The sequence below is a fragment of the Impatiens glandulifera genome, chromosome 1 (assembly GCF_907164915.1).
Source record: "Impatiens glandulifera chromosome 1, dImpGla2.1, whole genome shotgun sequence".
In the NCBI taxonomy this organism is placed as follows: domain Eukaryota; kingdom Viridiplantae; phylum Streptophyta; class Magnoliopsida; order Ericales; family Balsaminaceae; genus Impatiens; species Impatiens glandulifera.
Window position 1 is genome coordinate 38,629,371 of NC_061862.1, and position 72,089 is coordinate 38,701,459.

General features: G+C 30.0%; 5 protein-coding genes across 7 annotated transcripts; 1 reads left to right on the forward strand and 4 right to left on the reverse strand.

Moving 5' to 3' along the window:
• Positions 1-7,489: 7,489 nt before the first annotated feature.
• Positions 7,490-16,414, reverse strand: LOC124922254 (trans-Golgi network-localized SYP41-interacting protein 1). Of its 2 annotated transcripts, XM_047462989.1 has the most exons (9): positions 16,248-16,414; positions 15,784-16,061; positions 15,337-15,657; positions 12,453-15,248; positions 9,678-11,331; positions 8,534-9,141; positions 8,189-8,342; positions 7,998-8,079; positions 7,490-7,914 (listed from the first exon to the last, which is right to left on the reverse strand). In XM_047462989.1, the coding sequence occupies exons 2-9, from the start codon at positions 15,892-15,894 to the stop codon at positions 7,809-7,811; spliced, it is 5,832 nt and encodes a 1,943-aa protein (XP_047318945.1). In that variant the 5' UTR covers positions 15,895-16,061; positions 16,248-16,414; the 3' UTR covers positions 7,490-7,808. The 2 variants fall into 2 exon arrangements, with proteins under 2 accessions (XP_047318945.1, XP_047318944.1); XM_047462988.1 differs by having other exon boundaries at positions 15,784-16,414.
• A 1,019-nt stretch (positions 16,415-17,433) lies between these two features.
• LOC124919990 (E3 ubiquitin-protein ligase AIRP2) lies at positions 17,434-19,339 on the reverse strand. The gene is made up of 5 exons (XM_047460370.1): positions 18,840-19,339; positions 18,468-18,630; positions 18,311-18,377; positions 17,998-18,223; positions 17,434-17,926 (listed from the first exon to the last, which is right to left on the reverse strand). The coding sequence occupies exons 1-5, from the start codon at positions 18,926-18,928 to the stop codon at positions 17,716-17,718; spliced, it is 756 nt and encodes a 251-aa protein (XP_047316326.1). The 5' UTR covers positions 18,929-19,339; the 3' UTR covers positions 17,434-17,715.
• A 21,130-nt stretch (positions 19,340-40,469) lies between these two features.
• On the forward strand, positions 40,470-43,020 carry LOC124922255 (two-component response regulator ORR26). Of its 2 annotated transcripts, none has more exons than XM_047462991.1 (4): positions 40,470-40,796; positions 41,328-41,480; positions 41,570-41,944; positions 42,016-43,020. In XM_047462991.1, the coding sequence occupies exons 1-4, from the start codon at positions 40,670-40,672 to the stop codon at positions 42,552-42,554; spliced, it is 1,194 nt and encodes a 397-aa protein (XP_047318947.1). In that variant the 5' UTR covers positions 40,470-40,669; the 3' UTR covers positions 42,555-43,020. The 2 variants fall into 2 exon arrangements, with proteins under 2 accessions (XP_047318947.1, XP_047318946.1); XM_047462990.1 differs by having other exon boundaries at positions 40,472-40,796; positions 42,013-43,020.
• Positions 42,583-43,553, reverse strand: LOC124922257 (small heat shock protein, chloroplastic-like). Its single transcript, XM_047462993.1, has 2 exons — positions 43,248-43,553; positions 42,583-43,133 (listed from the first exon to the last, which is right to left on the reverse strand). The coding sequence occupies exons 1-2, from the start codon at positions 43,480-43,482 to the stop codon at positions 42,688-42,690; spliced, it is 681 nt and encodes a 226-aa protein (XP_047318949.1). The 5' UTR covers positions 43,483-43,553; the 3' UTR covers positions 42,583-42,687.
• A 992-nt stretch (positions 43,554-44,545) lies between these two features.
• On the reverse strand, positions 44,546-46,235 carry LOC124922256 (protein HHL1, chloroplastic). Its single transcript, XM_047462992.1, has 6 exons — positions 45,842-46,235; positions 45,634-45,771; positions 45,458-45,544; positions 45,316-45,363; positions 44,936-45,060; positions 44,546-44,870 (listed from the first exon to the last, which is right to left on the reverse strand). Exons 1-6 carry the CDS (start codon positions 46,112-46,114, stop codon positions 44,858-44,860), a joined length of 684 nt encoding a protein of 227 aa, XP_047318948.1. The 5' UTR covers positions 46,115-46,235; the 3' UTR covers positions 44,546-44,857.
• Positions 46,236-72,089: the final 25,854 nt, after the last annotated feature.

Genomic DNA, 72,089 nt, shown 5'->3' on the forward strand with positions numbered 1-72,089 from the left:
GCGTGAAGTTTAATTAGTGAAAGTTAGACGTGTAGTCTAACTCCTTCAGACAAGTCTGAAGTAGAACGGGAATTAGACTTGCAGTCTAACTTAGTGGACTTAGACGTGTAGTCTAATGGTTTGTGAATGATTAGACGTGAAGTCTAATTAGTGAAAGTTAGACGTGTAGTCTAACTCCTTCATATTAGTCTGAAGTGATTGTAATTAGACGTAAGTCTAATCCCATTAGACCGGGCGGTCTAATGGATTCTGTTCTTAGACGGGGATGTTTGATTTCATTAGACGAGATTGTCTAACTGAAATACGTCTAATGCTATGTTTAAGCTGTATGCTTGAAGCTAGCACCCGCCTACCCACGTGTTGTAGTTGTACTCTACTCCTGCTCCACTTTATAGTAAAGATTGGTACGATAGCTATATGTAATCAACCAACGAATGCCACGTAAGAGAATTTTCCTCATATTACTTGTTTTGCAGGTACATCCCTCATGGAATATTCGGCGCACTACCAGTTATTGTACGGCAACGATCCTTGTGCTCAGAACCTGTTGTGTACAATGGAGGCTTTCCAATGGAAGAGTGTCACGTATCATTCTAAAGATTCGACCGTTAGTCTCTGCCTAGTATTTATCAAATCTCAAGGACAACAAACAAACAACGGATTTGCCAATCTACAATGTCTGAGATAATTTTGCTTGCCGGAACTACAAAGAGAAATCAAGTCTTTGAATATTCATACTATGAAGTTGCTTTCCTGATTGTACTGTGTGTGAATCAAGAGAGAGCTAGAATCAAAAACACCTTTAGCTGAGTGATATTCTTCATCTTGTAAATTGAACAGAGTGTGTTTTGTTCAATAGTGAGCTAAGTGTGTGCAAACTGTATTTGATTCTAATCATATTATAGTGAATCCTTCCGGTGGTTGGAAAAAGGGGTGACGTAGGAGAGTTTCTCCGAACATCCATAAACCAACTGTTGTGTTCTTTCATTTTTGTCATCTTTTCATTCTTCATCTTGAGCTTCAAACCCAAGTAAACATTTCCGCATTGATTCTGTTTGAAGTGTTTACAAGAGTTTGCGTAGAATAGAAAGCGAATTAAATCCCTAACAGGATTTCTTTCAAACCGTTTTTCATAAGCCTTCAATAATAGCCAGACCCCCGTCTCTATCGATAATGCCGATACTATCACCTTATTTCCGGTCATTTCATTATCTGAACTGACTTCCATTTATTCTGAATCGATCCTTCTCCATTCTTATTTCTATCCGACTTGTGTGTGTCATTCAGGCTGAAACAAATATTTTCGCCCTTGAACCCGGTTCAAGAGTTTGTGATAGTATGTGTAGTGTTGAGACCGGTGTTAATCTTTAACTTGATTAGTACCAACCGTATCAAGTTAAAGAAAAATAATTTATTTACAACATAATATTATGTTAATACGAATCTATTATGCTCCTCAAGTAATGCCTTGAACCATCTCCAACCCAACACCAAACCCATACTCAAAGTCAACCCATACTCATACCCAAAATGGGTATTTCTTCTTAAATATTTTAATTTGATTATTTAACTTTTTTATATCATTTATTTCAAACATTTAATTTAATCTTTTAACTTTTAATATATGTAAATCTTTTATTTAATTTTTTATATAATTTATTTATATATATAATTTTTCTTTTGTATCATATATATTTTTATTAATATAAAATTCATAAATAAGTTATTAATTTTTTAAAAAATAATAATTTAAGAATTATGAGAAATAAAAACTGATAAAAAAAAGAAGATGAAATAAAAAAAAACTAATATACAAATAATAAAAATTTAAAAATGAAATAAATTTAACTAGTTTAATTAATAAATAAAAAAGAGAGAAAATATATTAATATTTAATTAAAAAATATATAAATTAAAAAATAAAAATTAACTATGATTTACTAAAATAGGTTAAATGGTCCAATTTTTCATACTACTTGTATGTTTAAATGAACTTTTTTATTATTATGTATGTCTAAGTGAGCTTTTTTTCTTTATATAATCTTTAAAATATATTTAGTATGAAATAATTATCTAACAAAAAAAATCACAAATTTTATGATCTATTTGAAATATTTCTCAATTTCCTCAAACTTCGGGAGCGCATGAGTTGTGTTTTACAATTTCAAAAAGTATAAGAAAATTTTATATATGGCCCTCTTAAGTGCTTTAAATTCCAAGTCCCGTCTCTACAAACATCTTAGTCCACTTCTAGGAACGAAATAAGTGTATCCTCTTTGGACATAGGCTATATCCTTTGAGAAACAATTCAGGTTTGAGATTAAAACAAAAATGTAATAATTTTCTTGTTTTGAAAGATTAATTGTTTCGTAATAGAGACCGTCCATTTAAACAAGTATATGAGTTATAGCGTCGATGTCATTTCTTACACGTCACTAAGCTCTCTGAACCTAAAAAAATTTATCTCGAAGCAATGTGACAGCAATGTGACGACTATTTAATTAGCCAGAAAATTGACATTTATTTTAAAACGAAACTCAAGTCTAGCTTACCATTTCGGTTTCCTAACCCATTCGAAATTCGAAAGAAATATAAAACATGGAACTAATAGACTTATTCGAGTTGAAAGAGACAAAAATTCAAATCATTTTACTCTACTTATAGGGAAAAGAGGCCGAAAAAAAAAATGAAAGTTAAAAAAACTTATATATAAACTGTTTCTTATTTAATTTACAATTTTCTTTTTTTATAACAAATAGTCTTTTATATAAAAATATTTAATATTAAATATTTTAATATTAAAAAGTTCTTGTAAAAAAAATTGTTTTAATTTTTGTAAAGGTTAAGTAATTTAAAATATTTTTTATAAATTGTTTTGATTTAAAATTTCTATTTCCTAATTAATTCTTTTATAATTGTTTTTTATTTAATATCATTTATTCTAATTTAAATAAAAAATGAAAACTTTTAATTTACTTTTTAACAAGGTTAAATAGTTTAAAATAACTCTTTTTTTATAAATTGTTTCTTTTTTGATTTACAAGTAATTTTTCATGAATTGGATTTTATAAATTTTTATTTAATTTAAAAAGATAATGACAAGCTTATAATTTTTTTATAAATATTTTTTCTCATTTTATTTATCAATAATATATTATTTGTAAAAAAATATATTTTCATAAATACATTGCGTCTGATTAGATTTTTCTTTTTGAAAAATAATTATTTTAACCTTATCTTATGTTTAATTATTTGTTTAAAAGAATTAACTATTTTATTATTTACGTGATCTCAAATACCAAATCTCTTTGAAAGAAAGTTGGAGGGAAAACTTGTAATAAAAAAGAAAAGACTTCCCCAAGTTATTCACTGAAATTCATTTCGTTCTTATTTTTCTTGAATTAAATGATTATATATGAATACAATAATTTTGTTATAATATATGATAATTATTGTTTTAGCTTAGATCCAAGCCTTCAAATTATTTTGTAAATGCGAATTTAATCTTTTTTTTTTGTTATAGTTGTTATAGTTGTAAAGAAATTAATATGAAAAACAAACCAATTATTTTATTGAAAAATCCAGGATTAAAGAAACTAAAGATGAGATACATTCAATAAACTATATATGATCTCTTGAATGGGATGGATTTGAAACTTATTAAGATGTAAAACAACATCCCTCACATACAGGTGGGTCAACAGATATGTTGCAAGAGCAACACGGGTACGGGGAGCATAATGTAGAATCTTTGCATCCTACAAAATTTAATCATGATTAATTAGACAATTTTCTTAATTAACAAATGCATGATCGATCAATCATAACGACTTACTCATTGCGACGACATTTCGATCGGGATTTATAACATCGTTCGGATTGATCATCAAAGGTAGGTGATCAGAAGTTACATGAGATAAACTTGACAAGAGAGTTGAGAATATCATCATATAGATTACAAATATTGATGTTTTTATGGCTGCCATAAGAGAAGAAATCAAAGAACTGTCAATGAGTGATGGAAGATATACATTTTTTAACACTCATCTAAGTGTTATATATATAGTTTGAGTTATTAATAAAATTGATTTTGTTATATAATTGGTAATGGTAATTTTAAAATGTCTATAATTCAATTAACATTAATATATGGTTTGAATATAGAGTAATTGAGCGATCTTCATTTGGAAGAAGATTGATTTTTAAAATTTTAGAATTATTTTTTAAAATCATTTATTTTCGTCCCTTTTTTCCTATAAATGTGCATTTAAATAAGAATAAATTTAAATAAGAAGCTTAATTTAACTTCCTTAATACATATACATGATATTTATGCTTCAAATTTCAGATATTACAATTAATTTTAAAACAATTGTTTCCAATTTAGTTCTATAATAAAATTTAACCTTTTACTCAGCCTTTATACATAAATATATTATTTTCTTATATTCTCTAAAGCAGTCCATTTATAGTAGAATATATTGGGTTAAATACATAATATATATATATATATATATATATATATATATATATTATATATATATATATATATTATATATATATATATATATATAAAACAGAAGGAAAAATTACATATTAATTGAGCAATTTTCTATTAGAAAATTGAAAATGAATTCTTCAAAAATTTTAGATAATTTCAAGAAATAATTATTTTTATCTTAATTGGGTTTTTTAAACCTGGAAAAACATCTTGCATAGGTTTTTTTGAAAAGTGCAAGGTTTGAGAAGGATTTTTTTTTTAAATAAAACAATTATTTTTAAAAGATGTTATTAATTTTTAACAGCGTTTTAAAATTAATTAAATTAATTTTAGAGTTATATTTTAAATAGTTCGGAGTTTTACGATAATCAAATCACAATTTGATTTTTAGAAATCTTTTAGTTTAAATTAATTAAACATAATTAATTTAAAAGATTATTTATTTTGAAACAGAGTCTCAAATTGATTTTTGAAAATCAATAAAAGTTGACATACTTATACAAATGTATTGACCAGAGTTTTCTTTTACTTCGTAGTTTAGTGATACACAAGAAAAGGCTTTCGCACTTCATCCTCTATACCCGTTTTAAAAACAGTCTCTACTTATAAAGTTGACTTTTGAAAATCGGTTGTATAACGTTTGAGTTTTAACCTATTATTTTTCCGGTCCTAATCATGCTTATAGGTTTTAGCGTTATTTAAAATATTGAAACAATAATATTTAAAACGATGGTACTTATTGCTAACGATAACTAAGGAGAATTATACCTGAAAAATATTAGTCATTTTTAAAGGCATTAGGGTTTAGAAATAAACACCAAACGAGCCTTTATCAAAATATTTTTGTGAAAATATTTCAAAATTATTTTAAATGTATTTTCTAATTTTTCGAGATTTTTAAAAAAAATGATTTGGAGTCCCAAAATTACAAAAATAATTTTGAAAAGTGGAACCAAACAGGCCTTAGGACCGGAGTCTTAAGCCTAGAGTTCGTTTTTATCGGTCGAGGTCAATAGACCCTCGGTACGGGTCGAGGCTCAAAATCTTTGGTTTAAGTGTCGAAGTCCCTCGGTACGGGTCGATGAACCCACAAAAGAGATCACTGAAATCAAAGACTCATACTTAGCCAACAATCTCTGGAAGATTAGTCAAGTGAAAAAGTGTTAAGAAAGTTAAATGGATTGGCTAAAACAGCAAAAAGAGAAACAAATCAAGATCTTCTCTAACTCTCTCACAAATGTGAAACAACAATTACATCCCAATTTATACAAAAACAGCAAAAAGATAAACAAATCAGTTTATAGAACCATATACCTGCAATTGGAAGCAATGGCAGCAAGGCCATCAGTTGTGAAACTCTCACAGTTAACTAAAAACAAGGTCTTCAAATTTAAAATTCAAAACTCTTATCCGTCCATTTTACAAATAATGGGATAAGTTTAGTTAGTCTAGTTCAAAGCTTTAAATATATATATATACATATATATATATATATATATAAAATAAAAAAAAGAATTATATATATATATATAATTCTTTTTTTTATTTTATAATTAGTTTAGATATGATGTTTAAAATTAATTTCTTAAAAATAATTAGATTAATTATGATTACATAAAAGAAAAATGAAGTTTGTTATACTTGTAACGATAAAAGATTGAAAAAATCAATACGACTTATATATAGTAGGATTTTATTAAATTTTGAAAAATAAGTGATTTTTTTTTTACTTTTTTTATTTTGAAAAAGCTTGATTAGCTTTTTTTTTTAATTTTTAAAATAAGTTATATATTTTTATTTATTATTTTTAACATATTTTACTTAAATAAATAAAATTAAGTGATTATAAATATATGTTTAATATAAGTTCTTAATATATTAAATTAAGTAATATTTTAAATTATTAAACATTGTCGAAATGTTAAATGGTGTATCCACATTTAGAATGTATTAAATGAAAGTTGAAATAAGGCGGTTAAAATCTCAAATTAACTCTTAAAATTTTAAGATTTTACGATTTCAGATAAATAGATAAACACTTACGATTTTAAATATAAGATAATAAGATTTTACGAATTTTTAAATAATTTCTATTTTATACTATTTTACATTAAAATATTAAATTTATATTTATATTTATATTTATAAATTAAAAAAAAATAATATAATTAATTTTATAAATATAATTTTTTTATATAGTATTATTACTTATTATTTAATTAATTTTATATTTAAATATATAAAATTTTAAAATTGATTAGATATAAAATATTTAATTATATATAAATTATAATAATAATAATAATAATATATAACTAATATTTTTTAAATTAAAATTTTATATATATCTAAACTTTAAATTTTATGATTTTAGAACTAGCCAACTAACTATTCTATATACTATATAAACTCTCAATTTTTTTCAATTTTGACATTAAGCAAAGTCTTCATGCTAAATCAATTTATATAAAAAAATTATTATTATTATCCTTGTATTATATAGTAATTAATTTATTTTTTTTACAAAATCAATTTATATGAAATTTTTTATTATTATTATCCTTGTATTATATAGTAATTAATTTATTTTTTTTACATTCAGTTAGATTTTAGCACATTTGAATTTACCATCCTACTCAACCACTTATCACTAATATATTAATTTCTAAAGTTTTCCAAATCAGTAAACTATGGTGAATAATAAAAATACAACCATTAATGAATACTCTCATTAATATACTGGGTTAAATACATATTAATTGAGCAATTTTATATTTGAAGATTTTAGAAATTTGTTAATGGAAATTCTTCAGAATTTTGATAATTTTTAGAATAATTATTTTCACCTTATTTGGGTTCATCATTTCAAAAAAATATTTCACCATATGTGAAGAAAATATTTCCAAATGGGGACTGCATAATATTCCACATTATTACATATCTCCAGCTTCAGAATAATCAAAATTCTTAAATGGATCAAAACAAGGATTGAAAAGAAAAGGTTCTATACAACATCATATATCCTTTATAGTAGCAGCCTTTGTTCTGTATAAACTAAATCAAAAAGAAAATGTGTACAGATATCAAAATCTATTCATTATCATCCTCTCTGCAGCTATAAAAATCTGACTCGAGAGAATTCTCAAGGTCGCAAACAACAAGAAAATTGCTAAATCAATCCATTATATCTTCACTTTAAATCCTAGGAGGAAGGGGAAAGACAGAACAATGGGGATGATATTTCATGTATCTATGATACATACAATTTGGTTTTCATTTTTGGAAATCCTAATAAGCTTCGCCTTCACTACAAGATGATTGTGCCAAGCATCCATAGATGCAAGAACAGCCAATATGCAACAACTCCTAGCCTTGCTTTTGGATGATTCATCAGAGCTCGACTTCCAGACACCCTTAAATTAACATAGAAACAGAACCCCGTCACAAAATTAAACAATAGTACACATATTAATCGATATACAAGTAAGAAATATACCATATTCCATCCACCCGATCTGCAATTAGCTTTCCTTGTTTGGGAACTAACCCCGATGTGTTAAGAGACTTGAATATGTGACCTGCACAGGGAAGTACATTCAAGTACAATTCTCATCATTTTAGGAACAAACTATTATTCTCCACACTTTTTACATTAATTGGAAAGAAGGTAATGAATGATATAAAAACCTTTGTCTTCCGTTGTTTCTTCATTGTTGATTAACTGTTCTGATTCTGTATCCATGTTGATTACAAGGTGATCATTGGACCCCTTGCGTAGAGTTCGCGAGTGGGCAGCTGAAGGAACTGAAGAAGAGACTACTTTCTTTGCAACAAGACCAACCTGAATGAGAATTATTACAACATAAAGGAACTCATGAATAAGGGTGGAAATTTAGGAATTTAGAAATGACAGTTATAAAGCCATAACATAATCATAGAAAATTTCAACACTTTGGCACATATAGTGAGATTAAGCAGAGTATTTTATGGACAAAACAGGAGATTAAAAAATAGTAAAAGAGAACAAATTACCCCATCTTCAATTTCGGTTATCTCTGAACGAGTGGGCAAAGGAGGAGCTTCCAATATTTTTCTCTCTTGTACAACCTCCGGTGAAGAAGACCGATACCTGTTAGAATCTTCTAGAGATTTAAGCTTAGAGGATAATTCATCCACGAGTCCTTGATTTGCAAGAAATCTGACACCTAATTCCTGGGATTTGAACTTCAAACTCTCAGACTCCTCAATGACTGTGATGACTAGATTTTCCAATGTTGATACTAGTCCCCTCAAATCAGTTATTTTCTGGTCTCTAGGTTGCATGTCACCTCCTAATTTCTGGATGATGTTATCCAGCCCTTGTGCCAGACCAAGAAACTCAGCCTTCATCTTATCCAACTCTCTATTTTCTTTAATATATTCTTCTTCTTCATCAACCTTTGATGCAAGGGCTAACTGCAGCTCTTCCTTGTCATGCGATAATAAGTTTATCTGGTGTTGCATTTCATCAACAGAATCAAGTATGTTGAAGAGCTTCTTCACAAGACCAGTATTATCTTGTGTTTGGGTATTATATCCTTCTTTTATGTCTGTAACAGGGATTTCAATAGCATTTACCTTCTCAAGAATGTCTCTGGCAACTGCATACAAGTTTGAGAAACATGTTTACAAAAGGTGCTCCAAAGGCAATTTACTTGACACTTGAAGTATTTATATTAAATATAATAATTCACTAACAAAAGGCATCTTCATTCATTATGTGTTCATCAATATGAATTTGAAAAGAGTTTTTAATGTAATTAAACCAAAACAAGGATCAAGGAATTCTTTCTCCACACCTTCACCTCAATTAAGAGGAGGAATCTGCACCGGGTGGGATATATATATAGCATTTATTCGGATTGTAGTCTTTTGTGTATATGTTTTTCTTCTTATCCATTTCACTATTTTTGTTCGAAAGTGAACACACTTTGTGTTCCCGACTTTTATAAATGCTATAAAAGGTGACCTTTCGAACAAAAAAAATTAAAACCAAAAGAAGTGGCCTTCTGTAAGCCAATACATGGCAGGTAATAAAAAAGCTATCTAGTTATAGAACCATGGATGTGCGAACTACATACCCATAAAACTATGTATAGAAATAAATGCAAGATCAGAAAAGCAAGCAAATAATTACCTTCATCACTTATGACAGTATCATGTAGTAATGAAACAGACACCTCTCTCTCTTTCAATGTACGCTCCTCTTCATATTCCACAAGTTTGAGCTTCATCTCCTTGCAAGACATCTCCAAATCTTCTATATCATTCTCCAACTTGGAAGTTCTGCTTTGATGCAAATCTCTATCTTGTATAGTATTTTCCAGTGATCTGTCCATTTTGGTCAATTTACTTTGTAATGCATTAATGTTGGCATCCGATAGTTCCCTTTCATCTTTCAACACTTCTAGTTCACTCTCCAAGTTGGAAACTCTGGTTTGGCACAGATCTCTTTCTTTTAAAGCAATTTCCAAAGCTAACTTAGCTTGGGTAACTTCATTTTGTAATTCATTAACCATGGCAGTTGATAGTTCTCTTTCGTCTGCAAAGTGATTGCAAGCCTTTTCAAGCTCTCCTAATTTGGCCTCCAACTGGGAAGTTCTATGCAAGTTTAAGTCTCTTTCTTCTGAAGCAGCTTCCAAGGCTCTCCTGGTCTCCATCAACTCATCATGCAATTCACTAATTCTGGAAACTGATAGATCATTTTCTTCGCTAAACTGCTTGCATGACTTGTGCAATGCTTCTAAATCACTCTCCAACTGGGAAGTTCTACGCAAGTTTAAGTCTCTTTCTTCTGAAGCAGCTTCCAAGGCTTTCCTGGTCTCCATCAATTCATCATGCAATTCACTAATTCTGGAAACTGATAGATCCTTTTCATCACTAAACTGCTTGCATGACTTGTGCAATGCTTCTAAATCACTCTCCAACTTGGAGGCTCTATTTTGGTTCAGATCTCTTTCTTCTACAGCATTTTCTAGTGCTCTCTTGGTTTCAGCCAATTCATTTTGTAATTCTTTAGTTGTATTAGTAGATAGTTCCCTTTCATCCCCAAATCCCTTGTACGACCTTTTCAAGTCTTCTAACTCACTCTCGTACCTTGAAGCCCAAGTTTGGTTCAAATCTCTTTCTTCCGCAGCATTTTGCATGGCTCCTGTGATCTCTACCAATTTGTTTTGTAACCCAGTGATAATGGAATTTGATCGTTCTCTTTCATTATCAAAGTTTTCACATAGAGCTCGAACTTTCTCAAACATCCTTTCAGCTGTTTTGATATTTATGCTGTCACTATGCATGTGATCTTCCGAAGCATGTTCATCGACATCGTTCTCTTTAGAGGAGAAGTTATCTGCATTTGCTGGCAAAGTATTACGATTCTGTTCCTGCACGGAATTCTCAATTTCCATCTCCAGTTTCTGGGTGACGTTAGTGCATGCTGATAATAAAACAGCAGTTTCATTCTCCAGTGCGCTTATTATTTTCTCATGTTCATCTCTTTCCTTTTCTAGATGAAACATTTTATCCTTCAATGAAACATTGTTATCGAGTACAAGGAGTACTTCATCCCTTGTGACCTGTAGTTTAGTCAAAAGAGCTGCAAGAAACTCATCCACAAAAGAAGATAGAGTTTCAAATGTATTCTCTAGAGTATTTTGTCTCAGATGAAATTTTTCGACAATTGTGTTATGATATGACTCTTTGTTGTCACCATCTGCTGTCTCTCCCTCATTGTCAACTTCAACATTTGCAATATTATCTAGAACTTCATTGAACTTTGAGATGTCCAAGTCTACCTGTATGTGAGTCATTGAGAGAAAATTAAATGTAAGTCAACTAGAGCTTGTGTTATTTTTTATTTTATTTTTTAAAAACTCCCATCTTTTCAACCATCAAATCACTTCATCAACTAAAATACAAATTTCTCTTGTTTTATTTTTTACAAAATTTAAATTTTAAATACAAAAGGATATGTAGTAATTTAATCTAAATAATCCCAAAAAACACATTTTTTATGAATAAAAGATTTAATTCATAACTTTCAAATAACCCCACATCAAACGAGCTCCTAATGAAGGAACTACTCAATGGTATAGAGACTACAAATCCCTTAAGATAATCTTGTAAGAGTAAATATATCCTTGACATATATGTTTCAAATTAGAAAAAAAAAATATATACTCAGTTGCAAGTTACTACCAAAACTCCCATAATAATTCCAGAACTAGTTTTGAACTTAAACCAAAAAAGTGAAGGCAGTAAAAGCAGAGTGGACATGTGTTATGTACTTGGGATATGATATTAGATAGTGATAAGGGTAATGTTGTAGTTAGAATAGGAAGTAGATATTAATATTGGAGTAGTGTATTGTGGTAGTTATGAATGATATTAATCCGCTTTCTCATTTCTGAAGTCTCGGTCTCTTCTCTTCTCATTTCAAGTTGTTTACTATATCTTCAATAATATAGATTTGCGACAATGGTATCAGATCTATCTTTCCTTGTACCTGTGAATCACTTCAAATGCAACGCTCTTCTTCACAGAATACAGTTCCAAGATGAACTGTTCCGATTCTGTGGAGAGGAATATTGCAATCCAGAAGTGAAGTGATTTGCGGGTACAAGGAAAAGATAACCTAGATTAGAGAAGATACAGTGAAGAAATTCATATCATCGTGCATAACTACCACAATACATTAGTCCATGATTTATATATACTTCCTCTACTAATTAAAATATTACCCTATCACTATCTAATATTATAACCCTAGTACATAACATGTGTGATAAATGAAGAAGGGAGGGTCAGAACAGACATCCGGCACAGCATGTGCAGCAAAAAGGAGAATGAGAACAAATGTGGCACTAAAGTATAAGAGAAAATGGAAAGAAAAATGAAAGGAATGTATTGGTAATACCTCTTTGACACTGAGTGCTGTTTTAGATTCTATTCTGATCAACTGATCTTTTATGCCTTCAATAAGGAGATTGATTTGTTTGAGATTCTCATATTTGTTTGTGAAGCTTTTTCTGAACATGATTGTTAATCTATCATTTTCTAGGAGGGCTTGAAGGTTTTCAAAGTCATCAGAGAGCGCCAATGACCTGCTTTCAACTCTGTTATGGACTCCGTCCAACTCTTCCATGCAAGTCTTCAGTTTGGCCTTTAAAGCCAATATCTCCTCCTCGGCAATTTCCTTTGCACTTGAGAGTTCATTTATACTACTATCTGCTTTCAACAAGGAATCTTCTAGTGATTTCATTCTTAGGCAGGCATCTGCAAACTTGTTTACCTGCGAATCAGCCTCTTCGGTAAGTTTCCTCATTTCATTTTCCACACTAGACCTACCCTCTTGAGCTTTATTATTTTCCTCAGCAAGCAAAGAAAGGTTAGTCTCTGCTTGAAAGAGAGCATCTTCAAGTGATTTTATTGTTCGGTATGCTTCTGAAAGTTTTGAAGTCTGAATCGAGAGTTCTTCCCTTACTTCCTCTACCTCTGCTTCGGCATTAATTCTACAATTTAGAGCATCCCGAAGTGATATAGAAATCTCTTCTGACTTGCTAGCTTCAGTAGAAGCTTCCTCCAACACTTTCTGTAATTCTTGCTCCATTTTTAGTTTAGAAATCTCCAGTTCCTTCTTTTCTCCTACTAGCTGAGAATAGTTATTGTCTGCAAGAGCTACTGCCTCTTCCAGGGCTTTCATAGACCTTTCAGATTCTGTCAATTTGATGGTGAGAGAATTGGCCTCAACATTTAGTTTTGCCAATTCTTCTTCAGCAAGAGCCTTTTCTGCCTGGCAATCCTTCAAGTAGTCTGCAAAGCACTTCAATTTTTCAGCAGGTTCTTTAAAAGCTGAATCAACCGGAAGAACAATATCATCAATTGCCACAATCATTCTCTGTATCATTGTATTGCTCTCCACCAAGAATTTCTCGATTTCGTCTTTTTGATGTTTAGCGTCCATAAGATCAGTTTCCAATTTGGGTATCTGCGCTGTTACAGTTGACAATTTGTCAATCTCTTCCTTGTAGCTGTCGAGTTCAGATTCTTGCTGCTGTGAATTAAGTTTTAGCTTCTCTATTTCTGCATTCTTTTCTTCAATGAGTTGCTTTAAATTTTCCCTTTCTTGAACTAATCCCTTCCCTTTCTTTACCGCCATTGATAACTTTTCCCTCAATAAAGTTGATTTATCCTCCGCCTTTACAAGATCTTTCTTCAGAGAACTTCTCTCAACATCCAGTGCTTGAAATTCTCCAGTTATTGCTTCCAGCTTATCTGATAACCTAATTACTTGAGATTTATCCACAACATCTTCTTCTAACAGTAATTTCAATAAGGCCAGTTCAACATCCTCTGTATACAAAAGAGTCTGCATCCTTTCAATAAAATCTGCATCATGATCCAATGATCTGACTGAGACACCAATTTCTTTAACCTTGCCAAAACACAGGTCAATCAGCCTTGTAATGTCAAAGGGAGACATTGAAACATCTTTTAAGTCATCGGTTGTAATTCCGGCTCCCTCAATTAACATGTTTACCATTTGGTTCTTGTCCTGTGAAGCTTGATGCTCCTTCTCGACAGCCACTTGGTACCTGAAAGTTAGCTCTTGTAACTCATCATAGAGAAGATTCTTCTCCTGACTTTCTGCTAAGAATGAAACTGAAAGCCGCTCTATCTCAGTCTGTGCGGTTTCCCTTGTCTGTGCAATCCCATCTATTGATTCCATCAGCCAATTGACTCGGGATTCCAGATCAGAAGTTAAAACAGTCTCCGGCATATTAATCCGAGACAGAATATCATTCAGTTTGTTGAATTCGATCTTCAGACCTTTCATTGAATTTCTTTCGTTCACTAGCAATCGAACTCTTTCTGTGATATTAATCGACTGATCCAACTCAGATGATGCGCCCTCAGATAACATTCCTTCACAATCAGCAAGAATATTGTCTTTAAGTTCAAGAGCATCCTGAAGTTTGGCAGCCAAATTTTCACACTTGACCAACTCCTCCTTGGTTCTTTCAGAAGCCTCGAGTTCAATCGTCTTCTGCTGCAATTCTGACGTGCACTTCTCAAGTTCATTCGATTTCTCAGCTAGAGACTGCTTCAGTGAGTCTCGTTGCTGAACTAATGCCTTTCCTCTTGTTACAGCCATACTGAGCTTTTCTTTCGTATTAGCAAACTTTGTCTTCTCTTGTTCAAATTCCGCTTTTAAGTTTTGGGATCCTTCATTTATCTGGTCCAGCTTGGCAAGCAGTAGTTTATTTTCTTCATCTAAATTGCTAATTTTTTGACACAAATCTACCTCATTTCTTTTTAGTTCAACCAAGAGTTCACGCGTAGAAGCAAAAGTCTTACCAAAGTCGTCTTGCATTACAAGATCTGGTCTGACTTCATTCAAACACTGGTTAAGCAGATTTGCTTCAGACATGAAATGATTATAATACTCGACTAGCAAGGAAGCACTTCTTTCAACATGAGACAGTTTTGTTATAACAGGGTCATTCGAAAATCTTCCATCGTAAGCTTCCGCAACAAGAGAAGCCAACAAAGAGTTAGAAACAGCCTCAATCTGCTTTTGTTCAGATGTTACATTATTAACCATAGAATGAAGATCTTCTATTTCTTGATCTTTCTTCGACAACTGTTCCTGTAATTCTCTAACTGTCCCCTCAAAGTGTGCACGTTCATTTGCAAGGTTATCCCTCTCTTCCTGCATGATAAGAGAATCACCATTTAACCAAGCTTTATATAAAGGGAGAACAAAAAAAGGAACTAACTAAGTCATATTCATACAACACCTTGTATTCTCGTTCAGAGATTTCTTTCTCTTTAATGGCCTTCTCTAGCTTAATTCGCAAAGTTACCAGATCATCTGTAACCGGTCCCCCACTATTTGATTCCTCAGGATGTACCTCTTTATCGTAATCATTTTCCTCTGACTCGTCTTGGTTTTCAAATGCAGAAAAAGGTTCCTTATGATCGGGAATAACCAACTCATCTGGGCAATCGACAAACATATCTTCCTTTCCCCCTTCATCCAATTTTGCATCATTCGGAACATCTTTGTCAGAATCTTCAACAGAACTCACAACTCCATTATTATCGTCACTGATTTCCACCTATAACAAATTGGATTAATAAATGATTTCAAATCAAATAAAAAAATGATTAAGATTCTAATAACATAGAAAAGATTTACTAACAGAGATTTATAGAACATTCAACCAAGAAGAATATCAATATACCTGCCCATTCTCAGTTGTTTTTGCATCATCCTGTGGAGAGGCCAAGTGCAAATCATTGGAAACACCATTTTCAACAACTTCCACGAGCTCGGAATCATGTATTTCAGACATCTTCTATCATAAGAAATGTAAACCACACAGCAATAGTCCTCGAATAAAATCCGATCCTCAGATCTAAAATTTGACAAATACCCACTAAATTCAATAGTAAAGGGTATAGAGTTGTCTCACTAAACGATCAACTTAGCTCCACCAACAGCACGCGGTCCACAACTAGTCTACGAATTCAATTGCATACATATACCCATCAAGTACATTGATTAAAAGATAGCATCTTTAATGCAATCAAAGTAAACGGAGACAAAAGAACAATAAATCAAACCCTAGAGATACACGAGAAGGTTCTCTATATGTAAAACTTGGCGGCGAAGAATAAAATTAAGGGATAGAAACGAAGAACATACAAATTCAATTGAAATAGATTGAGATGGAGAGTTCTTCAGCTCATTCTTGATGGATGCATCGACGATTAAGAGAAAGAACAGGACGTGACGATTGTCCAAAGCGAAGATCTGCAAATTGCATAGTGTTAAAACGTGTAATCACTTCTTACACTACGCGATTCTGTAGTCCATGCTATACGCGAAACGACGTCGTACCTTCGACAACGATGAACATGTATAATGTCGTTACGTCTTTAACCGGCCGTTAAAAAGACAAAACTTTTAGAAGCTCACGTGTTTTAAGACTTTATACAAGGACAAAAAATATATTACACAAAAAAATAACCTATTTAACATATATTATTTAATTTTAAACTTCACTTTAAGTGAAAATTTAATTTTAAATACTTTAAGAAATTGCCTACATCCTATCTTGATTAAGAATTTGCATCATTTGATATGATTACAATAAGAAAAAATAATCTTGAATTTATAATAATAATTTAAATTGAGATTATTTAAATTTTAGTATTTTGACTGGATTATAATAATCACAACTAATTTTGAAAATTGTCAAAAGTAGAAAATGAAAATAGTTTTATTTTCATTTAATAAAGATATAATTAAAATAGATTAAACTTTTTTAGGTTAAAAGTGAAATGAAAAAAGAAATTCATACATTTGTAGATGAAACTATTCAAAAAAAAATGATGAATTATTTTAAATAAAAATTGGTTTTAATTTTTGACAAAATATTTTTATTTATTTATTATTTAATATGTTTAATTTTCTATGTCTAAACAATAACTTCAAAACTTTGCTCAATTCAAAATAATGGGTATTTCCAAACCTAGGTGATTGAAATGATTTTATTATTTTTATGAATAATTATGTTCAACAAGATAGATATCTTCATCTCCTTGAAGTCGAACTTGGGTGGCAAGTTTCGTTCGCTCCCCGGGTTAATTAGTTTAACCTGCGAATACCTTAAAGGAACTCAGCGTTCTAAAAAAATCGAAGATACCCATCTAATTAAGCTACTCGTAGAGATTATATGTTAGAACACAAACTATGTCTTATCTGAATTCAAATTAAGATGCATAAACAAATACTATTGATAATACCAAACAACTAACTCAACTAAACACTAGTGAATCTTATGATCTTCTCTGCAATGCAATTATAAAAGTGATACTATGACCATATATGACATTGAAAAGCTGCACATATTTATTCAACTTCTCAACCATTCTAAAATGTACATGAAAGCTTCCCCATGTCAGTCTAGGTGCATGTCTAGTACATTATTATAATTATTGAGAAGATCAAGAGCATACATAAATCTGCAATTCATGATAAGGTTTGTTTCAGTATAATAGATCTGAAACCACCTTATAATAATATACACATTTTAAAAGTTGCAATTTTTCTTTATTTTCTCTCTAAACCTGTACACAACTACCTTCATCCCCTCCTCTTTCAATTCAACTCATAGCATGTATTCGTAATACATTAAGAACCGCGAATCAGAGGAATCCTTAGGCAAGCTGTTGATATACAGGTAAAAACGAAGCAAGTCTTCTTTAGTAACTGTTTCTGTGTCAACCACATCTTCACCACATGTAAGCACCCACAAATCCCTTGACCGAACTCTCTTTATATTGCCACGACAGAAGGGGCACGACTCGGACCTTGAATTCCTATTTATATATTTTAAAAAAGTGTTAGCAATTGATTACCATCAGGGAAGTAAAGTAAATAGTTTTATTACCAATCGCGATAGCAATTGATGCACATTGCATGACAGCAATTGGGTAAGACCATTTTCGTGCAAGGCTCCAAGCATATCCCACATTCATCTTCTCTTTCCATGTCAACATCTGAAAATCCAGATCCACCTTTCATAATCTCCATCTTCTTCGGATTGAATTCTTTAGAGACACCACCCAATTCCACCAAATCACCGTGTAATCGTTGCAGAGATGGCAGTATAATAGCTGCAATTTGTTTTTCTTTTATTTTTCAATGTTTCTGACATCTTGTAAAAGACAAACAACAAACAAGAAAAGGAAATGATTGCTGACCATAGAAATCCCTGACTGTCGCTTTTCTTCCATGGTTTGATATCTTCGTCCTTCCATCAGTGTATACCTGTAACAAGTATGTCGAGTTTAAGGTAACAGAATCAAGTGTTAAAGTGAAAAGACAAGAACAATCAGATATCTGGGATGAGTTCAAAACCTTGTATACAAGTACATGGAACAAATTCAAATATCTGGGAAGAAAGCATGTGCAGGAGCAATCAACCCATTGAAGCAAAAAGAGAAAGAGAGGTGCCAATTGATTGTAAACCAGCTTCATTTGAAGACGGGTACCCCCTTTTATACTAGGAATAGCAGAAGCCCTGTAAATATATCAGTTCAATTCCAATTCCATCAAATTACAGTAAGAATAGGTTTAGGGTTGGTCAATAAACAAGTTCACAGCTACAGATGACTGATTCCAAGCAAGCAAGCGAGCAAGATAGATAGACATAAGATCAGTTATGCAAGATTCTTATTATTGTTCTTCTTTATTTGATCAAACAAATGAAACCCAGAAAGAAAAACTTACAAAGCGTTTGCGTGTTGAATATCAGCTTCAAGGACTTTGAGAGACTCCTCATAAGGGAACCTCTGGAGTTGATAATACATCATCTCCATCTTCAGTGAATCAAAGGAAACACAGGAAGAAGATGATGATGAACAGATGAATAAAGGAGAAGAGAAAGCCCCACCTAATTCCCCAGAAACCCTAAATAAAATCTCAACCCACAAATAAAGACAAGACGGAAGAATAAAAAGGGAAAGGCTTTCAGGGTTTCTTCCACAACTTTGCTTGCTCTATCTATCTATCTGTTGTACAAATTGGGGGGCGGCTTTGATAACGACGACCTCGACCTACCCTGTTGGTTATTTGTTGTTTGGTGAGAGAGAAAGTAATTAAAGGTGAGAGCTTTCTTCTGTTCTTTCTTCTTCTTCTTCCCCGTCTCCCTATCGCTTCCCATCTATTTAAGTTAAGATTACGATAGAAAATTCTTGGGCAAAACCCCGATGAATGCCCAACTCTTGAAGTTGTTGATAAGATTCCACCTTTTTTTTTATTATTATATTTTGTCTTTCCTTTTTTAAACTTTGGATTAGTGGTCAAGAAAACAGAACATTTATATTTGTGTCCTAAACTTATGATTCCATATTCAAACTGATTTCCAAATTACTTTGTTTAAATTTTAACATTTGTATTTGTACCTTGAATTACAATATAAATAAAGTGTATGTATGTTCTTAAGAATAATTATTTAGTTATAAATTGTTGACTACTAAATTGGGTCACTTCCTTATCCATTCTTTAATGTAAATGAAAGATAAGTTTATTATTATCTTGAGTACAAGATTATTCGGTTAATTGTGTTGATTCATTGCTTCAAGCTGAAAACTTTGCAGGTATGGGTCATCTATTGATGCATGTTTGTTCATTTGGCTGAAAAGTTTGTTGGTATGGATCATGTATTGATACAATTTGGCCAAAAAGTTTGTGGGTATGAATCATCTATTAATATTGTTTGTTCATTTGCTAGAGAATCGAAACACCTGGCGTGAAATATTTTTATCATCGCTTTCAATATATATTTTAAAATATTTCGACTATAAATATTCAAATTCATAATTTTGTAAACATTAATTTTTTTCACTATAAATGGGTTAATTGAGTTTTATGTGTTAAAATCTTTAATCTAAATCTTTTATAATCTTAATATTCTCGGTCGATAAATTGAGATAATTTATGGTTGCGGAAATATATCTGAATCTTTAATGAATAACGGTACATTAAGTCGTTATTCGTTGTTTTTTGGATCTTCTATCGATTTTGGATCTCTCATTTCTAGATCTGGACATGAATCAATAATATCAGTAATGAATGATGTGGATGGGGTTTATGTCTTTCAACCCTTTTATCGATAACTCTTTAAATGTTCTTGAGAGAGAACATTAAGTCGTTCTTCGTAGTTCTTTGAATCTTATCTCGATCTTGAATCTCCTAGTTCTAGATCTGAACCTGGATCGAAATATAAGATATGGGTGGGGTTTAGGTTTTACAACGCTCCATCGATAACACTTAAGTATTCTTGAGAGAGAACTTCTTCCTTTCAGTCGGATTAGTTTAACATAAAAGGTAGACTATCTATATGGGTTGAGGACCTAACCCAAATATACTCGTTTAATAGTAAATAATATTCCTGCTTCTACAGTTGTGTTTAAGGAGGGAGTCATGATTATGGGGTGTGATGCTAGTTCTTTTTTAATTAAAAAGAAGATATTTTTATTTTTACACAAATATGTTTCTATATTTATTATAAATGTCTAAATAAGTTCATAATCTTTATAATTTAATAAATTACTTTATTTGAGTTTTAATCTTTGTTATTATGATAAAAACTAATATACAAATATAAAATAATATATGTAATCAAATGTTGTAAATAATTTCAACATTATATATATATATATATATATATATATATATATATATATATATATATATATATATATATATATTATACTTAAACATGTAATTGTAATTTGGTTTATTTGTAAAAATGCTGAAATTTGATATTGTTATTGTTTATTTGATCCTATTATTTAAACTAGCATTTAGCCCGTGCATTTGCACGAGTAATAATATAAAAAACCGTGAAAAAAATTACGAATAACATTTTTAATTTTATTTTTAACCGTTTTAAATTTATGGGTGGGTCAACACATAATCCGACCCAAGTATCCATTTACTCAACATCATTATATATTAGTTAGTTAAAAAGTTGAACTTATATTAATATTAAAACGTCCCGCATTTATCAAATTTGGTGTTTGAATTAAATATATAAAGTCTTTGTACCCAAGTTGGTTAAAGAGTTGTACTTGTTTTGTTAGGTTGCAAGTTCGAAACATACCTCTAGCATTTTTAATTTTATTTTTAACCGTTTTAAATTTAAAAACGGGTAAACCCACAATCCGACCCAAGTATCCAAATTAACCACAACTCTCGACCCGGCAATCCGGACACTTTAAAATTAAGCATCATTATATATATATAGATTAGTTAGTTAAAAAGTTGAACTTATATTAATGTTAAAACGTCCCGCGTTTATCAAATTTGGTGTTGAATTTAAAATATAAAGTCTTTTAGCCTAGTTGGTTAAAGATTTGTACTTGTTTTGTTAGGTTGCAAGTTCGAAACATACCTCTAGCATTTTTAATTTTATTTTTAACCGTTTTAAATTTGAAAACGGGTAAACCCACAATTCGACCCAAGTATCCAAATTAACCACAGCTCTCGACCCGGCAATCCGGACACTTTAAAAATTAAGCATCATTATATATATATAGATTAGTTAGTTAAAAAGTTAAACTTATATTAATGTTAAAACGTCCCGCGTTTATCAAATTTGGTGTTGAATTTAAAATATAAAGTCTTTATAGCCTAGTTGGTTAAAGAGTTGTACTTGTTTTGTTAGGTTGCAAGTTCGAAACATACCTTTAGCATTTTTAATTTTATTTTTAACCGTTTTAAATTTAAAAACGGGTAAACCCACAATCCGACCCAAGTATCCAAATTAACCACAGCTCTCGACCCGGCAATCCGGACACCTTAAAAATTAAGCATCATTATATATATATAGATTAGTTAGTTAAAAAGTTGAACTTATATTAATGTTAAAACGTCCCGCGTTTATCAAATTTGGTTTTGAATTTAAAATATAAAGTCTTTGTAGCCTAGTTGGTTAAAGAGTTGTACTTGTTTTGTTAGGTTGCAAGTTCGAAACATACCTCTAGCATTTTTAATTTTATTTTTAACCGTTTTAAATTTAAAAACGGGTAAACCCACAATCCGACCCAAGTATCCAAATTAACCACAGCTCTCGACCCGGCAATCCGGACACTTTAAAAATTAAGCATCATTATATATATATAGATTAGTTAGTTAAAAAGTTGAACTTATATTAATGTTAAAACGTCCCGCGTTTATCAAATTTGGTGTTGAATTTAAAATATAAAGTCTTTGTAGCCTAGTTGGTTAAAGAGTTGTACTTGTTTTGTTAGGTTGCAAGTTCAAAACATACCTCTAGCATTTTTAATTTTATTTTTAACCGTTTTAAATTTAAAAACGGGTAAACCCACAATCCGACCCAAGTATCCAAATTAACCACAACTCTCGACCCGGCAATCCGGAAACTTTAAAAATTAAGCATTATTATATATATATAGATTAGTTAGTTAAAAAGTTGAACTTATATTAATGTTAAAACGTCCCGCGTTTATCAAATTTGGTGTTGAATTTAAAATATAAAGTCTTTAGAGCCTAGTTGGTTAAAGAGTTCTATTTGTTTTGTTAGGTTGCAAGTTCGAAACATACCTCTAGCATTTTTAATTTTACTTTTAACCGTTTTAAATTTAAAAACGGGTAAACCCACAATCCGACCCAAGTATCCAAATTAACCACAGCTCTCGACCCGGCAATCCGGACACTTTAAAAATTAAGCATCATTATATATATATAGATTAGTTATTGTTCCTATTAAACTTATATCAGATGATAGATTTTTTGGTAAATATTGTTGTTGATAAAATTTATTTGATTCAATCATTTTTATCATATTGATTAGAACTTGCCAAGCAAAAATCCATAAACAGAGAATGTTTGTAGTTTAAAAAATTGACGACAATTATCCGAATGTGCATTTCGGTGATTAATTTCATTGATACAAACATCATACACTCATGTTGTTATATATATAATATTCAATGTAGCTCACATAAATAAATAAGATATTTTACTAAAGAATTTATCAGTTTTCTTTATTCTTTTTTAATATAGAAACGAATTTCACCTTCATTTAAAACTTAATATTGGATTTATTTAGGTTGAAATGTTTTAAATTGAAGAAAATATCCTTTAAATCGTTCTATTAGTCATATGAGTATAGGGGTGAACAAACAGGTAAAATCGATCTATTTTGTCCAATCCAAACTAAATTAATCCAAACTATTTACTAGTTAATACAGATTGAATAAGTATTGAATTAAATATGGTTCAGACAATCCAAACTAATATATATATATATATATATATATATATATATATATATATATATATATATATATATATATATTATTTAATTTTATTTTTAGATATGAACTTGAAATTATTTAATAATATTTTTTTTATAATTAATTCATTTATTTTATTTATATTTAATTAAGAAATGAAGGATGAATTAAGTATATTATATATTTTAATTCAAATTATTTTGGATTAATTGGATTATTCAAATTAAATCGTAATTAAACTAAATCTAAATTTAATTCAATCCGAAATTAATCCAAACCGAAATAGTTAATCAAATTTTGTAATTTGGATTCGGTTCGGATTAATCCGTCAAATCCTCACATTTGATAATCTCATTTAATATTTTCTTATTTAAGTACTTAATTTTAATTTATTTTATAATTTTTATTAAAATTTTAATGTTATAATTAAAAATTTTGAATCTGAAAAAAAAAAACAAATGTTGACTAAGTGATGCGAAAATAAATCAAAAATATATTATATTAAATTAAAATTTAAAAAAAAATTAAAATATATATTTTTATTTAGATAGTTTGGAGAATCCTAATCCAATTCGAAATTAATCAAATTTAAACTCAATCCAATCCGAAATATTCATTCCGAATTAGTATTTCGGATTCAGAACAAATTAAATTTCGGATTAATCACTCAATAATCAACCCTACCTATAACTCAATTTACTTCCCATTAAATATTTTACTTTTACATTTTGTAGATTGGATACTATCTACAGACTATAGTAAGTATGCCTAATTAATCAATGCATAATAATAATAATAATAATATGTGTCTTGAGAATGAATTATTAATTTGGTTACGTTAGCTATAATATCTCACTATATATATAATTTGGTATCAGCTGGCTGGCTGGCCTTATTATTATGCGTGTCTAATCAGGCCAATAAATAATTATTATATGTTTTAGATTTTTAAACGGAAGTGTCCAAACCAACTTTATTATACTAACCCCCATTTAATTCATAGGAAATATTACTTCAATAAATCACCGTGACCAATTAGTAATTAATTTAGTATTAGAGAACCTCAATTAATTAAATCCTTTAATTTCAATATTAGACAATAAATAATGATATGTTCCTATATTGAAACTTGTCAACTTATATATAGTCAGATTTGGTGTATGATTAAATTAATTAAGCTAATTATTTATTGATTAATATATTACAATAATACAAGAGTGTTGCCTATGAAACAGTCCATTCATGATTGAAATTATTAATTATTTATTTCAATATGTATATTTATAAATATATATATATGATTGAGATTAGGTATGCGGTTAGTTCATTAATCAATTAAATACGTATAAACCCATCATTACTAAATATATATTTCTTAAAATCCCAGCATCTTTTCTTTTACTCATCATTTAATTAGGGCTTGTTTGGGATGCTGCAGCTAATTATATGTATAATTAATATCAATTTGGGTGTTCACATTCATTATTTCATATCCCTAAACCAAACAAGTCCTCAAGAGATGAGAAGACCAGTGAAATAATTGTTTCACATTTTTGTTTTATTAATTTGTAATAATAACAATAATAATAATAATAATATATAATAATAATAATAATAATAATAATAATAATAATAATAATAATATATGAGAGATGAGAAGACCAGTGAAATAATTGTTTCACATTTTTGTTTTATTAATTTGTAATAATATATATATATATATATATATATAATTTTTGTTTTATTAATTTGTAGTAATATATATATATATATAGTCAAGTGAGACAAACATATAATTAGAGATGACCCTTATTAAAAGGTTTAGAACTTGATATAGAAACAAAATAAATATATAATTATTCTTATTTCAAATAATATAATTGAACAAACTAGAGAAATTGATTGGTTCTAATCAAATTTAACATATTTTGATTAGATTTTGACGACAATTATAATATATTTTTAAATAAAAGGAATTTTTATAAAGATGGGAAATTTAGATTTAGAGAGTTTTAATGGTGTAGACCGGATAATAAAGTCAATGGTCCCCCAAATTAGGGACGATTTTTTATTTATTTATATTTAACAAATATATAATTCTCTTATAGTCTAGCAGTAAATGGAGGTGATACTTCAGATTCCAGTTTTTTAGGTATTGGGTTCGAGTCCGTCAGACGATAAATTTTGTTTGTCTGATTAAATTGGTTAAATAGATTTGCGAGCTATTTGTTTGACCTGCAGGGATTAATCACACTTCGAAGAAGCGGAAGTCAACGTTCTCAAAATAAATATATATATATATATATAAATAAATACTTGTTGAGCGTCGGGACTCGGGATCAATAGCAACAACCAATTGTGTCGTTATTTTCTCCATATATCCATATGCTATTTATTTTTGACCTAATAAAAGTGGATAATTTCATTGTTATTGGTCGTGGTGAATTTTCAGCTTAAGATGAATTTGAATTTTTATGACATCCTTTAAAGTGTGAGACTAAATACTTTATAGTTTGTTTTAATCCATGCCAAATATCATAATGATTTAAAATTTGATCATAATTGTAGCTCAAATAGTAATGGTAATAAATATTTTTAATTTTTTAAAAAATTATTAGTTTAATTTTTATTTAAAACACCTTAAATTAAAATAACATAACCTCTATAAATAAATAAAATAATAAAAGACTTAATCAATGAACATAAACTACCAATTTCTAAGCTTATTATATAAAAAGTTCAAAATCTCACCAATAAAATATACATTGTCACATTTGTCAATAATCAAGCACCACAAAACTCTTTAAATATTAGTCTATTTTTATTCTACAAAAGCACATTTTATTTCATTATCCAAACTTTCCAATTAAAATACTTTTAACTATTATCTCCTATATATGACCCTAACAAAATTAAGTATCCCAAAAGCAAGATCTATAATTGATCTAGGCATTAATGGACTAAGAGGTAAGCACAATCTCTTAGACACAAGACACAAACACTATAGAGGAATTTATTATTTCAAACTTCCACCCATTTCAAAATGTCACTTTGAAGACACTCATAACACAAACTAACATGGAATATATAGTCAAAAATATTAATTTCCACCTCAACCCATATTTATGGAATTAGTCCAAATCTTTCTCCCTCAACCCATGAATGTCAAAGTCAAACTATAGGTGTGAAATACTAATGACACCTTGTAAAAACAAAACTTGTGCATTTTTGTTAAATTATTACTATGATATCAACATACAATAAATATAATTTTATACCACATAAATGTATTTGTTTCCCACACTTAATTTTTTGGGTCATACCTAAATTCATATATATACATTTCCATTAAAAAAATATTTTTATATAAGAGTATTAGAAACATGTTCAACCTGAGCAAATTTATTTAAATGTAACTATATATATAACAATATAAAAAATCAAAAATAGTTTAAAAAGAGCAAAAGCAAAATAAACATTTACTCACAAAACTATTTTATTTAATAAATTATCTTGGAGACAAAAAGTAATATATTCTTAAATCTTTTTCATATTAAAACATAAATATAATAATAGGAAACAAAATTCGAGTGGTGAACAGTTGAGCTACTTTTTTAATTATGATGTTCTTTTGACTTTCAAATTGTTGATTCGGCAGCCAATTTGTTTTATATTTCTTTTAGAATAAATGTATCCATTACAAATAAACAAATGAGAAAGCCTTCATTTATTTTAGAAAAAAACTTAGAAATGTTGCTTTTTCACCGATCAATGTGAACAACATTTTTCACCCACCCTCAATTTAAAATGTCACAATTTCTATTAAAATTATTATTTTATTCAAAAAATTGTTAAAATTTAAAGTGATTTTATTTTTCAGATATAATAAGATTATTTTTTTTTATTGAAATTTAGTTATAATATTTTCTGAATCATGATTCAGATTATAATAATATGAATTAGTATAAAACTATTATTTAGACTGTATCAAAATTATTGTGTGAATTTTTACTGTATTTAATATAAAATTATTTTTTAAATCAATTTTTTTATAATCCAAATTATTTTATGTATCATAGTCTAGATTATTTATATGTCTGAAAAATAATCACTTTCTTTTGCTAACCAGAGGAACTTTTATTAATCTAGTTTTTTTATCTCCTCATTTTTTTTAACCAGAAAAGCTAGGTTTAAAATATCAAATTAATTTTTTTAATTTCTCAACCTTTTTATTTTGGTATGTTATATGTATTACTATTTATAATAATAATAATCCCTTAGTAACTAAAGTGAAAAGAAATTGAACTTAATATGTTAATATATGTAAGTTTAAATGTAATTGTAAACACTTTGATTGAATTTTTCAAGAGTCAAATATCTTTATTTAAAAAATTAAATATTTTATTTCGATTTTATCAGAATAATTTGATTTAAAGAGGGTTATAATGGTGAGATTCATTTTAGCCATTTCCCCAATTATTTGAGGAAAAAAAAAAGAAATAAAAAATGTTTAGATAATGATGGTGATGTGGTATGATAGTTTTATTATTATTATTATTAAATCTTAGTTATAAATATTTGTAATAAGAAAATTTAAAATAAAAATAAACACGTATAAATGTATTCAGATTTTAGTCTCATTATATTAAGTTTATAAGATGCATTAATTATTACGAAAATACACTGTCATACAATTAATGTGATGATATACATCTAATTAATTAATGGAGTAATAATAGAGGACAGAGATGGCAATTGTGAATCGGATTATGGCCAGGTATAGTTGGATTGGTTTCTAAATTTTGAATTGTACATGTGGAAGTGATTAAATTTATTTTAAATTATGAAATTAGTAATGTAGATGATATTAAATTAAAAATAAATAAACATAACAATTAATGTTAATGACAAAGTTTACATGAAATGAAAAATAGAAAGAGATCAGGAAGAATCATATTAACTTTTATTTTAATTTTAAAAAAATAAAAGTGTTAAAAATAATAGGAAGATTGTATTTAATTATATAAGTTATATATTATATAGAAATTACTTTTTTTTTTATTTATTTTTTTAGAAAGAAACTAATATAATAATATAAGATAATATTAATATTATCATAATTTATAATTTATCATATTGTAATAATATCTTACCGATATATTATTTTAATATAAAAATAATATTATTATAATTTATAATAGTGTAATAATATCTTACATATATTTTATCTTATATTCTAAAATTCTTTCTCAAATTCAAGATGAAAAACACTTGAACAACTTGAGGTTGAAGACGATCGAGATGTTGAAATATTGATGATGTATTCTTCAAATTTAAGAAACTTGTGAGCTCCATCTAGTTACAAAATGTCAATGTGTTGTCTGATAAACCAATAAAGAGGTTGAATCCCATGAGTATTAAATGTTAGGGTGAAACAACAACTAAATGAACTCCGAAGTTACTTTTGAGTTTCGAAATTCATCCAATGACGGGATGTCCGTGTGTTGCATAAAATAAAAATCAGTGAAAATGTCGAATCTCATGGACATAAAATGTTTGGCTGAAGCAACAACTAAAATCAAAACTCAAAAATATGTTTATCGAAGAAAATAAGAACATCAACATAATTATTTGAAAAAAAAATATTATTAAAATATAATAATAAGTATTAGAGCATTATTAGAACCCTCTATCAATGATTAAATAACCATATATTCTATTATAAAAGTCATTTATATATAGACATTACATTAAGTTTATAAGAAAATTAATATAATAATATAAGATAATATTGATATTATCATATTTTATCGTATTATGATAATATATTATTTTAATATAATAATGATGTATAATTATGATAATATTATATATATATATATATAATATTATATATATATATATATATATATATATATATATATATATATATATATATATATATATATATATATATTTTAACGGTGTAGAATCTAAGTTTCTAAACAAAACAAAACATAGTAAGTATGACATAATATAAAATGGGTATTCCAGATTCAAATCAATTTTATCATATTTACATCATATAAAATGGATATTTTAGGATTCAAATCAATGTTATCATATTATATATATATAGTTTAAGTAAAAAGTATTTTGTTTAAAAATTAAATATTTTAAATTCGATTTTACTAAAATGAATTAAGTTAAATTTAATTATTTTATAAAATAATATTGAGCATGTTTGGAAACATCTCTAAAGTTTAAATTGAAGAGTTTGCTAAAAAAATGAAAATTAAATTTTGGATATATATTTTTTTTTGTTATGTTTATTGTTAATAATATATTGAATTAGATAGAGATATTTTTTTAAATAAAATTTTAATTTAAATATATATATATATATATATATATATATATTTAATTAATTTTTTTTAAGTGATTGCATGTTAATATCATTTAATATACTCATGCGGAAATGACAAATACTATACTAATAATGTTTTTACAACTACATAACTCTATTAAATAAAACATAAATTTCATTTATAATATTGACAGGTATGCTTATTTTAAATATTGTCATTGATATTTTAATTCTCGAAAAATCCTTTGGTTACAAAGAATGTTCGAGATTCGAGAATTTCAATATCAAATTGGTGTATTATTATTTTTTTAAATAACTCTGGATCGCTTTTGAAGTTAATTATAAAATAATTAATTTGAGTTCAAATTTAAATAATCTTTAATTTTACCGTAATCAAATTAGAATTTGATTTTTTAGAAATTCGTTGTTTAAATTAATTAAAAACAATTAATTAAAAAAATTATTAATTTGAAAATAGAGTCGCCAATTAATTTTGAAAATCAATAAAACTGACATATGTGTAAAAACATATTTTTTTAATTAGAGTTTCTTTAAATTCGTAATTTTATGATACTCGGGAAAGAACTTTCACGCTTAATTATCCGTTCCCATTTTAAAAACGATCATTACTTATAAATTCGGCTTTTAAAAATCAGTTGTATAACGTTTTATTTTAACTGATTATTCTTCTAGTCCTAGACATTCATAGGTTTATGCGTATTTAAAGAATTGTAACAACAATTATTTAAATACTAGTGCTTGTTGCTGACCATGACTAGAGAGAGAAATGCATGAAGAACATCTAAAGGTATTAGAGTTCAAACATAAATCTCAAACGAGCCTTTGTCAAAATATTTTTTTATGGAAATATCCTAAAAGTATTTTGAAATCATTTTCTAATTTTTTTAGGATTTTTTAGAAAATGGTTTGAGGTTTCAAAATTATAAAATTAATTTTAGAATTTGAAAATTGGAACCAAATAGGCCTTAAGATCGGTGTCCTAGACTAGTTTTATTGGTTGTGGCTAAAAAACCCTCAGTTATAGTCGGAGACTCCTCGCTCCGGGTTTAGGATCCTCGGTCAGGGGGCGGAAGTTCCTCGATTGGGGTGCTAGGGCCTCTCAGTACTCATGTAGAATTCTCGGTTGAGCCTCTCGGTCCTAGATGGAAGTCACCGGTCCTGGGTTCGGGAGTTCTTGGTTGGGTGCGAGACTTCTCTATCTTAGGTATGACTTTTCAATCGGATATAAAAATCATTGGTCTGACCTCTCGGTCATAGCTAAAAAGCCTTGGTCAGACCTCTCGGTCCTAACTGAGGATCCTCGGTCAGATCTCTCGGTCCTAGTCGAACCTGTCGTTCCTCAAGAACATCAAAATTTCAAGTTTTGTAATTTTTATGGAGGTTTGGATCTTTTGATCCAAGAGCTTGGGTAGCTTCACAAAGCTCTCAAGAATATTAAAATCATCATCTCAATGTATCATTCGACTTGGGTGATGATCAATTTGATCAAAACAGTTTATGGAAGGAAAAAAAAATCAGATTTTTTATTTTAAAATTGTTTTGAAGTGTAAGGTTCTTGTCAATAACTTCTTTATACTTCATATACTTGATTGATACCAAAACATGAACACTGACTGTTCATTTGGACCAATTCAAGAACGCAAAATTTTCATTTATTTTAAAAATTTTGATTTTGATCAAACATGATCAGGATGATTCAAACATGATCCAATTAGTTGTCCAACATCATTAGTAACATGTGGGGAAACTTTTTAAGCTGTTGTTCTTGAGGATTAACTCAAGAACATAAAACCCGTTTTTTAAGTTTTTTAAAATTCAATTTTTTTTTTGTTTGAGATCGATTGACTAATCTTGGCTTTCATTGAAAGTTCATAAATGATCTTAGTATCTATTTCCAACCATCAAATTCAAAGATCAGACATCATACAAGATTATGAAAACTGAAATATAAAAATTTCAATTTCAAATTCAAACTAGAAATATGAATTAAAGGATGATTGAAAGTTTACAAAGTACTAGAGAAGCTTCATTAGACCTTAGAGAAGCTTTTGAGATGCCTAGATCCAAGTTTTAAAGCCTTATATAGAAATTTCAAAAAATCAGAAGCTTTGAACTTCAATGGTAGATTTTCGAAATCTTTTGACTGGAAGTTATAGATGGATTCTCTTGGCTTCAGAATTAGCCAAACACCATTCATGGTGTTTAGGATGTTCTTCATCCTAGTTGATGGAATAGGCATCATTGATGCCTATGAATATAGGGGAAATGATCACCCTACAAGGGTGATCATTTCACCTTTTGAATCAGTTGAAATGGTTGACTCTAAGTGGAGTTCCATCTTTGCGAAATCAATGATGAAACTTGTTCTTATCCTCCAGCGATCGCGAGGAAAAAGAGAACCCAAGCGTAAAACGACACTGTTTTGGGTGTAAATGCGGACGCGGAGCGTTCTGTTCGCATTCTATCTACGCTCCGTTGCGATCCACGCATTCTGTCGTGTTTTGGCTAACAGCCCTAAGACGCGCGTTAGTCGATCCCATGCTTCGCGGATGCACGCCTCCTTCATTGCAGCGGGCAACTGGTGGGCATTGGATGATAATCCATCGCTCATCTGATGGTCCTGGTTTCTGCTGCAGCCGTTCCTCATAGTTTCAGCCACACATGATCATTGATTTATTTATTTTATTTAAAATTTTAAGGTTTTGTTTAAAATTGATTTTTTTCTCACCCTTTTGACTTAATTTTTAAAATTTTAAAATACAAAAAATATTTAAAATAAATATAATAATATTTGTCAATTTATTTTATTTTATTTTATATATTTTTGGGTTAAATTAATAATTTTGGGGATAAAATGGGTACCACATTTTATCTTAAATTATTTTTTTTAATTCCTTAATTTTTTTAAAATTATTTTGAGATAAAATGAGTATAACATTTATCCCAAATTATTTTATTTGGACATTATCATTAATTGATTAGGTTTTAATTATTATAATAATTAAATTAATTAGTTGTTTAATTAAGTTTTTATTCCTGAATTAATTATTTTGATTTTATTTTGGTTAAAAATAAATCAAAATAATTATTTTAAATTTATAAATTAGATATATAGGTTTTTAATGTTTACCTTACCGATGATTAAAATTAAGATGCACTCCTTTAAAAAAAAAAAAACAAAAAACAAATATTGTATAGATATATAATTTTGCCTGTGTTAGAAAAAAAAAGTAAAAGTAAAAATTTACTCTTTAATAAATGAAATAAAAATTTTAAATTGAATATATTAAATTGATGAAATTAGAAAAATATGAGGTTAATTAAGTTAATAAAATGTCAAATCATAAATTAAAAAATAATTTGAAGATTTTTAATTATCAAAATATTTTCATATTAGAAACAAATTTTCTAACCAATTTTTTATTTAAAATTCATGATAAAGATATACTCTTTTGTTTTTATTTTTTTATTTTTTGTATTGAATTATATATAAATAATAATTTATTAAAATAATATTTTAAATAAAAAATTAAATATCATTCTTTTATTTAAATATATTTATTTTGAATTAAAAAAGTTCATACAAGTAATAAATAACTTATCTTACCATTACAGTTAAGAAAGTGATGAGTTGGGCCACCAGACAATTACGGTTAATTATAAGTAAATGTTTTCAGATGACTTCTTAATGAATGCAAAATTGGGTGAGTTATCTGTTTTTAAACAAGGTCAATATATTTTTTCTAAAAAATAAATAAATGTTGTTTTGAAAAACATATATTTATTTTTACACTTTAATCTAGGGATGCTTATAAGGATCATGATATAGTATGTTGCTTTACATTATTTGTGATTTATGAAAGAAAATAAAAAGGTGGTGAAATGACTTAACTTTAAATTAACTCATCTCTTTTCAAAAAAAAATTTATAGGAAAATTACACTTTAATTAGTATAAATTTTAAACCTAAAATTTAAATAGTTTATTTTTTATTTCAATTTTAAGTTTAAAATATATGATCTTACAAAAACAAATTTTGTGGTCTTACAAAAATGTGGACTCATTTCTCATAAAATTGATCAACCTTTAAATTAATTATATGTACAAACTTATATATAGAATTTGTTGTTTTTAAAATAAATTATAATAAAAAAATAAGAATTTGTTACATCTAACTCAAATTATCCACTATTACTATTTAACCTAAATAAAAAAAAACTTTATAATAAGAGTTAACCCATTATGATAATATAAAAGAATATAATATATAAACGTTTGAGTTAATTGATTAAATTTAAAATATATATTATAAAAAATAAAAAAGTAGAGAGGGTGTGAAAAATAATTAATTAAAAAATATAAAAAAATTATATTTAATTTTTTATTCTCTTAAATATATATTTAAGAGAATATAATATACTATTTTTTTATTTGATTTATTATTGTCCCTATTAATATTTAAAATAAATTATTAATAAAGATTAAAAATATAAAATATAAATTATTAAGTAGGAGAAGAGAGAGAAATTATTAAAAAACATGAGAGAGATAAATAAACATTTAAAGTTATAATTAGTCATCAGCCTAGTCACTATTCCACATCAGTTCGCTACACATTCGCTGCAAAACTTTCGCTCCCCCTATCCTTACTCTTAATTATATGTACAAACTTTAGATACTTTGTGATTTGAAATAAAAATAATTAACTCATATTATGTACTTTATAATAACTTCACTACATATGTTTATTTAATTTGTTTTTAAAATATATAGTCCTACTCTTGTATGTTTATTCTTTAGTTTGATTAAATTTCGAATTTGAACATAAAATTGTTTTCATTTGCTATATACACACATACAAAACATTAATTTTATAATGATAACAAATTAAAATTGTTGTTAATTAATATGGTTAATTGTCTTGTCAGTAAAGAAGACTCAGAAACAGAGAGAAGAATCTAGATTAGGTATGTGTATTGGTTAATTTCATAATAATAATATATAATAATATTCCACTTAAAAATTTTATAATATAATTAAGATTATAAGTTGGGAACAACTTTCATTCACATTTGAATCATTGGTCCATATTAAATTTGCTTTTCCCTATGGAAAAGAATGCACTTTTCCTTATTTCAATTTTCTATTTAAAAAAAGATACTATAGGAGAATATGTTCAATTTATTATTAATAAAAATGAGTATTTTGTCATCATTATTTAGAATTTTTTATAAATAAAATGTAAAATAATTTTGTTTTTGTTTAATATGAATAATATGATTGCATTAGATAAAACTTTTTATATAAGTAAATAAAAAAATATTTTTTACATCATGCTACAAAATTTTAGCAAACAAGTTTTATTTTAATTTTTGATTTTTTTTATTATAAAAAAATCACATACCAAATAAGAATTAAACTAGTACTAGATGAATATTTGTAAAATAAAGAAATTGATAACATTTCAAAGTCTTAAAGACAAGGTTTTTAATTTACTAGCATGTATTATTATATATTTGAATCACCAAAAATTGATTTGAAACTTTTTTTTCAAGGTCATTGGGTATTTCACTATTTGACCTACAAGAGAATATTAGGAGTTATAAATAATTGTTAGTTATATATAATCTAAAAAAACTATTTCAGATAAGCATAATAGTTTTAAATAAATTATTCAGTTTGATTATGATTTGATTCCTAGTTAGGTTAATTGTAAGTATATATATATATATATATATATATATATATATATATATATATATATATATATATATATATATATATATATATATATATATATATATATATATATATATATATATAAATGCATTTATTATTATTCATTCAATCTAGTACATGACAGACTTTTTTTTAATTATTATTTATTCAATCAAGTTCATTTAATACAAAAGAAAAACATTTGTTTAATCATTTCTCAAGTTGGACCATTTCATGTTGTCTAGCTATATTGAATACACAATTGAAGGAAGCATTTGCTAAATGAGAAAAATTCAAATTTACAAAAAGATGCCTAATTTAAACTTAAGATGTTTATAATAAAAATCAATAGAGAATTCTTTTAATATTTTAAACAAGGATCTTGACATTTAAACTAACTAACTTGAATTATTTTATAAATAAAAATAAATTACATATAATTAATGACTTTGTCTATAACTTAAATGATTTAATTTACTAAATGGCACAATGAGAAATTAAAAGAATGATATAAAAGTAATGGAAAATGAAATGATGAATTATTGACCAACCCAAAATTCAATTGTTCTTATAAACTATAATTTTTTTTTTCATAGACTTAATCGAATATTATATTTTTAAGTATTATCAATTTAGTCCCCATGGCTTGATATTTGTGAATGTGAAAATTGTTCTATAAGTGCCTTACTTATTTAAATTAGTTTGATATTTATAAAGATGAACTAATTAGGATTTATGTTATTGAAATGTATTTTAATATTTGTGACTTAATATAGTATTCTTATAAATAAATATTTATAAACCTTTAACACATAATTAATTTGACTCTGGAAATTGTGGTTTCCAATTTCAATTAACTTTGATGGGGTTTGAGCTGATTTTAATTGATGGTTTCCATACATTCATTCCTCTAAACTAGTATATATATTTCCATACATTCCTCTAATATATATTGGAATATATTTTGTTAATAACAAATTGTATTTTTTTTTTATTAATATGGTGTCAATGATAGATTATGCACACTTCAACTAATTGATGCAATATTTAGTATAGAAAAATACAAAATTTAATATAAACAATGACTCTTTGGGCATTGTCTGCTATGATTACTGTGAAATAGGATTAGGGCTATATAATGACTATTTGTATATTGTTGGACAAATTAGTTTATGTTTGAACTTATTTTATAGATAAAATAGAACAATGTGTATTTAAATCAAAATTATTAAAATATTGAATTTGTCCTTAAAGTCTTCAGTTTTAGAGAAAACTCACAGTCTAATTTAGATAAACTACACTTACGATAAAAAGTACGATAATAAAATTTTACGATTTTCAAGAGTTTATAAATAATAAAGAAATATAAAAATTTATTTGAAAAAAGTGAATTTATATTAGTTATTATTTATTCATATAAATAAATTTATGTAATTAGTTTTGTAGAAATGATTTCCTTTTAATGCCATTTATTTATTATTGTTATTTAATTATCTTATATAACTTATCAATTTTGACATTTTATTTCGGTAAACAAAAAAATATGGTTGATTATTAGAAAGAAAATGTTTTTTTTAATAATATGCTGTTGGGCCTTCAATGGTATGCCTTCCAAGTCATATAATAATTGTTTCTGTGGATAAAATATAAAAAAACCTGGGCCAAACAATACAAACCCTAATTCAATAGTTCCATTTTACATGCCCACACTTGGTAACCAATACCCATTAATCCATCTCACCCGACTCAAGATTTTGAGTGGAGAATGTAAATTCGTAAAATTTGTAAAAAAAACTCTACTTTTGTTTAAAGTATATGTGATTTTTATAATAATATTTGGTGTAAGTACAAGTTAAGCTATACGGAATTATACTACTTTCATGAAAAAGATAACGAATGGGGAGATGACAGACAACATGACAATCCGATAAAAAAGAGTTAAAAATTCGATATTTTTTTAATAGAAAAAAGAAGAAGAATTAGTTGCATGGAGTTGATGATCCTCCCAATATGTAGAACCAACCAATGATGCGGCCATCTATCCCCCTTTAACATAAAGGTGGCTTTGTGAGTAGTAGTGGGCATTTCCTTTTCAAGCCAATTGAGTTTTCTTTTGAAATCTCTCTTGCCCCCACTCTCATAAAGCTATCTTTAATTCTTCTCTTGTAAACTTCCTTATAATATCTATAAATTCTTCCTTTTCTTCATTAATTGTAATTTCAAGCCTCCACCAGCATTATTGGATTTGACAAACCACAACAATGAAGAAAAACTACTATTCATTCTACCTAATGATAAGGGGTGATGGGATTTTCCCACTAATCAACTTCAAGATGTTTCTGTAGTTAGTGTGGAGTCGTGTCATCATGACCCATTTTCCAACAATATATGGTTTCCTTCCTTAATTACTTACTGTAAAAAAAAAAATCAATTATATAAATATAGGCAATCACTCTTTTTAGTGTTTTGTCTTTGTGTTTGTTCTAAAAAAAATTGAAATACCCACAAATTTAACTAACCCTTTTCTTTTTACTATAAATCGACTTGACTGGACTAATTCTACAACTTTTTGTGTTTCGTGTCTACATCATACTAGAGTTTTTGTTTTTGTTAAGAAAGTGATTTTTTTTAACGTTCCTATTTGCATACTCATTATACGAGCTAGACCTATTTATCATAATACTTGAAAACGTAAACTATTTTTTAACAAAGAACAAGAAAAAGAAAAACAACATTAGAAGGTATATACTTTATTTAATGTTAAGGGCGATTGTTTTATAAATTAGGAGAAAGTATAAAAATAAGTAAAGACATTCAAAAGACAAGACAACATGATAAAAATAAATAAAAAAAGACCACTAAATTAGAAAAGAATAAAGTAACTGAGATACAAATTATCTTAGATAAAAAAACAAATATCTTAAAAACGTTACGATCTAAATGAGAGTTATACAATAAGGTGATAATATTAAGTAAATTCATTTGGAATATGAACCATAGTTTAAAAAATATATAAAGAGAAGCAAATATCAACACTTCAAATACAAAGAGAAATTAGATTCTTGGATGTTTTTTTTTTTATCAAATGTGACAATAACAGAAATTAAGAGTGTATTATATTATTAAGTAAAGCAAATTATTTCATATACAAATTTAAAATAATTTTGTCTCCTTAAATAAAATATTTTTTACTTTAGTATTGCTTCTATTGAGGTTAATTTGTGATCCCGGAACTAAATCGTAAAGGGAATTTACAAATTAATTAATTCGACGTTAATTTAATATTGGATTTGGGTCAATTTTCGATCACTCTCCATTACCCGAACCCAATTCGAATTTCATGACTTGTCTCTTTCAGATGGATACCCATGTGCATTGAGTTTATGGTAGGATTAAAATATAAAATGGTTGGCTTAGAAACTAACTAACTGCTAATTATCATATAATTTAATTAATTAAATTATAACTTTGTCAAATTACATGACCTAGCTAGTCATATATAGGCATAGGGCAGAACATTCCCCACCCACCTAAGAAAGTTAATCACCTCATTGTTGTTTTATAGATAATTTAGTCATTGATTATTGACTAATCATCAACAATACTAGACAAGGGCATATAATTAAGTTCACTCTTAATTAATTATACAAGTAGGGGAATCTCCTAGTAACTCCACCCATTGTTGCCAATATGACTGCGTGCAACACACGTTCCAATCATTATACAACAAAATTTTGCAATAACTTCTCGAATCAACCGCGCAATCTGTATAAAATATTATCCATCGAGCCTTATCGTCATAAAAGTGATTTTCTCTATATTATTGCACTTGTTGTAAATACAACAATGTGAATAAAGATTGGGAAAACTAAAAATAGAAACATTGAGTAATGGTGGTAATGATGCTACTAAAAAACTTATCTATTATGTTTACCTATAAATTTTGCTTTTGTTAGTTAGGTGGAATCAAACTATGTGGATTGACTATTAAGACTAAAGTACTTAGCTATAAAGTGGAGCTTCTTTTATCATGTTCAACCTCAAATACATTAAGGAATAATGCATTTCAAGTTTAGTTTTGTTTACATATTTTTAAGATTTTGTTAAAATAATTCAAGAGGGAAGAGTCTTGCAAGGTTTTATGTTCGATATTTTACTAAAACCGTCCTAAATTAAATTAAAAATTAGAATAGATCAAATTACAAGAATCTTACCTAAAAAATAAAAATTCAAGGTTCAATTCTCACTAATAGGCACTCACTAAGTCCGGGTAAAGAAAAAAAAGTTGATATAAGAGTCTTGGGAAGAAAGGTGTTGATGCTTGATAACTTACATTGTCAATATATTAATTACATTTTTATTATCCCGTTTGACTTTTTATCTGGGAGAAATGGTGGAAATTTAAATTTCTATAAAATTTTTTTTTTTGCTACTTAATGAAATTGTCTTGCTAGGATCAATTTTGATAGATGATAGAGGTATAAAATTTTAGTGTAGTATAGTTAGTCATGCCAAAATGTGTTACGGGAAGATGAAGATGACACCTCACTTGTTTTTACAAATGAGTGACGTCGATTTGAAACCTATTTTAAAACAATATTGATATTGAGTGGGAAGTTTAGATTAAAACTGCGAGCTTGGTTGAATAGAACTGATGAGTCTCTATCCTAATTATTATCTGGTAGACTATTTGGCTCGAAATAAACCGTCAGACGTCAACCTATAGATTTAATTCACAACAAACTATTTGATATTTTGAAGACCTTTGAACTCATTAACGTTTTTAAATATTGAATCTCGTTGTGTTTATTGTGTATTTTTTATTTTTTTACACTATAAACTAATATCACAGTTTTGTTTTTTCTGATTGACTTAATATCGTCATTTGTATAATAGTGCATGTATTCTATTAATTGGTTTCTATTTTGGGAATGAAGGTTAATGGGACACTTATTTACTTAAAAAACAAAACTAGCTTGCAATAATCGGCACCAATACTCATAGTCTTTTCTCTATCTTCTCTTTAAGTTAGGGTGGCTGGCTGGCTGGGGCAACCCACCACTAAAGTGATGAACAAAAAAGATATCACTATCATCATACTGTAGCAATTTCAAAAGGGTTTCCTATATATGATCCATTAGTTGATAGTCTTGTCTTTGCCTGAATTGGAACCTTGTAATCTCACTTCAGTTGTTTGTCTCCTCCACACCTATGGAAAGTGGCTTCTCCTCCCCAAGAACTGACTCTTTTCCGGCAGGTCTCCGAGTTCTTGTAGTAGATGATGATCCCACCTGGCTTAGGATCCTCGAAAAGATGCTGAAGAAATGTTCTTACGAAGGTAATTCTATCCCAAATCTTCTCTTACTCTGTTCTGAGTCATCACTCAACAAAAAAGTGTTTGATTTATAGAAACCTTCTATAGCCATATAGGTTTTCCTATAAGTTTAAGTTCTTAATCACACCTTACAAAGAAGAACAAATCTTCTTTATGTGAACTTAGGGAGGTTCTTGATTCATGAATGATCTGAGAAAAAGTCTTTATTTTTATGGTTTGTGGGCAAGAGGAGCAATCAATCCTCATGTCTTTTACTATTTTTCATGTCAAAGTTATAGATAAAGTGGAAAAAAAATAGGCTTTTTTTAGGAACTTGATGTATACCAAATCAGAAGTTAGTTAAGGAAAGAAAGAAGAATTTGCCCAATACCTAAGGTGAGAAAATATATAGAACAAAAGAAGCAACAAAAACATCAAATACTCGCCTTTTTTCCTCTCGTTAGACTAACCCAACAATAGAGACATAGCTTTCTTCGAGATCTATGAGCATGCAGTAATGTAAAACACTCCAACCGATTTTTGTTGTTGTTTCAGTCACTACTTGTTGCTTAGCTAGAGATGCATTGGATTTACTTCGCGAGAGAAGAGATGGTTTCGACATTGTAATAAGCGATGTCAACATGCCCGATATGAACGGTTTTAAGCTTCTAGAGCATGTGGGACTTGAAATGGATCTTCCTGTCATCAGTCAGTAATTACCCAACTGATTTTCTTTTCATTTTCTTCATATTTATAAAATGACACTTTCTTTCTTTCTTTCTTACTTTCTTCTCCAGTGATGTCAGTTGATGGGGAAACAAGCAGAGTTATGAAAGGTGTTCAACATGGAGCATGTGATTATCTTCTAAAACCTATAAGAATGAAAGAACTAAGAAACATATGGCAACATGTCTTCAGAAAAAAGATACATCATGAAGTTAGAGACGTCGAAAGCAGTTTAGATGGTTTCGAAGATGTTCAAATCATGAGAACCATATTCGATCATTACGATGAGCACCCCCATCTTCAAGGTGGTTCTGATTTCTCATCCTCGAAGAAGAGGAAGGACGTTGATAATGGAGACCAGTCTTCCATGAAGAAAGCGCGAGTAATTTGGACAGTCGATCTTCACCAAAAATTCGTGAGAGCAGTCAATCATATCGGATATGAAAGTAAGCAAAAAGAACTCTTTCCCCTTTTTTCATCTCATTTGGCTTATCTGTTCAATATTTTTTGACAGAAGTCGGTCCTAAGAAAATCCTCGACTTAATGAACGTGCCCTGGCTGACAAGAGAGAACGTCGCTAGTCATCTGCAGAAATACCGTCTCTATTTAAGCAGATTGCAAAAGGAAAACGAGCTGAAATCTTCCAATGAGCCGAAAACTTTAAGCCAAAATATTAACAACAACGATAAGAAAATCCACGAATGCGATTTGAAATGCATAGTTTCTCCACACCTTGAAGGTTTACTTGATACCCGGAAAGCAAGCAGTTCAAAAACAACAAACCAGACCAAACAGAAACAATCCGAAAACATGTTCAACAACCTGTCATATGTTTCCAAGATCAATGAGATAACATGGCCAGTGAAGAGTTACAGTTTTGAACAGGTATTCAAGAACGACATAGAACAGAAGATTTCAGAAACCGAACCAATTGAATTCCAAGAGGCAACAGATTACGACTTAGACCTTCTGTATGATCCACAAAGGTCTGATTACGACATCCCTTTCGGATTTACAGATTACTCACCAGTTGGTCAAGGTTTATTCATCATCTGATATCCTTTAGGCTAGAATTTCTGATGAGTAAATAAGAAACTAGAACCAGATTGAATTGATCATGTCTGTGATGATTGCATATATATATATATATGATGAATCCATCTTATATTACAAAGTCTTTTTAAGAGAATTATTTGACATTAACCTCAACAATTTTGGACAGTGTAGGTGGTTTTGGTACAGTAATATACAAGACACCATCTTTGACCTCTGCATTGATATTCTCAAACAATACATTTTCAGGCAAAGCTATTCTGCAGCTGTATTTTCCATAGCTTTTAGCAGACCATTCTTCATTCTCTTTGGGCAATTTCTCAGCTTTCACAGCAAGCATTTTCTCCTCAACCCAAACCTTTACATCTTCCTTAGTCATTCCTGGCACGTCAAATCTCATCTTGTAGTCTGTCTCACCTTCCTTTATCTCCCATGGCGTCCTTCCACGACCAAACCCACCGCTAGCCTGGGTCTGACGTGAGGATGGCCATCCTCCCTCGTAGGCTAATGGGTCTTCCATTCTCTCCATTGTATCCATCATTTGATGCATTGTTCTAGCTGTTGGGAATCTGTCCAATAATCCTGCACAAACCAAATCAAACCAATTAAAGACTGTTTTTGTTTTTCTTCCTTTCTTGTTTGCTTACATGGTTTTGGTTGATTCAATCTATATTGGGTGAAAGGAGAATTTTTTACCTAATGGAGTAACTTGAATGGTTCTTTTCTTGGGCTGTGGAGATTGATTTTTTGGCACCCTTTGCAAATGGTCAAGATTTTCTCTGAAATCCCCTGTCATTGCCTTGGTGGTGATGATAGGACGGCATCTTTTAGCTTCGGTAAGTAAAAATGGGTATGACGAGTTGGAACGATTCATAGAGCGTTTGGAGGAAAAGGGTAGAGAAATTGCGAAATGGGCAAGAGAATGAGCCATCTTTCTTCGTTTTTCTTTGTACTCGCTGAACCAAAACCGCAATGAAATCTGTGGGGAAAGAGTGAAGTTGCGTTGAGTATATAAGAATGTGAATCGAGATTTCTAGAATCATGAAACGCCGAGGCCATTGTAGGGGACTGGAGTTCGTGTGTCTTCTGGATATCTCTAGAAGAACTTCTTTCTGGATTATAGGATTTTCTAGTACAGGGGATATACAAAATAAATTTCAAACAAAGTATTTATGGCTGGTTTTTGAAATTTAAATTATAGTTAAATATATTTCTATTAAATCATAATTTATATCAAATATTTTCTTAAATTTCTAACTATTTTTTCTTTCAAAAACCAACTATAGAGATATATTTGTTTCTTTAATAGTTAACTAAATGTATATATATATTGACTTATTTGAAAATTAATATTTTATCACATAATCAGTTTTGAAAATTAGTAAAATGAAAGTGATTTTGTTTTAATATAAATATGTCGTGAATAAGATAAAATATTGGATGAATTTTATTTTCTTTATAAAATTTAATTTTTTTAAGATAAAAATTAGGTGAAATATATATATAATTTTTTTTTTTAATTTGAATCAAGTTATGAAAAAGAATTTTGATCATTTTTTTTAAAAACAAATATGATTTGTTTTAATTTTAAAACTAATTTGTAGCACATAAGTATATATACATTTTTTTTCTTTATGTTTCATGAATTTTGAAAATAAAATTCAATACATAAATATAATTAATTAAATTCTTATTATTTCATTTAGAATTATCTTAAAAATAACTCTTTACTTACTATTGAGATTTCGGACAATATGTAATTTATATATTTGTTAACATTTGTTTTAGTTCAAAGAAATCGCGAAGTTAAAAAAATCTAAATAATTTTTTATTTTATAAAATAACAATAAATATGTCCGTTAAGACGACGAATTCATCGGTTTTGGATAAAACTTCAAATCGCTAAAATTTTGATATTTCGAGCTCGATATAACACAATTCAAAATATGAATATCATCGGATAAAAGCAACCCAAATTCAAACTCTATAAGATAGCAAATGCCCTAATATAAGAACATACTAAATTTATCAACATATTACACATCTTGATGCCAAATCATTACATAAGACAATGATGTTCTTCATATCAAGTGTATCATCAATAGTGGTTTCTTCATATGCACAAAACTCCATTTTGTTGGATTCGATGAAAATCTTTTTAGCTTGGAAGTAGTTAGGAATTAAGATTGACATGATACAATACAAGATATTCATGCAAGCATAGCATATATTGATTCATGGACAAAACTTATGCTGGCAGAATCATCCCCTCCTTTTGTTGCTTTATGCTCCAATGTTCTTCATATTCAACTTTTAACACTGAAAGTAAAAGTTTGGTTAGTTTATGTTTTGATTCAAGGTTAAAAAATAAAAATAAAACTGACCTGGGTTTTTCATCCTCAGTCTCTGCAGAATTTAGAGCTGTGAGCTTCCCAAAAGATTCCTTAGCATCCCCAAAGAAGTCCTTCACTTTATCAAGTACTGTCTTTAGCTTGTCTTGTGTTGGGAGCTGAAATTTTTATTAAGATTTAATTTGATTCAGCTTATTGGATATTCACTATCAATGAGATATGCTAAATCACTAAGCTTATTTAGAGTTTTTTCAGGTGCAAACTACTATAAAAGCAATCCTAACTTATTCTCGCTGAATCAAACCAGCACTAAGTTGTCATACAACAATTTCTAATAATACTTTCTTTATGGAGTTGAAAATGAGTCTGAAGTGTTTCCAAATGGTAATAAGTTATCGGGATTACTCAATTACCTCGATAACACCTGAAGAGGTAAGTGCTGATCTAACATTGTTATTTTCCTGCACAGATAAACCAAACCAACATCATCCATGAAACAATCTGTTTAAACATCAATCAATCAAAAAACCAAAATGAGGGTATAAATATAATTACAACAAGCTTGTAGCCATATCTAAACTCAGTTGCTGTTCTCAACACTTTGTGTTGCTTAACCGCCGTCTTCTGTACCTCCTTCTCATCCTGTTAGTTCCATTCATCACGAATCATTAATCATCATCATCATCATCAGTTGGGTTTTTGATTTATTAAGAATGAAGGAACAAACATACTCTGTAAATAACAGCAGCAAGATTCCTACTAAGGGTGTCTTTGTAAATATATTTTCCCAAAAAGTTATCTTTTGCTGATACCATAATCTTTGCAGTTGTACCTCCAGTTATAATACTAAGAGGATACCATAGATTTACCTGTAAACAACACAACCCATCAATTTCTCTCAACTGTTTTCAATAATTTACAACAGAATTTACAACTAACGTTGGCCATGCGGATGAAGACAACAAATTTAGGATTGCCATCGTCTTCCATCTTGGGCAAAGGGGGAGGTGGCGGGCGTTGAAACTGACGAGACATCATCCCTTTCTTTCCCTTGGCTTCAATTACCAGTAGGTGTTGTCGTTTCGGCTCCTGAAGGGATTTTTGGGATGCTCGTGAGGAGACAAAGGAATGTCTAATAAGGGTTTCGTCGTATGTTCTTGAATTCGACATTGGTAGACGAATCAGTGCGTTCAAAGACATACCCACTTCCATTTTTACCACGTCTATCAGTTTCTCTTCCCTGTGTCGATGGGTTATTTTGATTGTTCTTCAGGACTGCGAGGTGGAGCACTGGACAGATCGCACAAAATTGAGTGATGGCAAAAGTTGGATCGGGTTAGCTTATCCAAATTCAGACATTTTCACAATAAACAGAAATACAAAAATGGAAAGATTACAAATAGATCCCTGAACTTTCTTTAGATATTGATTAACTTGATATTTTGTAAAAATAATCATTTTTATTGTTATTTTTGTAAATTATAAGGAAAAAAACACTGATCTCAAATAATTATATATATTAACAATAGACCTCATTTTTATTGTAATTGGACATTCAACTCTCTGATGACATTGGGTTAGAGATCAATCGATTTATTATATTCTATCAAAATATTCACCTTCAAATCAAAAATAGTTAGTTCAGAAAAGTAAAACCATTCACTGTTAATCTCCGTTGATTTCTCAAAGAAAAAAAAAATCAATTTTGTTCTCACCCGTGGGAACTCTTGGGAACTCTTGAATAATCTTTTCCATTTATTAGTTTTTACATAGAAATAAAAATAAAATGCCCATAATTTTAAGCATTTACTTGATCTGGTTAGGTATAAGAGATTTTCTTTTATTAGGATAAGAGGAATATTATGGATCAATATACAATAAAAATATCTCTCAACCAATCATATTATGACATGTGTCAACTAAGACAGAAAGACGACAATGCATGACAAATCTGTCCAATGATTCTCGGGTCGGTGAACATGGATCCGACTTGCATCCTCCTGGATCCAAGATGAAGGCATGTGAGTACAATACCACTCTCATTCCTTATATATAGTTTCTTTCGAGCCCTAACAAACTAATTTTAATTCATGTGAACGAAGAAATAAAAGAAGTTAAATACAATAAAATAAAATAGAAGTAATAATAATGAGAAGATGATACATGGCAATACCTCGTGAATGAATTATCCTCATGTCTGACTTCCACACTCTATATAACAATTATAATCCGTCTAGTGAACTCAAAACAAACCGAATAAAACAAGTGTAAGTTTGAAACAAACCCGCATGATATCTAAAGCCAAAAAAACAAAAGTAAAAATCTTTGCGACCTAAAAGTGACGCCCATCCAAAACTGCAAAAAAAATCATTTCTTTGCAATATGCTAACTAAGACCTCGTACCATAAGGCACTAGAAAAAAATGAAATAAACAATTTGACAATGAAAAAAAAGTAGAAATTAAAAACTACAACAAAATGTGAAGACTGTGTAAGGCTACTTAAATTGACACACCTCTTGCCTCAAGATGATTCTCATTCAAGAAATGATGTGATAAATAAAAAATTATAGAAAATTATAGAACTTTCATGACTTAATTATAGCTTGTTTTTATCGTGAGTTATCTGGGATAAATTAGTAAAATATTATTTTTTATTTAAATTTTGTAAAATAAAATGAAAATATTTTAATTATAAATTGAATTATTTGATCATGGTTGAAATGAAATGTGATGATAAATATTTTATTTCCTTAAAAAACCTCAAACAAGAGGATTGAATAGATAATATGATTATTATTAAATGAATTGTTTTATTTTATTTTTGTTAAAAAGTTAACAAGATTCCTCTTTTTTGTGTAGGTGTTTTTAGTGTGAATCAAAGTTAATAAATTTAGTCTTAGATAAAAAAAATTATTTATCATATTAACTTTTGTTAATACAATAAATTTTAACATTAAAAATTATATCATACAAGAATTTGTATGACACCAAAGATGCATAAAGGACTGTCAAATCATGATTATTATTAATAAGGAAACATGGAGAAAATAATTTCAATATATAAGCAAGTTTTATCATTCTTTGCTAGGTTTGAATGCTGACCAAAATAAATGGAATCCTAAATTATGAGAGCCAAATTTTGCTTTAGGAACCATTTATGTTCATTCATTCACTTGGGTCTCTTCTCAATCCCCTCCACTAAAAAATTAAAATTTTCATTTTTCCTTGGATATTTTTGGAAGTTTCTTAATGGAGGACAATAATAGCTCAACTTATTGACAAAAACCACAACTAATGTTATCACCAAGATGTCACCATCTATTTATACAATTATATACATATATGATATAAGATAAATCATGTAAAAACAAAAGGTTAGAATATTATCATGTTTTCACCAATTTCAAAGTCATCTAGATATGGAAGAGTACCACTGCACCAACAACATTTAGGATTCGTGTCTTGTCTATTAATTTTTAAAATAATATACACAATTCTTAATTGAGAAACTACAATCAAACTATATCTTTATATAAAAAAATTATTATTTATTTTTCAAAATAAATTGACATACAAGATGCATCGAAAAGCGCCACACAAGCTTCTAATCGAGCAGTAGAAACCGTGGCTAATAAGGTGAGACGTTGTCTAGTTAATCAAACCATCAATTAGAATATTACTGAGCATCAAACAAGATACATGATCTTTGAATTATTGAATAGTACCATTAATTAGACAATCGTATTATAATTGAATGTTTTAAAGATAGTTTATGTTTTTGCACGATTATAGACTATATGTGTTAAAAAAATCTCTTCGCAATGATAATCGATAATCGATACTCAAACTCTTGACCTGATCTATCTTCTCTAATGGAAATCCGCCTCTCTCCCAATGCAAACTTATGTTTTGATCCATCTCTAAACCTAAAGATCATCCAACAAATCAGGTCAAAAAAATAAACAATCTAATACTGGTAAGAACTATTGCAACAACAAACAAAATATGTTCTAAAACAAATTAATGATACTTTCTTTGCTCAACTATCCATGATAAGATGATCAAACTTATACAACTTTCAAACTGTTTCTTTTGATCTTGGTTTCTTGTTGCAATTGGTGGAGCTATAGATCTTCTTTAGCCACCTGTCCACATTTAATCTTCATACTATTTTTTCTCATCAAGATCTCATATTCATATTTAACTTAACGAGAGGAAAGATTTAATTGTAACAATTATTTCAAATGGTCATCAATCTTGTCAAGGTGAAAACATAGTAGAAATAGGAGAATCAACTATGCATAAATACCGACGATGTTAGTAACTCTCGCTAATATATATCAGCAATGACACTTTTTTCGCTGCTGATACTTAAACTATTATCAACTGTATTTTAGAGTAGGTAATGACTAATCTATGTATAGTTCTCCTATTATTAAGCCCGGCAAAAATAAATAAATTATTACCTATCAATTTTTTTTTATGTATTCCAATATTTAAAAAATAATAATAGTTTTATTTTAGTGGTCTTAATTATAATTTTGATGCTTAGATGCAATATAATTTGTAAAGTAGAAATTATGTTTTCCCTTTTAAATTTATATTTAATCAACTAAATTAGTTAATTTTTAAAGAAAAATTACATATCAACTATTTTACTTGAAAATATATAAAAAAAAAGTTTTTTTTTTTAACTTATATTGCCTGATCCTCTGGAATGCTACTAAATCTAAATTATCTTTAATTTCTAATCTACCCAATACAAAATGAGGTAATCCTAACATCCCTAATATTTGGTGTCATCATCTCATTTCATTTTTACAAATTATTTTTGTTTTTAATATAAAAAAATAGTTATACTTAGTTTCCAACATTAATATATACGTACGTATATATACGCATATACGCATGTATATTATACGCGCACGTATATTTATATATATATATATATATATATATATATATATATATATATATATACGCACGTATATTTATATATATATATACGTATGTATATTTATATATATATATACGTATGTATATTTATATATATACGTATATATATTTACGTATATAAATATGCGTACGTATATTTATATAAACGTATGTATGTGTATAGGGCGGAGCCACATTTGGGTTAGGGTGGACTTCAGCCCACCTAAATTAAAAAAATACTTAAATAATGTGGGCTCCAGACCCAATTAAATAAAAGTGGGGCAATTACCTTTTTCTCCCTCCTCTCCTATTAGAATTTAGATTCGCATATATTTGGTCCTATCTAACAAAACTTTTTTTTGCTTTGTATTTTTATAAATAAAATAAAATTAGCACTTTATATTTTTTTTATATTCGAATAAGTCCTTATAGAAATTAATTTCACATTTTTAATACTATTTCTTTCTCCACATCAAAATTTATTTGAATTAGCAATTTAGTGACAATAATTCGTAAGAGAGTAATTTTGTTGAAAAACATTTTTTTGAAATATTTGGTTAATCTTTTTTAATATGAATTAAAAAAGGCTTTTTATCCATACATAACTTAATTATAATATTATTTATTGGTCAAATAATTAATGGATAGGTTCTAAGTCATTGTTAGTTAGGTTATTTATTTTTTTAATTATTAAAATATAAGTGATTTGAGTTAAAAAAATATTAAAAATACAAATATATAATAAAAAATAACTATAAAAGAAAATCTAATAATTTAGTTTTTTTAGTTCATTCAATAAATAATTGGTATATTTTCTCTTTTATATTTTATGTAAATTCATAAATTATTTTTAAAATATATATTATCTAATTTTGATGAATGATAAGTCTAATTTAAAAGTTAAAATAATTAATTAAATATATTTTTAATTTTTTTATTTAAATATTTTTAGTGTTTAATTCTTTTAATTTTTTTTATTAAGAAGAATAGAAGGGCACAATGCTAAATGTTTTGAATGTATTGTTTTATTTCATAATTTTATAGTGTAAATGTTCATACATCTTTTATTTTATATGTTTGAATTAATTAATTTATTGTATTAATTATAGAAAAAAAAAAGCTAAACATAAAAAGTTAAACCTGAGATACTAAGGATTTGATTTAAAAAAAAAAAATTGGAGTCAACCCATCTAACTTTTTATCCTGGCTCAGCCATATATATATATATTTTGCATTGACATCGTATCATAGTTAAAATCATCTCAATTAATTATATTTCCGGTCAACTCTCTTTTTATTATAAAATAACCATATATATATATATAAACCGTGGCATATAAATTATATAATGAGTAATAAACTTATAAACTATATTTTTTTGGTTGAATATTAATAATTTAATTAATACTAAATTTTCTTCCTTCACGGCTTCACGGCTAATATTTCCTTATATATAGCTAGCTTACACACGGGCTATTCATTCATATTCCATACTCATTTTTTCCTGCATTCACATATATGATAAGTCCAAATTCACAAGAGAAGCAACCTTAATTCAACTTGTTGCAATATTCTTTATATTAATTGTAATTGTAAAGAGTCAACTAAATCTCTAATGAGTTGACCAAGATGATTAACCAATCACCCTTTTATATATATGCATGCATGGATTATAGATGGTTCTAAATTAAGGATTTTTTCAAATGGTTGCAACTTGCAAGTAGGGACGATTATAAGTCAGACTTGGGTGGGGGAATAAGATTGCCATTCATGTCCAGAATTGATTCGAGGATTCTCCGTATATCGAGGGAAAACGTCGGGGCTCGAAAAATCTCACATAATGTGTACCGTTATAATTATAAAGACAAAAATAAATTACAATATACATAGTATAAATAATTCAATATTATTCATAATATATTTATTTAAATAAGCAAAAAAATATGAAATGTGATTATACATATTTATGACATTATAAATATAAATTTAAATGTTGTTTTCATTGTATTTTTTAATGTTTGGGAAGAACGCCGGGACAACGGACGAATAATACAATATAATTCCCAGATAACTATTTGGTCAAATCGGACAAATATAGTCATAAACATGACACCAAACAGATTTGTGGGGCGGATATTTAAGTTGTACCTGATCCATAGTTGGAAGGGATATCCATATTTTAATTTGGAGATAAGTCTTTTCTACCATAAGAGAAGTGATCATTTCCCAAATTTTGACTTGTGAATTTCTAAATGTTAAAATGAAGTAGCTTTCAACTTGGTCTAGTATATATACAAAAAAAAAGATGGTACAAGGTAGCAAAGAATATCTAATTAAGATTAAATTATTATATTTGTTGAAAGGGTGTGACATATTCATTTTATACACATATTGGCAAAGATAATAAAATTATGTTGAAAATAGTCACTTAAAAATACATTATGACATAGTTATATAACATATACAAAAATAAATAAATTAAGAACTTAAAATTTAAAAAGTTAACATACATTTATATAAATCTCAATTAAGTGAGGTTGATATGAATGGAGCATGATTTCCTTCTTTGGAGCCTATCATGTCATTTCGAGTGTAATAATGGACACAAAAGACTTATGTTTTTTTTTTTTTTTTTTTTTTTTTTTTTTACGTTTTTCTTAAATTTTGTCTAGAATTTCTAGTTGATAGTTGATAAATTACTCTAGTGAAAAAGGGTAATCGCGATCATTTCCATCGATTGGTTTAAAGCAGGGATGGACCCAAAAATTATTGTAAGTGTGTGCTTAAATTTTATTTTAATTGTTTTGTAAAATCAAAAAAATAAAATAATAAGTATAATGTGATTTTATCTAGTTGAAATATGTTTCTTACGATATTATTAATTATTTCAATAAATTAATTATTTATTATAAACTATTATTTTACATAAAATAAATAAACATAGTTTGAGAGAAAAAATATCTAAAAATTACAAAATACTCGAATAATCATATCAAATAAATCCTAAAAATAATTATCATCCAAATAATTATAATCAAACAAACTCATAGAAAATGAATACATCTAGAACTTGTTTGATATTATGTATTTTATAATTTTATCCAAAATTTAAATATTTTCTTACATTTGAGTTCATCTATCTCATCATTTATTTTAATAATAAAATAATAAAATTTCATTTATTTAATATAATCTTTAATTTTTCTCTATAGTATATTTAAAGTGTAAAATAATTAACTAGTTTTAAAAAATTAATTGATGTAAATGTTAAATTAAATAAATATTTTATCCAAAAACTCAAATAAAATAATATAAAATAATTAAACAAGCTCTAATATTATCACCCTCCCTCCCCTAACATCACACTCAAATAATAATCTCTCTCAAATATATATATATATTAAAGAACTTATATGGGTTACCTATAAAAAAAATTACAAAATTTGGGATGGGCTTAAACCCACCCTAACCCATATGTCTGTACGTTCCTGGTTTAAAGACCAATCGATATTACGAACATAACACCGATTAGTTTTTCTAAATCAATTTGTATTATGTTCATAATACCGATGGGTGTTTAAACCAATCGGTGTAATACCCTATATAACGTCAATTGGTTACAAAACCAATTGGTATACCCCCAATAAAACCCCGCGAAAAAAAGGCGCCAACTTTTGGCGCATTTAGGAAGCAGTAGTACCGATTAGTTTGAAAACCAATCGGTGAAAGCCCACATAATGTTGATTGTTTGGTTTACCAATCGATGAATTCATAAGTTATATTACCAATTGGCGTATATACCAATTGGTATTTCCTATAAACATCAAAACAACCCGAGAGCTTCCCCTGCTCCCGATTCACTCACTTCCATCTCGCCGTTTCGCACTACCGATCGTCGTGCGCCCGTTTCACCATTTCCCTCGTCGTTGTTCGTCTAGGTAAGATTCTTATTGGTTAGAACTTCTTCATTTAGGTCTAGGTAAGATTCTGATCAGTTAGATCTTCTTTGTTTAGGTTTAGGGTTTCAAGAATTCTTTTGCTGCCTCCGATCCAAACCCTTGCTATTGTCGTTCGCATTCATGTGATATTTCTTCCTTTCTTGCATTATGATTAAGCTATATGATTTGTTAGATGAATATTGAAGAGAATGCTTCCGATTGATTAAGTTATATGCTTTGTTTTTGTTGAATGTAATGAAAGATGAACCAATTTCAGTTACTTAATGCTTTATTTTGGGAGGAATAGTTGTTGGTACACACATGTTATGAATTAATTCATTCAATTTTATTTATTTCAGATTTCTACAACAATAATTTTGATTCTTGAGTTGAGAATGAGTCAATTTTGTGTATTATTAGTGTAGTAGAATGAACGTGGAGTAGAATGAATGTGGTATGTAATGCTTTAATATTCTAACTTATGATGCTGAATGAATGTTATGGTGTTGGTATGCAACAAAAAATTTATAAATGTGCACTGGTGAAAAAGGGGTCAAAACCGAGAGTTAAAACTCTCGGTTTTGACCCTATAACTTTTGTTGAAGACACCTTACCGAAGGTTTTAGTAACTCTCGCCATCCCTCGGTATTGACTCTCTCGGGATTTCCACAAAGAGAAAAACCGAGAGTTATATGAGAACTTTCGGATTTTTCTCTTTTGGAAAAACCGAGGGTTTTACTAAGACCTTTCGGTTTTTCTCTATTTGAAAAAACCGAGGGTTTTACAAATAACTTTCGGTTTTTCTCTGTGTGGAAAAACCGAGGGTTTTACAAAGACCTTTCGGTTTTTCTCTTTGTGGAAAAACCGAAGGTTTTACAAAGACCTTTCGGTTTTTCTCTGTGTGGAAAAACCGAGGGTTTTGCAAACAACTTTCGGTTTTTCTTTTTTGGGAAACCGAGAGTTATTACAAAACTTTCGGTTTTTAGCCAAAGAGAAAAAACCGAAAGTTATATTAAAACTCTCGGTTTTTACCCGAAGAGGAAAACCGAAAGTTTTGTAATAACTCTCGGTTTTCCTCTTTTGGGTAAAAACCGAGGGTTTGTCATATAACTCTCGGTTTTCTCTTTGGCTAAAAACCGAGAGTTTTCTAATATCTCTCGGTTTTTCTACAAAGAGAAAAACCGAAAGATTTCAATATTACTTTCAGTTTTTTCCCGTAAATTTTTTAAAATGTGCGGATTATTTGGCTCGCAACCAAAACCTGTTCAGCCAAACCAATATATTAATGATAAAGAAATGCAACATACATTAAACGATCACATTAATTGATCATGAACATTACAAAATTCGAAACCACACTAATATTCCGAACAATCTGTTCTAAATTCAACCACTAATGAAAAAATGTTTTGAATCGAAACAACCTTAGCTTGTGGGGGGAGGAGGTGGTTGTTGCCTCATATACAATTCAATTCTCTCCATTCTTGCGTTCATCTCTGACTTCTCCCTCTCCATTTTTGCTGTAATCTCTAACTTCTCCCGCTCCATTCTTTCCACAATTTCTTCCTTTTCGGATTGCATTTCTTCCATTCTACGCCTTCTTTCTTCATCCCTCTTCTCCAGTTCCTCTAGCTTGAGCTTCATTATTTGATTCTCTTCTAACAATCGCTCATTGTTTCGCTGTGAACTGTTTCCACTACGACGATCCTCACGAAAGTGTGTGGGCCGGACGCCTGATCCCATTCCGAACACTACCCCGTGTTTTTGTTGTCCGAACACCCTCTCTGTCAATTCAAAATCCGATATTCCCGATTCGTTACTAACAACCTCCTCCATCTCAGCATGCACAATTCAAATAAAATATCATTTCTATTATAAAAAACTAGGCATATTCAATTCACTTACAATTTTCTCTTGCACGTGTTCGTCCGGGACGGGTGTTGGGTTTTCTTGTGTCGGTTTTGGTGTACGGGTCCTCTTGAATACTTCAATTACAGACGGTGGCCGTCCCATTTCAATCGCCTGTTGAAATAAATGATTTATATAATTAATAACAATCTTTATATTAAGTTATTACAAATAATGTACTTACCAACTCGTCTTCAATTTGTGCAAACGGTCTACTTCCCGTTCGATGCGGGAATTTCAGATTCTTCCGATTCTTAATATTTGTAGAACTGTGTCTCTGTATTTGAAATAACAAATGAAGTTAGATTAATTAATATCAACTTTTATTTGAATTATGAAACCGTACCTTAAACATTTCTGTGAAGAAATGGTTGCGACACACAAACTCCCAATCATCTTGATCGTAGTCCGGTGGAGGATTAGCCAGTACCGCCGCCTCGTCTCCTTTGTGGACGCGGATATAATTCTTGTTCAAATCCGACCGCCATCTATCCCATATCTGATTGGCGTGTCCCAACCCGGTCTTTCGAAAATACTCAATGTCACCATTAGTCGCTTCGAACGGATCCTGAAAAAAATATCATCCAAATGTTACAAATAATTATTTAATGACGTAATGTATAATCAAGTTATAAGTATTACCTTGATAGCAGTCCACAGTGAATCCAATTGGTCTGCACTTAAAGCCTTCCACTTGAGAAGACGGTGTGAGACGGCTGCAGGGTCCCGGATAATCGACCCCACATGTCTAGACCACCGTGTCCTTCCCACGTCTGTACCGCCTGGCCTCCCATCCTTCTCTCTAAACGTTAGAGGCATCCTCGTCCCCGCTAGCCTCTTAGACAGCGCAATATTCTTGTTCTTCCCCCGTCTCTTGCGGGCAGAAGATTCTTCAAAATTATCAAAATCTTAATTAAATATGTCAATCAATTGAAACACTAACTAATTTGTAAACGAAATACCTGTCGATGATGGGTCGGGAGTGGTCTCGTGCTCCTCCTCGTCATCCTGCTCCTCGATAGGCTCCTCAAGACCCTCGTCTTCAGCCTCATCGCTAGGCAGGTTATCAGCGAATGTGCTCTCTATAAACTCTTGGAGCTCATCATCGTCTTCAGTCTCGTATGTTCGGGGAGGCGCAGTAGCTATCGGGACCACATGAATCGGTGGTTGGTCTCTAGAAGACGATCCTCGAAGCTTTAACGACTCGGATTGGGCAAGTAGGTTTTGGTAACTTTTATCCAATTTCTTGGGTGTCTTCCTCATACTCTTCCAAGTTGTTTTAGGACCTTCAAACATTCTTAATTCACACCATTAATAAAATGAGTGAATAATTGAAATAAAGTAGTAATAAAAATGAATATAAAGTTAAAAACATAATTAAATCTACCTAATTAATTAATCTGAACTATATGTTTGTAAACCGCGGTTTTATTTTTGTCACAATCTTCCAACCGGGTCGGGCTGACATATCAGGGGCGTAGAATACTTGTTTTGCTTGAATCGCCAATATATACGGGTCTTGACTTTGGGTTTTCAAAATTTGGTTTACATTTACACTTACGAAGCCATATTTATCCACTTTCACTCCTAGTTCCCCCGAGTGTGTATCAAACCACTTACACTTGAATAAAACAACTCGTTTGTGAGAATAGTATTGTACTTCGATTATATCCGTCAAAACTCCGTAGTATGACATAGTTTCAGATCTGTTGTACCCCTCAACAACCACCCCACTATTTTGAGTTGTCAAACCTTCGTCGTGTTTTTCTGTACAGAATTTGAATCCGTTTACTTTACACCAAACATACATAGACGAGTACATACTTGGACCTTCTCCTAAGATCTTGAGGTCTCTTGATATGTCGTTAATTTCTGCTAAATGGGCGACCTATATATGTATCCGAAATGAAGTTGTTAATATGAATAAAAAGAGTTAGGATATATGGTTTGTAATTTACTCACTCGATGCTTGAAATATGCGGCAAACGTTTCTCCACTGGACTCGTTATTATAATCTCTGCAAATAGATCGAATATTAAATAGCACACTCTTTAATGCTAATTAGTAACAGCAACATTGAATCTTACATGTAAAAAGGTTCTGCTTCGGGACAATTTTTCAAAATGTAAGAATGAGCTGTCACTCGATCGATATAATCCAAGTTGTATACTTTTCCGTTAGATAGGTCTTCCAATGATGCAAATATTGAAATCCTCGAGATTTCAGGTTGTGCATTTTCTTGATCTTGTTCCTCCATATACCTGGCACATAAACTAATACTTTCGTTAACAAGATAGCTCTCGCTTATAGAGGCTTCGGGGTGATTATTATTCCACGGTTTGTCGGGATGTATTCCTAACAGCATACTCGAGGAATTTGTCAACACCTTCCTCGTAATCTGGATGATCTCGACGTAAGGTCATCTAGTTTTTATCAGGTACTTCAATATTTCTAATAAAATGGAAAAGAACCCGCATTATTAATTACTTAAATTTGTCTAAATTAATTAGGCTTACATAATGTTAACATAATTTCTAACTAATCTATCATTATCCAACCAAAATTCAATTTAATCTAATATTATAACCAAAATTCCACATAAACAAACAATAATAAAACCTAACATAAATCTAACTTAAATCTAACATACATATATTCTAACATCATTTCATTCATACACATTTCAAAACAATAAATTATAATTCAACATTATTTCATTCATACACATTTCAAACCTAATCTAACATAATCTAACATAAATCAAACATAATACCTAATCTAACATACTTCAAATCAAACATAAATCTCGACTTAAATCTAACATGAAAATCTAACATAAATCTAACATGAAACTAACCTAATCATATAATAAACCAACAAGAACTAACCTTGCACAAACAGAGCGACGAAGAAGAGCAGCGGATGTAGATCGACGGGCGGGCAGCGGGCGGCTGAAATTTCTAATCCAAACCTAATAACAATAACCAACATTAATATAACCAAATATTCAAACCAATAAATCTGACCAAATTAAACTCCAATCAAACTTCAATCTAACCAAAATCAAAATTTTAACCTAAACTTCAATCATATCTAACCTAAATCAAACATCAATTAAACAACAATCAAACCAACAAACATTCAACCAAACATATATCAAATCAATCCAAGAAAATAATCAATCCAAAACCTAAACTAACCAAAATCAAACATATTTTCAACCTAATCTAACATTATCTAACAAAATCATACAACCAAACTCAATATAACCTAAAACCAAATCCAACAACCAATTACAAAAAACAAATCCAATAACATAATCCAATACATAATCTAAAATAATCAATCTAACAATAATATAAACCTATTGTAACAATTCAATATAATTAATCCAAAAACAAAATTCAACAATCCAAAAACTAAATCCCAATCATACATATATCAAATTAAAAAACCTAAACTAACCCAAACCAACCATATTTTCAACCTAATCAAACAAATAACCTAATATCAAACAAAAGACCTAAAATAAAACTACAAAATCATGAATCAAACTAAAATCAAACTAATATCACCTAAACTAACCAAAATCAACCAAATTTTCAACCCAATCAAACAAATATAACCTAAAATCAAACAAATAACCTAAAATCAAACAAATAACCTAATATCAAACAAAAAACCTAAAATCAAACTACAAAATCATGAATCTAACTAAAATCAAACTAATATAACCTAAACTAACTAAAATCAACCTAATATAACCTAAAATGAAACAAATTTAACCTAAAATTAAACAAATATAACTTAAACCTAAAAAATAAACTAACCTTTGTAGGGCGGCAGCAGGCGGCGGCAGCAGGAGGCGACTGTCTTCAATCGACGGTGGCAGTCTTCAATCATCGGCGTCGTCGATCCAAGCGTGGGCAGCGAACGACGTCGTCGATCAGAGAGGAGGCAGCGAGATTCTTCAATCGGCGTCTGGCGGAAGTCTTCAATCGGCGTCGGCGGCGTCTTCTGTCGGACGTCGTCTTCGGGCGGCGTCAATCTTCCTTCGATTCAAGGCGGCGCGGAGGAGAGCGGGGGAAAACGGGTAAGAAGAAAACGGGGAAGAAGAAAAGGGAAAAAGAGGGTTGTTTTATTTTTTATTTAACTTAATTACCGAAAGTTATCCTAAAACTTTCGGTTTTTATATTGAGAAAAACCGAAGGTTTTATTAAAACTCTCGTTTTTTATCAATGTAAAAACCGAGAGTTTTACTAAAACTTTCGATTTTTTCATTGATAAAAACCGAGAGTTTTAATATAACCTTCGGTTTTCACATTGATAAAAAACGAGAGTTTTACTATAACCTTCGGTTTTTCTCAATATAAAAACCGAAAGTTATATTTAAATTCTCGGTTTTGATAATTATTTCCGAAAGTTATATAATAAACTTTCGGGTTTACAACTTCACAAATTTGAAAATTAATTGGTTTATCACTTTCTAATAACCTAGAACAACATTAATTTAACACATTGGATATCCTTAAAACATTCCCCAATCCAAATAATCAAACATTACACAAATACATAGGATCATCAAACACAAATATACATATACACTTCTTTATATAATCAAACACAATCATAAACATTTTAACATTAAACAAAATAATAATTTTTAAAATACAACACACAATTGATTATATTAGTTAGGACTCTAGATTAGTAGGTTTAAAACAAAATAAATTAACAAATTAGGTAGTGGTAAAACCGAAAGTTAATAGTATAACTTTCGGTTTTTATTGGTATTTGTGAAGGTTTTGAATAAACCTCTTGGTTTTGATCAATTAAATTCCGAAAGATATGTCTAAATCTCTCGGTTTTGAAAGGTGTACAATTTAATTTAATTAGATAAAAACGAAAGTTAATTGTATAACCTTCGGTTTTGATGGTTATTTCCGAAAGTTATACAATTAACTTTCGGAATTATAATTTCAAAAATTGCTAAATTAATAGGTCTTTAACCTTCTAATGACTTTGAAGGTCATTATTTTAAGTTATTTGATATCCTTAAAACATTACACAATATATATGATCAAATTTTGTACACATTCATATGATCATCAAACACAAACATACATATACACTTCTTTATATAATCAAACACAATCATAAAGATTTTAACATCAAACACAATCTTCATTTTCAAAATATAACACACACTTGATTATATTAGTTAAGAGTCTATATTAGTAGGTTTAAAACAAAATAATTTAACAAATCAGGTAGTGGTAAAACCGAAAGTTAATAGTATAACTTTCAGTTTTTATTGGTATTTGTGAAGGTTTTGAATAAACCTTCGGTTTTTGAATAAACAGGGGTCAAAACCGAAGGTTTATTTGAAAACCTTCGGTTTTTACCCTTCCCCATACTTAGAAAAAAATTAGATTTTTTCAAACATGGGTCAAAACCGAAGGTTTATTTGAAAACCTTCGGTTTTTACCCTTCCCTATACTTAGAAAAAAATTAGATTTTTTCGCAGAGGGGTCAAAACCGAAGGTTTATTTGAAAACCTTCGGTTTTTACCCTTCCCCATACTTAGAAAAAAATTAGATTTTTTCAAACAGGGGTCAAAATCGAAGGTTTATTTGAAAACCTTCGGTTTTTACTCTTCCCCATACTTAGAAAAAAATTAGATTTTTTCGCACAGGGGTCAAAACCGAAGGTTTATTTGAAAACCTTCGGTTTTTACCCTTCCCCATACTTAGAAAAAAATTAGATTTTTTCAAACAGGGGTCAAAACCGAAGGTTTATTTGAAAACCTTCGGTTTTTACCCTTCCCCATACTTAGAAAAAAATTAGATTTTTTTGCACAGGGGTCAAAACCGAAGGTTTATTTGAAAACCTTCGGTTTTTACCCTTCCCCATACTTAGAAAAAAATTAGATTTTTTCGCACAGGGGTCAAAACCGAAGGTTTATTTGAAAACCTTCGGTTTTTACCCTTCCCCGTACTTAGAAAAAAATTAGATTTTTTTGCACAGGGGTCAAAACCGAAGGTTTATTTGAAAACCTTCGGTTTTTACCCTTCCCCATACTTAGAAAAAAATTAGATTTTTTCAAACAGGGGTCAAAACCGAAGGTTTATTTGAAAACCTTCGGTTTTTACCCTTCCCCATACTTAGAAAAAAATTAGATTTTTTCGCACAGGGGTCAAAACCGAAGGTTTATTTGAAAACCTTCGGTTTTTACCCTTCCCCATACTTAGAAAAAATTAGATTTTTTCAAACAGGGGTCAAAACCGAAGGTTTATTTGAAAACCTTCGGTTTTTAACTAAAGATTTAAAAAAAAAAATGGGTCAAAACCGAAGGTTTTCAAATAAACCTTCGGTTTTGGCGATACGGTTTTTTTTAAAAAAAAGGTGAAAAGTCAACAAAAACATAATTATTTAACAACATATTAAACCAAACCAAACCAAACCAAACCAAACATAATAACAGTAATTCATAAATATTAAAACATAACGCATAAAAATATTAAGTGTCATAAACCCATAATAAATCCATAATAAATCTAGAAATTAATTATTAGATGGGGTGGAAGGAGGGGGTGGTTGATTCAGTCGACTCCTCAACAATACAAGTTCCTGTTCGAGATTCTCTAATCTCTTAGACATTTCGGCCCGGTCCGCTTTGATTTCACTGAGCAAACGACCTCTTTCCGCATCCTTTAATCGGATTTGTTCCATTTCCAGCGTCATCTTTCTGACCTCTTCTTCACGTGCCGCAATTTCTGATTGTGTTATCAGATTCTGGTAACACGGATGCAGTTTCTCCGGTGTACGCCGAAGTCTCTTCCATGTCGAATCATCCATATCCTAAATGCATTTCAGATATATGTATATATATATTAATCAAACAAAATAATGTAAACTAACATAAATCTAGATCTATAATATATATATATATATATAAACTTAAGAAATCTAAATCTTACAATAAACAAAACAAAAAAAAAACAAAATCAAACAAATTACCTGAAGAGAGGAGAAGAACCCGCGGCTTGGAGGAGGCAGGCGGCGGCGACGGCGAAAGAGAGAGAAAAGAAATGTGTGGAATGAAAAAGAGAAGGGTTAGGGTTTGTATTTATAGAGGTTGATGCCGAAGGTTTTCATAAAACTTTCGGTTTTGATATTAGTCAAAACCGAGGGTTTATTAAAGACCCTTCGGAAAAAACCATAACAAAATTTAGAAAAATTTTTTAATCAGCAAAACCGAAGGTTCTTTGTACAACTTTCGGAAATGAAATTTTCAAAAAAGGCAAAACCGAAGGTTTTTGAATAACCTTCGTAATTAAAAAACCAAGGGATTTCAAAACCGAAGGTTTTTACAAAAACCCTCACAATTAACCCACATCCAACACTTTGAATTTTTTTGGGTTTTTTGGGAAGGTAAAAACCGAAAGTTCTTTGTAGAACTTTCGGTAATAATGAATAAACCCGAAGGATTTGTTCCTCTCGGGAGTATTTAGGAGAGGTTTACAAAACCTTCGGGAAAAACCGTCGGTAAAGGTCCTTTTTTTACCAGTGGTGGTTATCCAAGTAATAGTGTTGATACTAAATGAGACCATAGTATGATGCCTTAGTTTCTTTTAGAAAGGAAGTAATAGGGGAAGGGGATCATGCATATTCATAGAAATATAGTTAATAAAGTTAAGGCATAAGGAAAATGGTGAGTGAGTAGAGTGTGGTGGGGATTGTGAATATACTTGAGTTTGATGCTTTGACAAAATTATTTACTTGATGATTGATTGATTAACATGTTATGACTATCACAATTTCTTCCATTAAATGTCACCATCGTCTTAATTTCACAAGTTGCTTCAATTAAATGTGATCTCTCCTACTTGATTAATTGAAACTTGTATGTATTTATTTCCATTAAATGTTAGTCTCTCAATTTTATATATGGATGCTTCTAAGAAATTGAAGGAGAACAAATACTAAAAAATTAACATCTATATATTGTCTTCTAGGCTATCTTCTTTGTAGTAAGCATTGTCTTCCCGCTTCACCTCTCGCGGCACTCCGACGATCTTCCTCCAAGTAAGATATTCCTATTTCGTTGATATAGTTTTTTTTTATAGATATGACTTTTTTGATAGATATGAATTTAGGTTTTGACATTGATTTTAGTTATGATATGACTTTTTGATAGATATGGCTTTTTTATAGATATTGATTTAGGTTTTGACATTGATTTAGGTTATGATATGACTTTTTCATAGATATGCCTTTTTAATAGATATTGATTTAGTATTGTTCAGATATCATGTTTAAATCTTCCAGGTATAAATGGCACCTCCTAAGAGCTTTCAGCCATGATATTTACAATCACAACTCAATTTCTTCGGAAGAAAAAAATAAATACGGGTGACTCTTCATCGTATACTCTAGTAGAGGATCTCCATGAGGATGTGAAAAATCTTGTCAAGCCCACACCATCCACTAATGAGGATGTGCAAAATTTTGTAGAGCCCACATCATCCACTGATGAAGGCAATACCGAGTCTTCCAACTCCCAGAGAAGACAAGGAAGAAAAACAAACTTTGAATTGGCCAAATTGACGGCTAATGGAGAAAAGATGTGGCTCACATTCGACCCAATTGAAAGGAAGTCGTGCTGCAAAAATAGAGGCTTATGGAGTCGACATTTAAGGACTACTAATCGAGATAATAATATTATTCCACATTGCACAGTCCATTGGTGTTGATAGGATCGGCTTTATCGATAGAGACGGGGGTCTGGCTAAGGATGAAGGCTTATGAAAAACGGTTTGAAAGAAATCATGTTAGGGATTTAATTTGCTTTCTATTCTACGCAAACTTGTGTAAACACTTGAAACGGATTCAAGGCGGAATTGTTTACTTGGGTTTGAAGCACAAGATAAAATATGAAAAGATGACAGAAATGAAGAACACAACAATTTGTTTATGGATGTTCAGAGAAACTCTCATACGTCACCCCTTCTTCCGACCACCAGAAGAATTCACTATAATATGATTCGAGTCAAATACAGTTTACACACACTTAGCTCACTATTGAACATAACACTTTCTGTTCAATTACAAGATGAAGAATATCACTCAGCTAAAGGTGTTTTGATTCTAGCTCTCTCTTGATTCACACACAGTACAATCAGAAAGCAGCTTCACAGTATGAGTTCAGTAAGCAAGATGATTGAGTAGTTTCTCTCTCTGCAAAATCAGATTGCTTATTCGTTAGGCTAATTCGTAAGGCTCAAGTCACTACTTCGTCCGTTGTCCTTGAGATTTGTTAAATACTGAGCAGGAGCTCACGGTCGAATCTTCAAGAATGATACGTGGCACTCTTCCATTGGAAAGCCTCCATTGTACACAACAGGTTCTGAGTACAAAGATTGTAGCCGTACATCACTAGTAGTGCGCCGAATATTCCATCAGGGATTTACCTGCAAAACAAGTAATGTGAGGAAAATTCTCTTACGTGGCATTCCTTGATTGGATGCATATAGCTGTTGTATTAATCTTCACTAGAAAGTGGAGAAGAAGTAGGGTACAAACTATAGCACGTGGATAGGTGAAATGCTAGATTCAAGCGTACTGCTTAAACTGAGCATTAGACGTATTTCAGTTAGACGGATTTTGAAAATCAGTCTAATGAAATAACACATCTCATTCTAAAGGAAAAATGTCTATTAGACCGTCTGGTCTAATAGAATTAGACTCGCGTCTAATTATAATAATCATTAGACTCCACATCTAACTCCATTGAGTTAGACTACACGTCTAATTCTGGTTCTACATCAGACTTGTCTGAAGGAGTTAGACGCAAGTCTAACTTTCACTAATTAGACTACACGTCTAATTATCCAATAACCATTAGACTGCACGTCTAACTCCACCGAGTTAGACTGCACGTCTAATTTCGGTTCTACCTCAGACTTATCTGAAGGAGTTAGACGCACGTCTAACTTTCACTAATTAGACTACACGTCTAATTATCCAATAACCATTAGACTGCACGTCTAACTCCACTGAGTTAGATTGCACGTCTAATTCCGGTTCTACCTCAGACTTGTCTGAAGGAGTTAGACGCACGTCTAACTTTCAATTTCTATTAGACTGCACGTCTAACTCCACTGAGTTAGACTGCACGTCTAATTCTGCATAAATTAGACTACCCGTCTAATTGTAAATATATTAGACTACACGTCTAACTCCGGTGAGTTAGACTGTACGTTTAATTACGTGTATTCATTAGACTTACGTCTAATTCTTTACATTTATTAGACTACACGTCTAACTCCGATGAGTTAGACTGTACGTCTAATTCTGTGCATTCATTAGACTACACGTCTAACTCAGATGAGTTAGACTGTACGTCTAATTCTATGCATTAGACTTACGTCTAATTCAGTGTATCTATTAGACCATCTGTCTAATTACGCATCTATTAGACTACACGTCTAACTCCGATGAGTTAGACTGTACGTCTAATTTTATGCATTGAAAGTCAAAATCGGTCTAATGACCCTCATTAGATCCAAGTCTTATGACATATTGTTTCAATACACCTGTATCAAAACTCATAAGTTATTTCATCATCAAAATCTCAGTGGTTAAATTATTTTAACACTTAGTCAAAATAATTTGACCCAACAATTTCCCCCTTTTTGATGAAGAAATTGCAATCCTGCATACATATATCAAAACATGCATTCATCATATAAATAAACAAAGCCCTTTGCATGCAAGTAAATCAATCAAAAATATCCAAGTCAATCACATATGAGTGTTTTCAGAAGAAACACACAAAACATTGTTCAACATAACCAAAATAAGTTTACTCAAGAACATCATAAGAGTATTCAAAAGAGCTTCCAAAAAGACATTTAAACTTTATTCTTCTTCTTATTTTTCTAGACTTTACTTCTAGAGAGGATAGACTTCAACCTAAGAGATCTCTAAGACTGCGGTTAGAGGGGAGTTGGAGTCTTCTCTTTTCCTTTTCTTGGATTTGAGCGTCTCCACCCTTTGAACATAATCGACGACCTTATGGAAATCCAAAATTTTAGAAGGAAGGGGAAAACTCTTACCGGGTTCATTTAGAAGGAAACAAAGAAGGGAGCTAAGAGGACCATCGAAGCCGAAAATCTTCTTCCGAGCAACAACCATTCTGACAAGATTTCCGAAGAGGAAGCTTGTCCAGTTCACAGGAACACCCCTGGTGATAGCCACCATTATCTGAAAGACCTTTGTACAATATTTGTAGGAAGACTCCTTAGAAAGAAGGGATTTCGATACGATATCGCTTAAGAGAGCATATTCGACTTTCAGGAGGTTTTTCTTTCCATGAATGTCTACTTCAGGGGAATCGAAAAAGACTTTCATCATCGTATACATTATTTCAGGAGGAGTGGTTGAGAACTCATCGATACCTACTTTTGGAAGTTGAAAAAACGTACCAAAGGACTCTTCGGTGATGCAGATCATCTGGCCCATCACGGCCCCAATAATAACTTTGTCTTGATAGAAGCTAGCGGTTTCGAAGAATTCGTTGACTAGCTGTTCATGATATAGTGCATGAGGAGAAAGGAACTTCCTAAACCCGGAGGCTTTAAGAGATTCAAACATCATATGCATTCCCGGAGATTATAAAGTGGATTCGGATCGAAAATCCACTTGAATCGATTTTGGACGGAAGGATGACATTACGATTTGATGAACAATGGTTAGAATGATTCGAGTTCTAAGGATAGAGAGATTGATTTCAAAGGTCTTCTATCTTTTAGAGTGAATAATCCTATAAATATCAGGGTTTTTAATCATATAGGAGAAACTAATGATTATTCCTACCGTCAAGAACTTCAAAAGTCAGTTCCCAATAAACATAGCATTTAATGTTAGCATGAAACCGAACGTTTAATACTAAGTGTACAAGCAAAAGTTGTCAGAAATATTAGTCATTCTTTGCATATTAAGAGACACGTGTCTTCAATTCTTTTGAGGAATGACTAATTCAGTTTTCGGCGGGAAAATGAACTAGAGCAGAGATAATTAAAGGACAACTATTCAAATAGCCAGAAGATGAAGAGTCTAATTACATCAGTAGTTAGACGTTTATTCTCCTTTTTACATTTTCACCTCCTTTTTAAAAATCAGTCTATTAGACGTGTCCATCTAATTATGCAATAACATCACGTGAGACACGCATGTCTGGTTGGACGTGAGCATCCTCTTGCTCATGACGTAAAAACGTCTAACGTCTATTAGACGTGTCCGTCTATTAGACGCATCCGTCAAACCATGCAGATTAAAATAACCAAGACGATAATTTCAGATGAAGATGAAACTGCTAAAGTAGACGAGTGTCTAAGTACCTGTGTTTCTCAAAACTCTGAATCCCTAGGACAAATTAAGACCTCTGTCTTTCACGTTTGTTCAGTTGTGTTTTGAACAATATGTTCCCCCTTAATTTATACACGTAATCACATCAATCAAGATCAACAAGACCTAACATGTTTCTAAAGTGAGAAAACTTAGCTTTCGGTAGGGGTTTCGTGAAAATGTCTGCAGTTTGTTGATATGTAGGAACATGTTCAAGGCGAATTTGCTTCTGATTGACGTGTTCTCGGATGAAATGATGCCTTATTTCAATATGCTTTGTCCGAGAATGCAGAACTGGATTGTAGGAGATTGCAATAGCACTTGTGTTGTCGCAGAAAATTAGAGATTCATCAGCTTCAATCCCATAGTCTGAGTTGTTGTTGAATCCAAAGAACTTGAGAACAACAACTACCAGCTGCAAGATACTCTGCTTCAGCTGTAGACGTGGCAACCGACGTCTGCTTCTTGCTGAACCATGTGATTAGACGATCTCCAAGGAACTGGAAAGTTCCACTTGTGCTTTTTCTATCAATTTTGCATCCTGCATAATCTGCATCTGAGAAACTAATTAAATTGAAACTGGAATCCTTCGGATACCACAGTCCCACATTTTGAGTTCCCTTTAAGTATTTAAGAATACGTTTAGCAGTAGTAAAATGAGAGAGTTTAGGATCAGCCTGAAATCTGCCACAAACACCAACAACAAATTGAATGTCTGGCCTGCTAGCAGTTACATACAGCAAAGAACCGATGAGTCCTCTATATGCTGTTACATCAACACTTTGCCACCTTCATCTTTATCCAATTTAACTGAAGAGCTCATTGGAGTAGCTGCTGCAGAACAGTTCTCCAAACCAAACTTCTTTAGCAGTTCTTTGGTGTATTTGGCTTGGTCGATGAGAGTTCCGTTTTCTAGCTGATGGATTTGAAGCCCAAGGAAAAATGTAAGTTCTCCCATCATGCTCATTTCAAACCTGTCCTGCATTAGATTAACAAATTTCTCACATAATTTAGGGTTAGTTGAGCCAAAAATAATGTCATCAACATATATCTGAACAAGTAGAATGTGAGAATCTTTAGTGAATCTAAACAGGGTTTTATCCATTGTTCCAACAGAAAAATCATGATCAAACAAGAAGTTGGTTAAAGTGGCATACCAAGCTCTTGGAGCTTGTTTCAGATCATAGAATGCTTTGTTAAGCGTATAAACATGATTTGGCAAAACATGATCTACAAAACCAGGGAGTTGCTCAACATATACTTCTTCACTTAATTTTTCATTTAAAAATGCATTTTTCACATCCATTTGAAAGACTTTAAAAAATTTTAAATGATGCATATGCTAGGAAGATTTTGATTGCCTCTAGTCTTGCAACCGGTGCAAAAGACTCATCAAAATCAATACCTTCCTCTTGTCTGTATCCTTGAGAAACTAAACGAGCTTTGTTTCTAATGACTAAGACATCTTCACTAAGCTTGTTTCTAAAGACCCATTTTGTTCCTATAACTGACTTGTTAGTTGGTCTAGGAGTAAGATACCACACTTTATTTCTAGCAAATTGGTTTAACTCCTCCTGCATAGCATTGATCCAATCTGAATCAACTATAGATTCACCAATTTTCTTAGGTTCAATTTGAGAAATAAATGCAGAATTGGCCATTTCATCCATCAATTGACGTCTCGTCCTTCGAGGAGAAAAAGGATTTCCGATTATCAGTTCTGGTGGATGATTTTTGTTCCATCTGAAGTTGGATCCAAGGGGATTGGTCATCTGAACTGGTGACACCGCGACATCCAAACTCTCAACTTCTTGTTGAACAGGAGTTTGCACGTCTGGTTGAATTTCAACCGGATCAGCCACTGGATCAGATAGAGCCATCCGCTTGTCCAGAGTTTCTTCTTCTTCACTTACAGACTCAAGACTAGTCGCTTTTAGTCTGTCAGCAAGATCAATGGGTTCATTTAGATTTTCTCTCAATAGGCTCATCAAAAACTACATGGAGGGATTCTTCAACAGTCTGTTCTTTTGTTGTATACTCTGTAAGCATTGCTTACTGATGAGTATCCCAATATGAATCCCTCATCTGCTTTAGCATCAAAAGCGGTCAAATAAATCTTTCCATTATTATGGATAAAACATTTACACCCAAATATCTTAAAATAAGAAACTGTGGGAATTCTCCCATAGTACAGTTCATAGGGAGTTTTATCAAAACATTTGTTGATTATTGACCGGTTTTGTATATAACAAGCAGTACTAATGGCTTCCGCCCAGAACCTCTGAGGTACCTCTGATTCAGCAAGCATAGATCTCGCTGCTTCCTTCAGAGTTCTCACTCTTCTCTCAGCAATGTCGTTTTGCTGTGGAGTTCTGGCACTAGACAACTTGTGCCTAATTCCAGTTTCTTTGAGATAGGATGATAGGTATTTGTTAGTGAATTCAGTTCCTTGATCACTTCTAATGCATGCAATATTTAAAGATTTCTGATTCTGAATCCCTTTAAATATCCTAATCAAGTTTTCAGTTGATGGTAAAAATGCAACCCAGGTAAATCGAGAAAAGTCATCAATAACAATTAAGAAAAATCTCATTCCTCCTATACTCTTTACAGGAATTGGACCAAAAAGATCCATATGTAAAAGTTCTAGGATACGGCTGGATTATGATTTTCCTTTGCTTTTGAACGATGATCTGCCATGTTTGCCTAACTGGCAAACAGTGCATATCTTGTCCTTTGAAAACTGAAGTTTGGGCAAACCAATAACTAAATTATTTGAACAAATGTTGTTGATGGTTTTAAAATTCAAATGGTTCAAACGTTTATGCCATAACCATTTCTGGTCATTTTTGGCAATCATGCACATAAGATCAAAAGTTTCTTTTTGCCAGTTCATTTTATATGAATTTCCTACTCTACTTCCAGTCAACAAAATGTTTCCATCTTAGTCTTTAACTAAACATGCATGAGTTTGAAAATCTACTGACAAACCGTTATCACATAATTGACTAATACTAATTAAGTTATAACACAGATTGTCAACAAGCAATACGTCATTAATAGTTAGGTTACCATGGATAATCTTACCCTTACCCATGGTCTTACCCTTCTTGTTGTCACCAAATGTGATCTTAGGTCCAGAGCAATCTGATATATCAGTGAGAAGCCGTTTGTTTCCTAACATATGCCTGGAACATCCGCTATCAAGATACCATACAGATTCCTCCAGTCTTTCGTTTATTTGTACCTACATAAATAAATATTTACAATCATTTGGTACCCACTTTCAATTGGGTCATCGGTCAATCAGTCCCTTAGGAATCCATATTTGAGTTATTCTGATGGACTTCCCATTTTGAGTTGTGATTAATGCGTATGTTTTTGACTTAGCAGACGACTTTCTGCTAGCCACTGATCCTTTACCTTTTAAAGAAGATTTTCTTTTAAAACTCCTTGACTTAGAGTCAGGTTTTAAATTACCAGACTTATTAGCTTTTTCTAGTTTATTCTTAAGACAGCTAACAGTTGGCAGAACATAAACTATTTCATTTTTGAAAACAACTTCTTCATGAATAGGATCAGATTCAATATCAGTCACACTTCCTTTGACAAAGTTTATATGCTTAAACTTGTTAGTTAGAGGATTTGACTTTTTGCAGGACAGATTAGGGTCATTGCTGTCATATCCCAATCCGGATCTAGATCTAGCAGGTTTCAACATGCTGATCTGATATTTGACAGCATCTTTGGATCTTGTCCATGCACTGACTACATAGTTTAATCTCTTGTTTTCAGATAAAAGAGTTTGAATCTGTTCCTTGAGCATCTCATTCTCAGATGAGATCTCTGTTAAGTTTTCATAAAAAACGTTTGGTTCAGGTTCTTGTTTTGAAGAAAGAACAGTTGATTCATATTTAACTTTCATTTCATAAAAAGAGTCAGCTAACTTCTTGTACTCAATAGCCATTTCATTGAGTGCATTAGTTAACTCCTC

Bases quoted from the DNA above. Each gene is read 5' to 3' on its own strand.
- LOC124922254 (XM_047462989.1), bottom strand. From the start codon at position 15,894: ATGTCTGAAATACATGATTCCGAGCTCGTGGAAGTTGTTGAAAATGGT. The intron at 15,249-15,336 runs GTGTTGTATGAA...CTTATCATGCAG, and splicing joins TCTCTGAACGAGAATACAAG to GAAGAGAGGGATAACCTTGC. The intron at 8,343-8,533 runs GTAATTTGTTCT...ATTCTCATTCAG, and splicing joins TAACCGAAATTGAAGATGGG to GTTGGTCTTGTTGCAAAGAA.
- LOC124919990 (XM_047460370.1), bottom strand. From the start codon at position 18,928: ATGGAGATGATGTATTATCAACTCCAGAGGTTCCCTTATGAGGAGTCT. The intron at 18,631-18,839 runs GTAAGTTTTTCT...ATATATTTACAG, and splicing joins ATTCAACACGCAAACGCTTT to GGCTTCTGCTATTCCTAGTA. The intron at 18,224-18,310 runs GTCAGCAATCAT...AACAAATTGCAG, and splicing joins GACAGTCAGGGATTTCTATG to CTATTATACTGCCATCTCTG.
- LOC124922255 (XM_047462990.1), top strand. From the start codon at position 40,670: ATGGAAAGTGGCTTCTCCTCCCCAAGAACTGACTCTTTTCCGGCAGGT. The intron at 40,797-41,327 runs GTAATTCTATCC...TTGTTGTTTCAG, and splicing joins GAAGAAATGTTCTTACGAAG to TCACTACTTGTTGCTTAGCT. The intron at 41,945-42,012 runs GTAAGCAAAAAG...ATTTTTTGACAG, and splicing joins CAATCATATCGGATATGAAA to AAGTCGGTCCTAAGAAAATC.
- LOC124922257 (XM_047462993.1), bottom strand. From the start codon at position 43,482: ATGGCTCATTCTCTTGCCCATTTCGCAATTTCTCTACCCTTTTCCTCC. The intron at 43,134-43,247 runs GTAAAAAATTCT...TGGTTTGTGCAG, and splicing joins CATTCAAGTTACTCCATTAG to GATTATTGGACAGATTCCCA.
- LOC124922256 (XM_047462992.1), bottom strand. From the start codon at position 46,114: ATGGAAGTGGGTATGTCTTTGAACGCACTGATTCGTCTACCAATGTCG. The intron at 45,545-45,633 runs GTATGTTTGTTC...TGGAACTAACAG, and splicing joins TTGCTGCTGTTATTTACAGA to GATGAGAAGGAGGTACAGAA. The intron at 45,061-45,315 runs GTAATTGAGTAA...TAAAAATTTCAG, and splicing joins CCTCTTCAGGTGTTATCGAG to CTCCCAACACAAGACAAGCT.